General features: G+C 41.2%; 1 pseudogene; it reads left to right on the top strand.

The window, feature by feature from the left end:
- Window positions 1-29,224: 29,224 nt before the first annotated feature.
- On the top strand, window positions 29,225-58,214 carry LOC103663099 (annotated as a pseudogene).
- Window positions 58,215-72,089: the final 13,875 nt, after the last annotated feature.

Raw genomic sequence — 72,089 nt, 5'->3', positions numbered from 1 at the left:
CAGATTGGGGTGCGATTTTGTGTACAGAGCTCTTGCTTCTTTCAAAAAGCGAACCCCAAGAAAACTATAAATCCCGGGGAGAATGTTATCAAAACAAAACGGAACAGAAAAGCTCCAAGTGCCGTCAATAAACGTGATGAAGACATTTTTTTCCTTAGATGCAGATTGGACCCCGGTAGTGGACCCTGGAGGAGCCGCCGGTCTCTGGGCATGGGTGCGGGTCGCCAATCCCGGGCAGACAGCACATTTGTAGCATTTGCAGAGGGCGCAGCTGTGTGCGTGTACGTGTGTGTGTGTAAATGTAATTTATATTTGTCATCTGTAACGAAGTCCAAGAAGCATTCAGTGTGGGACCTACCCTCTTCTCGAGCGAGAGGCAGCACTTGCTTTTTAATGAATCCACAACTTGAGGAGAAGGAAGGCGAGGGTCACAGTTATTACCCCAGGCAGCTCCAGGCTGCCAGGTGTCTCAGTCTGGGAAACGGTGAGGTCCACACAAGTGAGGAAGCGGTGGTGCGTGAGCTCTGGCCAAGGCTGCTTGTGAAACTCGTGCTTGAAGTCCTGTGGCATAGAGAAACCAGCCAAAACGAAGCAGCGTTTTCATCCTAACTAAAAGCCTACCGCGAAGCCAGCTCCGTGGGTAACCTTTAGGATGTGTGGGTGTCCTTTGGCAGGTGTTTTTTTTTTAAAAAATCTTTTGAGATTTTTAAAAGGAGAGCCCATATGGGAAACTGTCATTGTATTTCTAGGGCATTATATTTTGTAACCTGTAGAAAAATGTCATTTATTGGGACTTGAAAATTTTCCATATAATATGGAGTTCTGGGACACTGAGGGGAGTTGATAAAATTCTTCTCTCTTTTTTATTTTCCTGTTCATTCTGGCAGGTCAGTGCTGATTAATTCCTAGAACATTCCCTTTCTGTACCAAGCTCTTCTCAGGGAGATGCTGGGAAAGGTTTTCTGCCTGGAATTTCACACAAAAAAGAGCAATTTCTTCTTATGGGCAATGGGAAGTGACTGCTCTTCAGAGCAGGAAAGAAACTCAGCTGCCCTGATCCAGCACGAGATCGTCAGATGTCTTCCCAGAGCCTGGGAGTGGCTGAGCAGCCCCAGTGCAGAGCGGCCAGGAGCATCCTGGCAGCAGGTGGAACCGGGAGGCATGCTCATAATTTTTGGATTCCCAGTACTGGTGACAGTGTATTGCTGAGTGGCAGTGCATCTGAAGAAATTGAAAATAGCAACAAGACAGAATAATACATTTCAAAAGCAGTGGATTCCCCAGTATAAAAATGTAGTCAAATATAATACCAGAAAACAGAAATATCCACTTTGAGGTTTCTGGTTTAAGGAGACAATTGTGTCTTTTTGTAAACTTCTTAACCTCATCATAGCCTTCCTGTTAATGGGCTAAAATAAAGCATAAGCTAATAACCAGAGGCAGGTTAGCGGTTACTATCTGCTAAGACGAACAACTCCCCTCAGGGCTACTTAAGGTAAAATTCCATCCCTGTTGCCCTAGGACGACCAGTTCCGTGGCTCCCGCTCTGTAGATGCCGGATCTCATCTAGTTGAGATGCGTGGCTCGCATTGTTTAGATTTAGCTGTTGCTTCTACATAACACATGTTGATGTATTTTTGAGCTAAGAAGATGAATTTTTGCTTTGCCAAAAGAGAAAATAACTTCTGTATTTTATGTTACACCTGCTGAGTTTCATAATCAAATTGAAAACCAGGTAGGGAGAGATGCTGTTGGATTTTTAAGCTTTGTTACAGATTTGAATTGGGGTTTCGTTTAACAGAGGTTGGCTGAGCATCTTGCATTGGGTATGGTTTTAAGAAAATCTAGATTGATTTTTGTATGGCAGCTTCAGGTGAGATAATTTGCTAGAACTGACAAAATGAGTCCGTCTTCTGAGCAAGTTTTCCTTTCTGGCTCTTCCTTGGGATTTAATTCTTCTTTTCCTGTTTTTCTTTTTTCTTTGGGGCGGGGGAAGGATGCTCTTTACCTTTATTAGAGCCATCTGTTAAAATTGAAGCATCTTTCAAAGGTCTCCCACCATTATAGCTGAAATTAGGTTGTGTCTTTAAATTTCTATTTTTTAAAAAAAAGTAGCGCACCCACATTCACATGGTTCAAAATTCAAAATATAGTGTACAGTAAAAAGTCTACCTTTCAGCACTGTGATCCAGATGTCCACTTTTGTTCTCCTCTCCAAAAGTGGCCAATATTAGCATTTTTCTCATTTATTCTTTCAGGAATATCCTGCCTCTGACTGTCTTTCCCCTTTTATACAAGTGGTAGTGTTCTTTACATATTGCTCTGCACTTTGGTTTCTTTCTCTTAGCAAATCATAAGAAGTCCCTTCTTCCTCCCCCCCCTCCCCGGACAGCACTATATTCCATTATGATTGTAACAAAATTAAGTTAGAGTTCTCAACTGGTAAACATTTAAGGTATGTCCAATATTTTGCAGTAAAAATACTGCAGCAAGCATAGTCTTGTATATATGGCGTATCATATATTTGCAAAAAAATCTGTAGGATAAATTCCTAGATAGGTAATTGCTAGTCAAAGGAAATGTACATTTGTAATTCTGATGGACAGCGCTAAATTACCTTCTGTGCAGGTTGTACTGATTTACGGTGTTGGATGAGTGCCTAGTTCCCTACCACCTGACTATGCATTCAGTGCCTTATCAAAGTATGCCAATTTGATAGGTAAGAAAAGAAGACACTTCGATATAAGTTTAAAATCCCGTGTCTCCCACTATGAGTTGAAGTAAGCATCTGAAAAAATACTTAACAGCTATTTGTGTTTCGTTTTTTTGTGAACAATCTGTTTATGTCTGAAACTACTTCCACTGAACAAGTCGGATCACTTATATTCCAGCTCGCGCTACAGAATCATGGATTGGGAATCTGAAATTAGAGATTCTAGTCAATACTTTTCAGTTTGGACCAGAGTACTGGGGAAAACCTCTGTAGCTGATATGAACATGAAGAGCATGATGGGATTTGGTTGACATCCCCCCTTTTCTTAAATTATGAAAGCCCTGATTTTACCTGAAGGTTTGAAAACAGAGTAGGAAGTGAAAAGCCTCAGGTTGCGTAGGATTGAAATTGTGTTCAACATCGTTCTTGTAGTAGACTGTATCTCTGCACTGCCCCCGCACCCCCGATCTGTTCATGAAGATACTTGTTTGCATCCCCTATTAAACGTAGGGGACCTTATAGTCAGACGACTCATATATTGATCTGCCACTGAAGACCATAGAACAGAGATTGGAGGGATCTGTGGCTCATTGCACCAGCCCTATTTTAACCTGTTTATCAAAGTGCTTTACTCTTGCTATTTATTTTGTGAGCTTAAAAAACTTTAAAGAAAGATTTATTTTAGGGAGAGCGCGTGTATGTGCATGAGAGTGAGAGCCTGTGAGTGGAGGGGGGTGGGGCAGAGAGGGAGGGAGAGAGTCTCTGCAATGAGCTGGGAGGTCAGTGTGGGGCTCAGTCTCAGGACCCTGAGATCGTGACGTGAGCTGAAACCAGGCGTTTGTCCCTTAAACCAACTGAGTCACGCAGGCACCCCAGCTTAAAAAATTTTTTAAAAGAAATCTAAAAGATATAGAGGACTCCTGGAGAACAAGGGGAATATATAGCCTTATTCCCAGCACTCAGAGCTAATGGTTAACTCTTTCACATTTGCTTCCAGCCTCTTAAAATAATTACATGATTGGCTATAGTCCCCTCTAACCGTGAGGGTTTTTTTTTTTTTTAAAGGTTTATTTATTTATTTTAGAGCGAGAGCATGAGTGGAAGGGGCAGAGGGAGAGGGAGAGAGAATCTGAAGCAGATTCTGCACTGAGCGTGGAGCCCGACATGGGGCTTGATCTCACGACCCTGAGATCACGACCTGAGCTGAAACCAAGAGTCAGACACTTAACTGACTGTGCCATCCAGGTGTCCCTAATCTTGAGTTTTGTTTCTTTTCCTGTTGTTGAGAGACAACCACTGTCAGTTTAAAAAGAAAAGGTGTGTGCATGTATATATATTTGCATATATACCTGCAACCTATAATCCATAAACAGTATATACTATTGTTCTGAGTGCTTTTTAAGAATATAAGCAGTAAAATGGTATAACATTCTGTATCTTGCACTTTTTACTTAACATCATAGCTTTTTACAGATTTATCTATGATGACCTATGAATATATATATTAATATACATATGTCCAGATTATTCTTTTAATTTTTTTGTGTGGTATTTCATTGTCTGACTATAACACATTTTGTTTATCCTTCTCCAATTGGTGTATATTTAGGTTGTTGCTGTAATTTTGAATATATATTCACAAAGACAAACTCATGGGATCCTTACGTGAATCCAGGGATACGTGTAAGACAGGACAAGTGAGGAAATTCACACACAGAGTGGTTAGATGACTTGGCTAGAGTTGGTTATATTCTCAGATAGAATCCAGGCTGCTTAATTCATTGTGTAAAACCTTGTCCCTCCCTTATACAGCTTTTCATTCCTCAAAACATGGAGTATAGTTTAAAATTTGTGCTCACAGTCTGGGTTGAGAATACCCTATGTTTCCCTCATTGACATATATTCATATCTGTATCCATGTCTGTATATCAATTTTAGCTCTGTTTTAAAGTTTTTCTACATTCAGTTAATTTTAAGACATAAATTAAAAAATGGCTGTCTAAAAACCAGGTATTTTAGTAGATGCCAAAAAATCCAGATAAATTTTTCCTCATGTGTATTCAAGTTCAGAGAAAACATTAAAGGTCTTTCACATAGCAAGTCCCCCCTAACTTAATTCTTTTTCTAGAGATGTGTTCTTGATCTATTGCTGACATTTTTTTTTTTTTAAATCCAGGACCAGGATTTTATAAACTTTTCCTCCAAACTGCAATTTCTATTTTCTTTTGCGATGACTAAAGCATTCAAGTCGAAAGGACAAGATTGTCTTTCTCAAGCAAGAATTGTTCTCCTACGTACCAGAATGACTGGTTCATTGGAGGATGAGGAGCTGAGAGTCAACGGCACTCAACAATGAGCGCGGCACTTTAAGATGAAGAATGTTTATATAGAGTGTTGCTTGTGGACTTACAGAATATTTGAACTGAAGGGATGTGAGACCATAGAGGTAGGACTTGCCCACGGTCACATAGGGTGATAACAGTTAGACTGGAGCACATGAGGATTACATAATTTCCAAATAATTTAGTTTTCTTGTTTTTCTAGAAAAAGAGAGGCATAATGTTCTGTGGCTTGTTCAGAGCTAAGAAAGGAGAACAAAATTTTCTGTTAAATAAATTTACTAAGATCAGAATATTTCACTTTACAGTTATGGAGAGATTGGATTCAAATATTTGGCTAGTGCTAAGTGTGGGACTGTCATCACTGCATATCTAATTGGGAATGATATATTGGCGAAATCATGAAACTGTCACAAAGTCACAGTCTTGGAATTGCTTCTGCAGAAAGAAATTGGCCTGTCTTGCTAGCACTGCCTTCAGAGGGCTTTCAGTTGGTGTGGAACCTTGTCAAAACTCAAGCCTTACTTCCTTGGGGGAGCAGAGCATTTCTGGCTTCTGATATTGGATCAGGTGTCCCCCCTTTCCTGTGTGCTCCCAGAAAGCCCTGTGTCTATCCCCATCTTAAGCATTTATGACAACATTTCACCATGCCCTGATTACATGCTTGTTACCCCCACTTGGCTGTGGGAGCCATATGCTTTAGGACCATGTTCATTCTTTTCATCATTAAATCCCACGTGACTACCAGAGTATGGGTACAGAGTAGGTAATCACAAAAGATCATTAACAGACACAAAAGATGAGTGAATGAGTGAGTGAATGAATGAATGCTCTAGGAGGAATATCATGTCTTAGGCGGAAATGTGCCCTCTACACAAAGTGTAGCATATAATTTAAAACATGCTAATTTCTCGTTACTGCTAAATAAATAAAATGTATTAACATTGTATGAAAAAGTTTGAAAGTAGAGATTTTTCTTTTCTCCCCCTACTGAATTAGAAGTGATGAGTTGTCTACTTGAGGATATAGCAATTTTCCTGTATTGTTTAAGAACATTATAATTCTTGGCTTTTATGGCAAAATAACCACCTAGAAGTAAAGAAATGCCTATTCATACAAACAGTCTGTGGAATATCCGTCACTTCTGTGTTGTTTTATTGACAGAGTGGGAAGCCATATTCTCTCTCATTTAGTTTTAGGTAAGTTCTTTAGCTGTGTCACCAGCTAAAGGAAACACATGAAGCTTTCAATTCCTGTTCTTAGGTTATCAAATGGAAGAGCCTAAAACATCTAAATTTCACAGTGGTAAAAGTATCCGGCTGTAATTTTAATGTTTTACCAGTATAACATAATTTTGAAAAGAAAACTGGGCAGTATCCACAAAGTAAAAATGCAGCGGTTGTTTCTGGCATAAATGTGGCTCTAGTTGAGGATTCTACTTGATGGTAAGATTTGGGTCTCTTGTTTGAAGCCCGTGAGTGCTTTAGAATCCCAGGGCCTTTTGGAGCCTTTTAAAGAGTTTTCTCACTAGAGGGCAGCATTTGACTAAATGTCCAAACAGAACATTTCCTGGGGAACTGGGACTATCCAAGCAGATCACTTTAATAACGCAGTTAGCGGCCTTACATGGCTTTCTAATTCGATTTGTTGGGCTGGGACCCAGTCTGGTTTGATAAGCCTTTAGAAAGGAATTTTAGGGATTTATTCCACTAATAAATACGAATTGTTTTTAGGCAGGTATTATAACAGATAATAGACATTATAACTTTGTGGAAGTCACGCTTACCCTAGAGCTTCTATTGCCTAGCCTTTTAAATGCACGTACATTATTATATTTAACTATTTATTATTGTAACTGAATAAGACACGAGTTATTGATTTATCAGCTCTCTTTTCTTTTTTCTTTTTTTTTTAAACCTTTCCAATCACATTTATTTCCCAGTGGGTCTTATCTATATTATCTTTCCTCACCTAGATTTTTAAGAGTGAGCCCTACGGAAGTGTTGTGGATGACTACAAGAGCTGCCAGTGGAGGACCTTGCTTCTGGGAGATGGCCTTCCTTTGATCTGGGCCTCAAGCATAACCCATGTGATGCTCGATGATGCTCAAGGAACAATGCTTTTTCATTATTCCAGAGAGCATGCCCAGAGGCTGGTCTACTGGGGGACATTTAAGACCCAAAAAGGTGGCCTCATCCTTGATTTTCAAGGACAAGAGAGTAAGCCATTTCTTGATCTTCAACATAATTCTGTCAGTGTTGGGACAAAACCTCTTATTTTCCAGCATAGAGCTGAGTGTACAGTGGGGACATCTGGGATATACGGCTCTTTATGGAGATTAGACATGACGGCCAATTACCAAACTGCAGCCTGCTATTTGTTAATAGGGGCCTGGCCACGGAAGCCGATGTTGGAGAAAATGGCATTATCTTAATAGTCATTAGGTGTTTTTTTTTTAACGTGTTGAATTATTGCCAAAAGAAACTGTTCAAATAGTCATTTACATCCATAAACATACACACGTAGGCACATATACACATACGTATATTGTGCCATTGAATTTGTGCTTTCAAATCTTGATATAAATTTATTCCTGTTTTTCTAGGTGAAAGTGATCATCATATTTAGATGCTTATAACGTTGGAAGAGATGCTTGCTCTTCCTGCTCCAATTTATGTTTGGATGAATTATCGAAAAGCTTTAAAAATGCTCCTCTGAGGTACTATACTGGGCTTCTGATGACTATGTTAGTAGAAGCTCAATTTCTTGAAGATTGTAATTGTTGGACAAGGTAATTTAGGAACAGATACTTTTCTAAGGAAGGCCAGTGAAGATCAGAAGCATCATGAAGGGCTTTGTTCAAGACTAACATCTCCAGCTGCCCTGGTTATCACCAGAGGGAGTAGTGGTTTGGGATCCCAACATGGCACCACGGGGAAACATGGTTGGGACAACATATTTAGCCTAAGGGATCTAAGAGTAATGTCAGTAATGGAAAGGAAGAAAGAGTAACTAGTACTTAGAGTAGTGTTAAGAGTATGAAATCTGCCTGGGTTCTAATCTCGCCTCTGTCACTTACTCGCTGTGTCTCCTTGGGGAGGTTATTTAGGCTCTCCATACCCTTTGTCTTTAAAAGGGGGATGAGGGGATGCCTGGGTGGCTCAGTCGGTTAAAAATCCGCTTTCAGCTCAGGTCATGATCCCACGGTCCTGGGATGGAGCCCCACATCAGCTCAGCGGGGAGTCTGCTTCTCTCCCTCCTTACTGCTCATGCTCTTTCTCGTTATCTCTGTCTCTCTCTCAAATAAATGAATATTAAAAAAAAGGGGGATGAAAATAATCCTACTTCAGTAGGGTTATTATGAGAATCAGATAGCTGATGCTTGTAAAGCTATTAGAACTGTGCTTTCTTAATTAACATATTAATAAACATGTTTATAAATAAAATATTGAATGCCTTCTGTAAACCTGGCATTTTCATAGACGTCGCTTCATTTTGATTTTTAATCTAGCTCTGTGAGTCACTGTTATTAACCTGTTTTCACAGATTAAAAAAGAAACAGGTTAAAAAAAGAGTTGGTAAATGGCCCAGGAGCACAGGGGAGGTGGGGGCGGGGTAGCGAACTCTGAGCTGTCACCTGGGGCGAGGGATAGGTAAGTGTTACTTCAAACAGAGTGACTCTGGTCTGCGCTGGGAACAAGCAGTGCCAGAAGCCAGCCCAGGATTTGGCCAGACCTCTTGCAGAGCGGGAGCCCACCCTATGTGGAAGGAGACACGAGGACTGTAAACCCAGGACTTGGTCCTGGTCCTGGCAGTCTGAGTACAGCCCCTCTCCACCCAGGAGCCCCAGGCCCCTCTCTCAGGGAAAACACCCTTTCCTGTGAGGGAGTGCGCACAAACCTCTTGGAGAGGAATGTGCTACCGATGTAGTAGGTTAAGAGTGAAGCCTCCTTGGGCTATTTCCACAACTGGCTGTTGTAGGTAATGCTGCTGCTACAGGCATTGGGGTGCATGTGTCCATCGATTAATGAACGGATAAAGAAGAGGGGGTATGTCTATATACCTATATCTATATATAAAATGGGATATTACTCAGCCATAAAAAAGAAGGCAATGTTGTCATTTGCAATGACATGGATGGAACTGGAGACTATTACGCTAAGTGAAATAAGTCAGAGAAGGACAAATACCATGTGATTTCATTCATATGTGGAGTTTAAGGAACAAACAAGCAAAGGAAAAAGAGGAAACAAGCAAAGGAAAAAGAGGCAAACCAAGAAACAGAATTTAACTATAGAGAATGAACTGAGGGTTATGATGGGGGTGGGGGGCGGGGATAGGTGATGGGGATTAAGAGGGAGCTTGTGGTGATGAGCAGTGGGCAATGTCTGGAGGTGCTGAATCACTCACTATATTGTACACCCGAAACTACTATACTGCATGTTGTGACTAACTGGAATTTAAATAAAAGCTTAAAATAAAAATGAAAACTTTACACAGTGAAAAAAAAAAAAAAAAGAATGAAGACCCCTTTAGGAAATGCCAGGAAAGACCTAAAAGTGACCGTTATTGAATCATTCCTGGCGTTAGAGGCTTTGGTTTTCCTTCTGTGTTTTTCAGGTCTGTGTTCGATTGGCAGGAGTTAAGAGTACAGACGCTGGAGAGAGACCGACTAAAACTACATTCCCAACTACGATGATGAAAGTTGCTGTTAACACCTGGTACTTGCTGGGTATGTGGTGAGCACGGACCAGGTACTGGGCTAAGCACCTCATGTGAATGACCTCATTTCTTCCTCACTGCAATATGGAGTTAATATTACCACCCTTCTTTCACAGCTAAGGAAACTAAGGCTCAGCTCCTTTGAGTGATTTGTCCATGGTGGAACAGCAGGGTAGGTTAGAGCATTGGCTGTACTGTGTCAGGTTGCCTGAGGATAAATCTTAAAATTTTAAGGGGCACCTGGGTGGGTCAGTCAGTTAAGTGTCTGACTCTTGATCTTGGGGTCATAAGTTCAAGCCCTGTGCTGGGCTCCACACTGGGTATAGAGCCTCCTTAAAAGAATTTTTTTTTAATTTTTAAAATTTTATAATTATTTTTTATTTAAATTTTATTTTTAAAATTCCAGTATAATTAATATACAGTGTTATAGTAGTTTCAGGGGTACAATAAAGTGATTCAACAATTCTGTACGTTACACAGTGGTCATCACAGGTGTACTCTTAATCTTTTTCATCTATTTCACCCATCCTCCCCCACCCCTCTGCTAACCACCTGTTCTCTGTAGTTAAGAGTTGGCTACTTTGTCTCTTTTTTCTTTGTTCATTTTTGTTTCTTAAATTCCACGTATGAGTGAAATCCTATGGTTTTGTCTTCCTCTGACTGACATTTCACTTAGCATGATACTCTCTAGTTCCATCCATGTTGTTGCAAGCGGCAACATTTTATTCTTTTTTATGGCTGAGTAATATTGGGTGGTGGTGGTGGACGTGCTGGTGGTGGTGGTATGCGTGTGTGTATACATACACATATATACACATACCACCTCTTCTTTATCCTTCATCTATCATTGGGCACGGGGGCTGCTTCCATATTTTAGCTATTGTAAACAGTGCTGCAAAAATCACAGGATCGTGTATATCTTTTTGAATTAGCGTTTTCATATTCTTTGGGTTAGTACCCAGTAGTGGAATTACTGGATCGAATGGCAATTCTATTTTTCAATTTTTGGATGAAACTCCCGACTGTTTTGCACAGTTGCTGCAGCAGTTTGCATTCCCCACATCAGTATGCAAGGGCTCCTTCTCCTCATCCCCTGAGGATGAATCTTGAAATACCTTATGGGCTATTTGAGCTAAGGTAAGCTACTGACACTCTCTAAACTGAGTTTCCCCCCTCTGTAAAAGTGAAAACCAGTGGCCTAATTCATAAGGTTGATAGGACACGCAATGAAAGAGAACGTGTGTGGTACCGACTACGGTGCCAGGCACACAGCAGACATAGTACATAGAGTTAACCTGCTGTCTGTCCGCACATCACCTGGCGTTCTTGCTTGCGTGCTTACTCAGTGCCCTACGTGTTTGCTTTACCTTCATTGCCGTCGTCATCACTCAACGAGCTCCTGTTAGGAGAACAGTCAAGAGGATGAGATACATCCTAGGAACCAAATGCAAACGGGACTGGTAATGTGCTAAGAAATTCACCGGGATTGCGCCTTCCTGATCTGGGCATGCTTCGTGAAAGCCAGGAATAATGGCTGAGGCTTACGCGGCACTTCCTATTTTCTAGGCATGGTCTGTGTACTCATTTTACCTATGGGTAAACTAAGGCACAGATCTGCAGAATAACTTGCCTAAGCTTATGAGCGACAGAGACAAAAAGAGTGAGAGAAAGTCAAGGTTCAGACCCAGGTGCCATCAGTTGCTAGGTTCTGGTGGCTGGGGGCTGAGCCTTGAATAATATACTGACAACAACAGTAATAGTAACTATTGTTTTTAAGTAACTGCTATGGTTCAGGTAATTCCCTTTAGTATAATTATCATATTTCCTTCTCCTAATACTGCAATGGAGCAGGATTATGACTCCTGCTTTGAAGATGAAGAAATAAAATCTTAGAATTTGTTGTTGAAGGAGTGATGAAGAAACTTGCCCAAGGACTTACAGTTATTAACTAGCAAATCTAGGATTCAAACCCAGCTTACACTGGCTCCTATGTCAATGTTCTTTTTTGCTCTATGCTTACCTGATGTAAGTACCAATGAGGAAGTTAGACCATTCTGGGTGGCTGCGGTGACCGGGCTGTGTGTGGGGTTGCAAAGACCAGTAGGGACAACAGTTTGGCTAGACATGCGTGTGTATAGACGATAAAGCTTGAGAGATGCTGTTGTTCCTTAAAACAAGATTAAACTATAGAAATCCTTCAACAATCAAAGACATTTCAGTCATAGGTAAGAGAGTATTTGCAGATGAAAGAGGATTTCTCTAAGCTGCTCTGATTCTGAGATATTACTTCTGCCAACTGTCCTAGGCTTGTTCCAAATCTCTTTAAGTCTGCTTCCTTGCCCCCGCCCTGCCTATTTAGCCTGATCTAAGAGTAGGGTTATTAGAGCTAGCAGATGAAAACACAGGGCACCATCTAAATGGAATTTTTGGTAAACAATAAATAAGTTTTTAGTTTTTCTCCCTCTGTATATATTATATATGTTCTAAGCCATATATATATGTATATATGTATATATATGCACCATATATATGTATATATGTACATATATATATGGCAACCATATCTAAGAGGCCTATAGAAAAGCCCATTTCCCACCCATGGTGCCTCACTGGAGGCCAGGATCCAGCTCTGGGGATGGTTTAATAAACTGCATCTGCTTATCTCAGGGAAGGTTCCCCACACATGGTTCTGTAACCTTTGTCTTGTGCTTGGTCACTCAGAAGAAGTTCAGCCAGCCAGGTTTTACCTACTCTAAGCTCACAATTCCACATTCGATGACCACTTAGAAAAAGGGATACAGAATAAAAGCAGCCTCAATGATATGCCAACAGTGTGGGTAGCTTTGCTGCCTTGTAATGCAGTATGTCATGTGGTCTTCATGAGGCTTTGTTAGCTACCGGGAAGTCTTCCTGCAAATAAGGTGTCCCTGCATTTGCTGGGCCTACTTTCCAGTCCTCTCTTTGGTGGCTATCCATGGCCCGCCCCGTCTGAACAGAGCTCACCACCTTCAACATGGGCATGCTGCCAACAGAGCAGATGGCTGTGAACTTGGCATGCCAGGAAACCATTAGGTTCATCAGTGTGAGCAACAGGGGGTAAGTTTCTATCTGCAAATGTGGAAGTAACTGCCCTTTGTAAGTCCGGGGCAGATGCCCTCTTAATCCACGTAGGCTGACCTTTCGGTCCCAGATATGGTTTCCATGGAGCTGCAAGTATAGAGCAAGCCATGAAAGTCTGACCTCTGGAGAGCCTGGGGTGGAGAGGAAGTGGGTGCTGAAATGGACAGAAAGCTTCATTCCTACCTGGCTTGCAGACTTTGGGGGCCAGGGTTGCTTGTGGGTAACAGATAGTGGCTTCACCAGGAGCCTGCTTTCCATTTCTGTTGAGTAATCAATCCCCTGTAGAGAAGCAGCAGGCCCGCCAAAGGGCAGGCTGTGTTCTAGTTCTTATACAGGAGGTCACAGTTTTCCCCTAAAACCTGAGTTCTTTGGCATCTCCTGGTCTGGCAGATACAGATCGGTAAAATGAAAGCAGCTTTCCTTCAGTTGGTACTGAGAATTGAAGAAGACAGCAGAGATAGAATACAAACTTATTAGAAAGATAATGAAGTGTCCACTTGGTTTTCTTTTAAGCTTTCTTTCTGCTTAAAAATACTTAATTGTTAGAAAACTTCTAATTTCTACATTTCTACACAAATGTACAAGAAAATGGAAGTCTCTTAACACACAAGCCCGAGAGATAATTACTATTAATTTGTTAGGTATTTGTGCAGATACTTTCCTGTGAATTGCAGGTGTCCACTTTGAAATCATAGTTTTCTTTTGATTAAACAATCTGGCTTTTTCCTTTTTCATTGAAATATTCCCGTTGAGGTAGAAGTCAATAAAAATATCTGTATTTGGTGAGAACTAATTCATCATGTCTTTGCTTATTCCTACAATCAATGAAGTTGCTGGGTTCTCTTTTTTTTCTCCAGGTTTAATGGGTACATTATCAATTTCATGCAATTTGGTGTCAAATAATTTCATATTTGGCAATATCGATGGTATAGTTTATGTGTCATCAAATTTCTTTTTTAAATGGCTTTCTTGGATCCTCTTCCTTTGCTGGTCTCTTAGACCATTGATGTGCAGATTTTCTCCTCCTGCTGTAGTACTGACCTCTTTTCTGACTTCTGACCCATTTATTCTAATGTGTGCTGGACATGAGTCCTTAAATGGCTCACATGCACCTCCAACTCTGAGTGTCCTCGTTTGAGCCTTAATCCATTAATATTAAATGCACCATCATTCATTACAAATCCATGTGAGAAATTTGATTTTCCTTTCTGTCTTTCTTCATAGCCCACATCCAATCAGTTGCCAAGACCAAGAGATTTTATTACACAAATATTTCTCAAATCTTTACTTTCAAGGGCATCCACACTACTTACATCCAGTCCCTGAAAACAAGCCAGTTACACCCTGCCCAACTGCAATTTCAGGAAAAACATTTTGCTGCAGCTAGTCGAAACACTGCGTCCAAGCACCCCGCTCTCTGTGACCTGGCTTCACCCGGGGGTGGAACTTGGAGATCCTGGAAGAATGTATTAACTCTCTCCTCCAGGAAATCTTTCCAAATATCATTCCTCTTGACCAGGATTTTGGATAGGATGTGCTCCTTCAAAAGTCGCTACAGCACAACTGGTGTGTTATGTCTATCTTAATGGACAATTGAGAAAGGCTAACTTGTGGCCATCAAGAAAGGAAGACAGCCTGGAGAGAAGGGCTCTGTCCATGCTTTATGATGAGCCAAGAGAGTATCTCTAGAAAGGTGCAGATTTTAACTCAGAATACAGTTTTGAATCTGTTCTAATGTCAAAACAAATGTGTGATCAAGAGCCCACAGTTTTACTCCATCTAATAAGGCTAGCGTGGGAAATGTAGACTTAAGTGGGTGCCTGACTTTACAAGAGAAAAACGCATCTCGGCTGCAACATGCTCAGCTTTAGCAATCGTGGGTCCTGGGCTGTCATTCTCCCCAAGACAAACTATGGTATAACGTCCCCCAATGTAAATGAACAAGACTACCTGTTGCTGGAGGTTAGTATTTATGAATCCGGGTGGAGCTGGGCCGGTGCTACTGAATATAGTAAGCACAGGGTTGGGATGGATATCTTGTAGCCACCCAGCTGTTCAGCAATGTATAACAACCCATACTAATTGTCTTCTGAGGCGACATCTAAGTATAAAAAAAGTGTCTTCTCTAAATAGCAGCAGACAGTGGTGCCAGCGGTGGCAAGGTAAGTCTTCATTCCTTCCATCTGAGTGTCCTACATTTTATTTTTTTCATATGAAAAACAGGTATTGGAAAAGAACACTGATATTTCCCTGTATCAAAGAAATGGGAGGTGTGCTGATAAGTTATCATGAAAACAGATTTTCAAAGAAAGCCAAGGATCAGAGCCATCTGGTCCTCATTATTCTCCAGAGATTTCTATATTTGATTCCAAGTAGCTTTTGGTTTTAAAAACTACATGACCTAGAATGGTAATGCTGCAATGGGATGGAACAGGGACTGAAGATCCTGAAGTCAGCAGAGAACTTACGAGCCTTCTTATCCCATCTTTTTCTAGCCCTTTGATTCCTAGGATTTAACAATAGCTTTATGAGTGTGAGGGACAGGCCCCCATCTGGAAGTAGTCATTGTCTTAGTCATCGAAAACACTGGGATCAAAAAGATGGAAAGATGATGTTTCTTTTGAGGAAACTGAGTCAGTGGGCCTTGCTATTGCACGCATTTGTACTCTAGGAAGCCATCCAGTCTCTTTGGCATTTCATATTGAACTGTGGCCCACTTGAGGACTGATACTCAACTTATCTTTGTGTTCCTTGGTGTCCCTTATCAACTAGACAGACTTGGTGCTCTGTAATCTTTTAGAGACTGGATGGTGGCACAGTGAAAGTTTTGCAATCGGCACCAGTGTGGAAATCACTGATGAGCAGATGGGCTCTAGAACGTCTGCAAGAAAGATGCAGTTTCTTCTGAAAACTGTTCTTTTAAAATTAAAAAGCTGGGTGGCTCAATTGGTTGAGTGTCTGACTCTTCATTTCAGCTCAGGTCATGATCTTAGTGTTGTGAGAGGAGTCCTGAGTTGGGCTCCGCACTGGGTGTGGCACCTGCTACGATTCTGTCTCTGCCCTTCCTCCCTTTTATATATATATGAAAGCTAACAGCAATACAATGTACTTTAAATGGAACTGCAGCCAAATTCTACCAAGGTTCTATCTGTGAGGTCAAACAGGACAAAACCTCTCGGATTAGTAGCAAGCCTGGCCTGTATTTCCATGGCTTTAAAGAGAGTGGGGGAATGACTATAAACTGTCCAAAACCAAAGCAAACATTATGCAATAGTAAGTCTCATTATATGTTTCTTTAATGTAGAAATATAATTTTTTTTTTAAGATTTTATTTATTTATGTGACAGAGAGACAGCCAGCGAGAGAGGGAACACAGCAGGGGGAGTGGGAGAGGAAGAAGCAGGCTCATAGCGGAGGAGCCCGATGTGGGACTCGATCCTGGAACGCCAGGATCACGCCCTGAGCCGAAGGCAGGTGCTTTAACGACTGCGCTACCCAGGCGCCCCAGAAATATAATTTTTTAAAAAGATTTTATTTATTGAGAGAGCGAGGGAATGCACTTGTGAGCCAGGGGAGGGGCAGAGGGAGAGGGAGAGAGACAATCTCAAGCAGACTCCGTGCTGAGTGTGGAGCCCAATGCAGGGCTCAATCCCAGGACCCTAAGATCATGACCCAAGCCCCAATCAAGAGTCAGCTGCTCAACCAACTGAGCCACCCAGATGCCTCTAGAAAGAGAATTTTCAATGATTTTTTTTTCAGTTGGACAACTTTTCATATTTATTAAACCCCTAAGTACACTAAATATAAGTACACAGAGTGTTTCTCTGTGCATTTGACAGAAAAGCCAGAGGACCTAGCTAGACCTAAGTTCAAAAGGGAGCTTTGAAGGAAGTCTTAAACTCTGACATGGGGTAGGAAATCAGGAAGATACTAACGCGTCACAGAATAACGAAGAGATGCGAGGAGCTACTGCTTTCCGTCAGCACGTGGGGCGACGCGGTGATGTCACCATGGGACGGTGCATTTCTCAAGCGCCACCACAGTTAGACGGAATTCATCTCATACAGTCCAACACATCTGCTCTTTTGTTCTTTCCCATCAAAACTGCTTTTTCTTGAGCCTTGGTACTTCAGGTGGTAAAACGTGAGATGGATTTTTGAAGGCAAAATGCTTATTCGGTTTATTCCTTGTTTATGCCCTTGAACTTTCTTGCCAGAGCAGAGTCTGAATATACACAGACTACCAGGTGGTTCTGTGTCTTGAAAGAAGGAAGAAAATGACTCTTTCCTTTCATTGTATCACAAAAGTTCTCCTTATCTGGTATGATCAAGCATTGCAGGCAGTGCCTGCTAGCATTTTATGAAAAGTGTAATCACTAAAAAAAACCCAAAAAACAAAACAACCCCCCCCAAAAAACTTTTAATTTATTTTTAAATATTTGTTTGTAGTGCAAAGAATCATTGCCAATAGTCAGTGACCTATTTGTGATAGGAGTCAATAAGAGTTGCGGATGTTTTTAAAGCCTTAATAAATGTCAGTCATTTAACATGCAATGCTAATAATGCCACACCGAGCACGGTTTTTGTGCAGTCGGTGCCCAACAGATGTTTAAAGGATGAACAAAGCACCTTGATTCTATGAGACTCAGTCTAAGAGGTAATTATAATGATGCTTTCTGGGGTTGCTTCTGGGCTTATTTTTTTAAAAAAATGCAAACGTATTTTATCGAAAGAAGTATTGTGTGCAAATTTTTTCCCCCTAAAGAGTGACCAGCTGTTTCCTTCTACCATGAAGGCAGAGCAAACCTGAAGTGGGTTTTAGCTTTAGCCAGGGAAAATTTGGTTACAGGCGACGAATAAGGCTGAAGAGAAGTGTATCAAATCCTGGACTGAGCAATAGTGTGCGCGTGTGTGGGTGTGGGCGCGTGTGTGCGTGCACGTGTGTATGCGTGCTGGTGAATCTCATTTAGGGAGAGGATATTTTAACCTTGGCAAAAATTTCTGCTTCGGGAGAGTATAAATCAGATCTTGACTGCGGGCAGGGATGGAAGTAGATGGCCACGCAGACCAGTTGGATCTTCCTGAGCCTGTCTGTTCAGTTTATTCCGAAACACCAGACCTTTGGAGGACCCTGGGTGCCTGGTCCATCTGTTGGGTGTGGAGGGGAGCACATATCTCTGCTCTATCCTGCAAGTAACTTCTCACCCTCTCTCAGCCCACCTCTCTAGCTCTTCCCTGTCCCTGAGATCTCAGGGGACAGAGAGTTTCCTGTTGCCAGTGTGTTGCTGCTTAAAGATTTTCCAGGATTTAAGTGTAATCCCCAAGGTGTTGTTAAACATACAGCATTAAGTGCAGCACTGGAGGGAGGCAGTGGGATTTAAGTTTCCTTTGAGACAATCACTTTTATTAAAGGAACTCTCTTACCCAAGGAAAGAAAGAAGAGAGACAGTAAAGAACCAACTGTGGTTAAATAAGAGTTACTGTGCAGTGTGCTTGTCAAGAATAGTTAGAGAAACATTGGGAAATAATTTTGGGGAGCAGGTCAAATAATTAAAAGCTTGAGTTTATGATGCCACATATAATATAGTCCTTGGGGCCCTTTTTCTCTAGAATTCTTGGATCGAATCTATACATGATATGTTATTTCAGGAACAAGGAAAAGCTAACATACAGATGAAAATGTCCTGATACAGAAATAGGCATTATACCAAGGAGTAATATCTAGTGACTGGGGTGAAGTGGCAGAGATATTTGTATTGTATTTCATTACAGTGAGTTTCTAGATGGCTAAAGTGGGTGGGGTGAGTCTATATTAGTCCAAATGAACCTGAATCTGGGGTGAGAAAAGAAATACATATATAAATAAATATGACCAAAAAAATTAAGGTTCTCTGATATTGAAGGATGAGGAGTATCAATAGAAGTGATATAAACTTGACAACAATTCCTGAAAAAGCAAGACTTGTAGACATATTCCTTGAAACTGAAATGAAGTAAATTTCAGTCAAATGAATAGCAGTTAACGATAAGCATTGAGCTCATAATCCCGAGAAGTGAAAATAGGAATGAGTTTTTAAAGAGGTAAAGATAAATTCATGGATGGCAGGTTCATGAACGCTAATTAAAGGAATACTGATTTTTTGGTGGAGATTTTTCATAAACCTTAGGATTGATGTCAGGAAGGATGACCTTCCTCTCTCTGAATTAGACACTTCTGCCATAGTGTCTTTTCTCCCCCCTTAAATTAAGAATGATTGTCTTCTCCCTTTATCTGGGTGATGAACTCCTACCCATACTTCAGAACCCATCTCAAGTTGCTTTTGGGAAAGGACTCTTCCCATTTCCTACATAGTAGTCCAGTCCTTCCTTTTCTCAATTACCTTTTTTTTTTTTTTTTTGAAGACTTTATTTATTTATTTAACAGAGAGAGAGAGAGAGACAGCAAGAGAGGGAACACAAGCAGGGGGAGTAGGAAAGGGGGAAGCAGACCCCGCAGTGAGCATAGAGCCTGATATGGGGCTCAATCCTGGGACCCTGGGATCATGACCTGCGCCAAAGGCAGACGCTTAACCACCCAGACGCCATCTCAACTACCTCTCATGTACAAACCTCTGTGAAAGCATGTAATGTACGGCATCCTGGTTTTCCAGTTTACTTCTCTCTGCCTTGCTTAACTGTGGGGCCCCATCTGCCACTGACATTGAGTATGTTCTAGAAGAGAAGCCCAATGTTCACAACATTTTTAAGCTAAAGGGCTAAAATTCTCTTTTGAGATTTAATTTTTGTAGCCATTTAGATCCAATTCAGCTCTTACCTTTCATTCTGTTGAATGAAATCATTCCCCCGACAATTTGTCCTTATTCTCATCAGAAGAAAAAACAAAAAACAAAAACCCCTCAATGACTTAGAGTTTCTGCAAAAGCTTCCTAATGGTACCTCCAATGGCCTCCCCTCCCCAATATCCTTCAAAAATATCCTTTAAAAATGCAGCTCGAGTTATGTCACCCTCTCCTTCCAAACTTTAGGTGCTCCCCATTATTTGCAAAGTCAAAGTCTTCAGCATGGCATGTAGGCTGCCTCTGACAGGGCACCCACCTGCTTTCCTGCCTCAACTCACGCCACAGCCTCGGCTTCCACAGCTCCACGTGTGGCATGTCACCTTGACTCCTTCTCCACTCTCTTGTTCTTCTTTTCCCTTCCTTGTCTGCCCGGTCTTTCCTCCTCCGTCCTCCTTGTGGCTGAGTGGAAATGTCCCCTCAACTTTGCCCTTCTGTTTTTTCATCCAGGCACTGATTGTATCTCCATTTAGCATTTATTTTTAAAATGCGTCTTCTGTCTTCTCCCCGACTAGACTAAGCTCACTGAGCCATGAAGTCCCTAGCACGCTGCCTGGCACCAAGTTGACAAGACACAGCTCCTCCCCCTGAGATATTGTTCAAAGATGTGGTACCGAGAGTTCCAAATGCTGAGAAGAAGAGGTTAAAAATATTAGGTTGGAAACAGACTAAATATCTTCCGATTTCATTTCCCCTCAAGAGTGAAGGTGAAACAGATGGAAATGCTTGTACTTAAAGGAGGCTTCCATAAATTATTCTGTGTAAAAGACACCTAGGAGCCCACTCAGTCATGAGAACTCAGGCCGTTCAGCCTTTGTTTTCATTGATTTTCCAGTTATCTTGTCACAGCCGGGCACAAAATAATGCTAATTGGATGAGGCTCGTCTAAGGATACCTTATTAAAAAACTAAAAAAGTATCTGGGAAGGTACAAAGGTGAGGCCAAAGCCTTAGGAAGGGGAGATAAAAAGTACTATATGTCTGTCGGCAGCAATAGCTGAGCCAGGCCTTAAGCACCCAATAAGAAAATATAGGGTATTATTTATCTTCCAAGATAGCCCAGCATCTTAAATCTGCCTCCCACTGTCCATATTCAGTAAGTAGGTACCGAGTGCCTCCTGTGTGGCAGGCATCCTGCTGGGGGCTGGGGAGACCACCCCACCTCGCCCCCCAGGGGCCTTGCAGTCCAGTGGAGAAGGAGACGTGTGACATTATTACAACAGGAGAGAGAGTTCTGTGGTGTGAGAGAGATGTGGGGCAAAGGAGGGTGTGCACACCTCTGGTTGAGTGGGTCTGAGAAGGCTTTAGAAGCACCCTTGAGTTGTATCTTGAAGGACGAGTAGGTATTCACCGACTCCCAGTGGAAGGCATTTTTGGTAAGGAGGTGGCCCGGGCTAAGGCACAACGCAGGGAAAGTTCATGGTGATATAGGGAGTAGGCTTCGCGAGTATTTGTATCGGGTTACCTCACTTTCTAGAACATAAACGTTGGGACTGAATCCCTGTCATTGAAGAGTTGCTGTGTTGGAGTATGAATGTGGATGTACCTTATTCCTACATCTTTAGAAGAAATTGAGGTGCTTTACACACGTGGTTTTAGAGTCCTAATCAAGGTAAGAGCTTAGACATTCTCACTCTTGCTAACCAACATTCTTGTGAGTGCAAGTAGACAGGCAAAACTTGGGACTACCAGATACCAGGGGCTGATTCACTCATCGAGAATCCTCTCTAATCCTCCCCAGAGGAATGCAGCCATTGGACGGTGCCACAGGGATAGTGAGGGAGGGGACCTGCAGCTTTGTGTGGTTTGTCTGCTTGAGATCCATTCTGCCTCTGTTCCAGAAAGTTCTACTACTTAAGTTCTCTAAGTGTGCTACCCAGTTCACTAGCTCTGGAACCTTGGGTGATACCCTGGAGAACTTTTGATTGGTGGCTGGGGACTTTGAACCTACTGGTCAGTTGTCATTTTGGCAAACTGCAGGCCTTTTGAGTAGGGTTGAGTTGGCATAGAGAATTAAGATATTTCATGGAAGTGGTCCAAACAGAGGTAGGAGAGAGATACAAGAGAGAAAAGGAGCTGGATTCTCACAGACATTGCCTCATCGCTGTGCTCATTTTCTCTCCCCTCAGACAACCCTTCTGTTGTAGCGGTAAATCAGTACCACAGCGAGTTAATTATGAAAAGCCAAAAGCGTCTTCTCTCTTCTTCCCTTCACGTTTGGCTATACATCTCTGTGACTGTATAACATTCTTTTGTTGTATGCATCTGGTGACAGTAATGTGCCATCACGATTAATTTCGATCCATTGACAAGTGTCCTAATAAATGTGCTGATGAATTGTTCCCGATGTTTTGAGTGAGCAAGCTCCTTTTTCGGGCTAGGCACGTGTTCGTTGACTGAATGTGAATTCTATACCCAGCACACCCTGCAAATCCGGTTTAATCTGTAAAAAAAAAAGTGGGGAGCCACGTTCTCAAAGTAGCAGGGCTAGAAATGGCAGGGCCCCTGCTCATGATGGTCTAGGTTGGGCACTGCAAAACTCTAGGGGGAGCCATTCGCACATATAAGAGGAACCCATTAGGATTAATGATGTTGCAGTCTTTTCCTCCCAGGTCTTACAGTTCTTGGGCCACCTTTTCAGCCACATCTCTCCTCACTTTTATTTTTTCCATCCTTCTTCATCCATTCCTCAGGTCACTTGGGGTTTTACAGGTTTGTACATGTTTAGTATTATATTTGTCAGGATACGCTAGGTTACGCAGCAGTAACCAATACTTTCACAGTCTCAGGGGCTTAAATAACATTTATTTCTTGCTCATTCTTCACGTCCATTATAGGTTGGCTGTGGGCTCTGCTCCAAGTCATCCTCAGATCCAGGCTGAGAGACATCCATGACTCCTCATGGGGAAGGGGGGACCGGGTGAACCACACATGATTTTTGAAGCTTCTGTTTGCATATCATGGGTCAAAGAAGTCTACACAGCTATGAAAGGAAGGCAAGGAAACCTAACCTTATCATGTGCCCCAAAGGATGAGACCCGGAGCCTCTGGGAACAGCCCTAGTGACTGCCATGGGGTCAGTGAAGAGGGACAGGGGCATCATGGATGTTAAGCTCACTCAGACACAGGTTCGAATCCTGATTCTGCTCCTTATTTCATGTTTAATAACTTGCAAACAAATTACATGATCTCTCTCTGACCCAGTTTCCTCCCCATGTAATAGAGAAAACAATAGTATTTTCTTAGGAACGATGGTGCTATAGTGCCAGTTATGTAGTAGGAGAACCAACAAATTTCTTTTCTCTTGTGCCCCTCAACCTCCCCCTCCACCTGGGGTCCCCTGTAGCACCAGGGCTTTGTGTTTGTTAGTCTGTTGAATAAGGGGCGAAACTGCCCCCATCTTCCAGCCAGCAAACAAGAAAGCCCTGGTGACATTTGCCAAAGCTCATGAAAATAGCTATTAGGAAGGCAAACTGTGCTTAGAAAAATATTAATTGGACTTTAAGCTCATTAGGAATTAAAAACAGCAACAAAAATGTTCACCTTTAGCATAAAGGAAAAAAAATCCTTGAGAGCCACACAGCCTCCCCCTAAAATGCATAGCTACTGACCCTCTGTAAATGCCCAGAGGATTCTCTTTGCCTGGCTACGGAGGTTCAGGACAACACAGCCGACGCAAGTGACTTCAGGATACCTTTCATGCTTGGCAGGCGTCCCCATTTTATTTATGATATCAAAGCTGCAACGCTGTGTTCTCTTCTGCGGAAGACATAAAAGAGATTCAGAAGTCATCCAAATCATCTTGTAATTAATGTTACCACGCACGCCCAGGACATTAAAATGTTAACAGTGTTAGAATCGTGTGCTTTGGAATACCGAGTGAGGGCTTTATTAGAGAGAAATGCTCGGCAGATGTCATCCACCCTAATTGAGGACATCAGGGTGCCTGCTGCTTGTTCTTATCAGTGGTGCAGAGGGTTGTTTTTTTTTAATTTATTCATTTTCTTTACTGCTAGAATCTGCTCTCATTATTAGAATATCTTGTCACTCATTTGCATTTCAAGTGCTGGGACTGGGGGGGTAGCAGCTATCTGCCTTAGAAGAACACTTCAAGGGTTACTCTATCAAATAGCAGCACAGCAGCACAGTGAATCTGACATCTGGGTTATCTTATTCCCAGATGCTCTGTGGTGTCATTAGCAGGATTAATCTTAGCTTTAATTTCATAATGATTCTTATTCTAATATATGTGAATGAACACAAAGTCTCTTGACTCATTATCACCAATTTACCCAAGATATGTAATCAGGCTCTTACATTCACCAACATTTATTTTTGCTAATACATCTAAAATTGTAGATTAAGCAAATACAGTTAGTTCCAGCTGAGTGAATGCCTACCGAGGTAGCACTGTAGTATTTATGTTTTAATTAAAGTCCATTAATGGTGTTGTTTTTAAATATGTACTGGCCAAAAATGTGTTCACGGGGACCAGTAAAGTCGTTGTTGGAACAGCGTCCAGCAGTAAAATTAGTCACAGCAGCATTCCATTAGAAGCCATTACCCACTCCTTTTGCAAATTATTGAAATTCCTTCTGTTAATTATGTTTTTAACCTTTATAAATAAGAGGGAGGTACGTAGCCTCAATTCCAAACAACCCTGCTCCCCGAAGGAAACAGAGCGGCGGGTCCTTAATGGGGAGCATAATTGTAACAAGCCTTGTTGTTTTCATTCCCATTCAAGGTTACCGCGTCACATCAAATATTGTCACTGTCAGTCTATGACTCAGAGTAGCCAAAAGTCCGTTTCCCCTCTCAGTTGACACTAAGTTTCAGAATATCCTTGGAGGGGGCGGGCTAGGGGGAAAGGAAGAGATGGAGATGCTCTAGCAAATTCCCGATCTCTCTTCACTTACTTTAACACTGCACTAACTTTTTTCATTTACCAGCTGCTGTTGCGCAGCAGCATGGAGTGCTTTATTATTGATGGATAAAGTGTTCAAACATTTAAAGAAATGAAAGTCAGCTTTGCATTTTTAATTAATTAATTAAAAGTACTGTAAATGCCAGCTTGTTAATTGCTTTGCACCTGCAAGCCAACACAGGTTTTGTGCACTCTTTCTTTGAATATTAAATTTTTTCTCGCATGTCTTTATAATGCTTGGGAAGTCTCTCCAGCAAACATATTAGTAAAGAGTAAATATTGAATCTTAGACAAAACTCATGGCTTCATCTTTCACTGTACCCAGAATAGGATTTAAAGGAGGATTTAGATTTCCAAGGCTTCTAATTAAGTAGTGATAATCAGGCTTTCTGCTGAGGGTCACTTCCTGGGAGTAATTTGAGTTATTAAAATGCATGTTTTTGTTTGTTCTGCTTTGTGAGCTAAAACTGATCCCTTTTAATATAGCAGCAAATATGCAAATTGGTGTTTCATTATATTGTGCAATTTATGGCAATCTTCTCTAATTTACTGAAAGGTCAGGAGCCTGACCTTGTCATTCAAAAAAATATTTTTTTCCTGGTAAAGCTAAACTAATTATGTGGACTTTTTTTTTAAATGAAACTCTGAAAGTGTGCAGCATGGTAAAGAATGTGACAAATTTAACTTTCATTTAGCTCTATATTCATAAAGATGGCCTTCAGTTTTGTGTGGATCCCCAGTAACAAAGAGTAGGTGATCTTAGTTGTAATTTAGGAATCAGTTGCTTTTAAATACTGCAGAGAAAAAAGGGAGAACTTAAAAACAATTCTTGTGCCTCAGAAAAATGTGGCAACTGGAATAGCCTAGCTTTACTGAAATAATTAGCATGTACATGCTTTAAATTGTCAGTGGCCAGAAAATGTTAAAAAGAACTATCATGAGCTCAATAGCAAGTTTTTTGCTCAAAAGATAACAGATCTTTATATTATTTTCTTTATTGACATTAAATATATGATCTTAACTTTTTTTATCGCTTTACAGAGTTTTCAACTTTGACCAGGAGAATTGTTTTTATGACTTATTTATTTGACGGGGGGAGGGGCAGAGGAAGAGGGAGATGGAGAATCTCAAGCAGACTATTTGCTGAGGGTGGAGCCCCATGAGGGGCTCGATCCCATGACCCTGAGATTATGACCCAAGTTGAAACCAAGAGTCTGATGCTCAACCAACTGAGCCATCCAGGCGCCCTGACAGAATTTTTATCTCAAATATTTTTAAATCCTTAGGAGCACAAGTTGGTACCAATGAACTGTTTACTTTTAAATTATAGGCAGTGGTTCTCACACATTAGACTGAATAAAAAATCACTTGGATTTCTTGCTAAAATTCAGATTCTATGGTCCCGTCGCCTCAAAATTCTGATTCAGGACTAGGATTGGCTTTTGGTAATCTGCATTTTATTCAGGTGGTCTGTTGCCTATAGAGGTGACCCTTGGACAACATGGATTTGAACTGTCTGTATATTCTTCTTCTTCTTTTTTTTTTAGAAATACAGTACAGTACTGTAAATGTATTTTCTCTTCCTTATGATTTTCTTAACAATATTTTCTTTTCTCTAACATTTTAAGAATACCACATTTAATACATATAATGTAAAAAACATGTTAGTTGATTATGTTATTGGTAAGGCTCCAACAGTATGCTAGTAGTAGTTAAGTTTGGGGGGAATAAAAAGTTATACATGGATTTTTGACTGTGTAGGGTGTTGGCAATCCTAGCCCCCACATTATTTAAGAGTCAACCTTACTTTGAAAAGAATTCATACAATTTGACTCTCCTCCACCCAGTATGCTCATTTGCTTAGTTACTCATTTATTACATATATATGGCCTTTTTAAAAAAATGGATAAAGGAATAAATAAACATCTATTATGTGCCATGCATGATCACTGCCCTTAAGGAGCTAGCCACAACAACACATGTACAAATGGTTATAGGGCAACATTAAAGAAACTATAAGCAAAATTATTAAAAAATCTTTGAGAATGTAAAGGAGGTAAAAATTATAATTGGGGGACATTTAACAATGGAGATTATATTTAGACTAGGAAGAATGAGAGTATTCCTCTAGGTGGAAAAGGTAGGAGAAAGACAATACTGGCTAGCGAAGAGCTTGAACAAAGGTCCAGAGATGGGAACATGCGTGGTGTGTTCTGGGGAGGTGAGTGACCTAATGTGATCACAGCACTTGTTGTGTCATGAACTGGTAGTGGAAATAAAGCTCCACAATTTCCTAAGATCAGATTTTGCAGGACCTAGACTGTCTCAATGCTGAGCAGTTGGGGTTTTATTTGGTGGGCTGTGGGACAGCAGTGTCAATTTTAAAGTGAGGGACTGACCTCATTAAGTCTGTGTCTGGCAACAGTTTGGAGAGAAAAGATCAAAGACATGAAGAAATGTTAGAGGTTACTCATAGTCCATGGAAAGATACTAAAGTCCTGAACAAAGACGATGGGGATGGAGATGGTGGACTAGATTCAAGAGACAAATGGAACTTGGCAATAAGTTGGATTTGAGGTGGGGTTAGAAGGAGGTGTGAAGGGAAGGGAATTTGATGTCCAAGTTTTCAGTTGAGTGACTGTGCGGATAGTGACACCATTAACCAAGACAGGAAATGTAGGAAGAGAAACATTGGTGGAAATAAAGATTTTGGCTTAGAAGCTTGCTTAGAAAGTGTGTTTGAGGACCAGTAGCACTGACAACTCTAGGAAGCTTGTAAGAAAGGCAGAATCTCAGACCTCCATCCCAGATCTACTGAATCAAGATCTGCACTCGTACACCATCTCCAGGTGATTCATACACACATGAAAATCTGCAAAACACTGGTAAATGAACATACAAAGTCTATTGTTGGGACACTGTCCTTCTGAAGGACTCTATACCAAAAAGGGCTTTGTGGTTATATAGGTTTGAGAAAAGCTCTATGTGATAGCCTATATGATAACTATTCTTGGAGATTCAAAAACTATAAAGAAAAACGAAGCCCAAAGTTAGTAGAAAGAAGGAAATAATAAAGTTCAGAGCAGAAAGAAATGAAAGAGACTAAGAAAATAATAGAAAATGTCAATGAACTTAAGAGCTGGTTCTTTGAAAAGATAAACAAAATTGACAAACCTTTAGTTAGACTCACCAAGAAAAAGAGAGGAAATAAGATCAGAAATGAAAGAGAAAATGCTACAATTGATACCACAGAACTACAAAGGATCATAAGAGACCATTACGAACAATTGTATGCCAACAAATTGGACAACCTAGAAGAAATGGATAAATCCGTAGAAACATACCTTTCAAGTCTGAATCATGAAGAAACAGAAAATCTGAACATGTCAATTAATAGTAAGGAGATTGAATCAGTAATTTAAGAACTCCCTACAAACAAAGTCCAAGACCAGACAGCTTTACTAGTGAATTTTACTAAACATTCAAAGATGAATTAATACCAATCTTCTCAAACTCCTTAAAAAAATTGAAGAGGAAGGAACAATTCCAAGCTCATTTTATGAGACCAGCATTATTCTGATACAAAAACCAGACAAACATACCACAAGGGAAGAAAATTATAGGCCAATATCCCTGATGAACATATATACAGACAATCCTCAACAAAATATTAGCAAACCAAATTCAACAATCCCTTAAAAGGATCAAACACCGTGATAAAGTAGGATATATTCTAGGGATTCAAAAATGGTTCAACATCTACAAATCAATCAACGTGATACACAACATTAACAAAATGAGGGTAAGAATCATATAACCATTTCAATAGATCCAGAAAAAGCATTTGATGAACATCCATTTATGATAAAAACTCTCAGCAAAGTGGGTATTGAGGAAATAACCCTTAACATAATAAAGGCCATATATGACAAGCCCACAGCTAACATTATTCTCAATGGGGAAAAGCTGAAAGCTTGTCCTTGAAGATTAGAAACAAGACAAGGATGCCCGATTTTGCCAGTTTCATTTAATATAGTATTGGAAGTCCTAGCCAGAGCAGTTAGGCAAGGAAAAGAAATAAAATGCTTCCCAACTGGAAAAGAAGAAGTAAAACTGTCACTATTTGCAGATGACATGATACTATATATAGAAAACCCTAAAGACGCCACCCAAAAACTGAAAACTAATAAATGAATTTGGTAAAGTTGCAGGATACAAAAACAATATAGAGAAATCTGTTGCATTTCTACCTGCTAATAATGAACTATCAGAAAGACAAATTAAGAAAACAATCCCGGGGCACTTGGGTGGCTCAGTCGGTTAAATGTCTGCATTCGCCTCAGGTCATGATGCCAGGGTCCTGGGATTGAGCCCCCAGTCGGGCTCCCTGCTCAGCAAGGAGCCTGCTTCTCCCTATCCCTCTGCCTGATGCTCCCCCTACTTGTGCTCTCTCTGTCAAATAAATAAATAAATAAAATCTTAAAAAAAAAAACCCCGTTTACAGTTTCATCAAAGAGAATGAAATACTGTTCTATCAGATGGGCCAGAGACACTTCTGGAAGCAACAGCGCAATGGCTGCCCAAGGAGAACCCCAAGTTCAGTTCAAAATTTATTGGTTGGCGATGGTAGTACTGGAAAATACGTTTGTGAAATGTCATCTGACTGGTGAACTTGAGAAGTACATAGCTACCTTGGGTTTTGAGGTCCATCCTCTTCTGTTCCATACCAACAGAGGACCTATTAAGTTCAATGTATGGGGAACGGCTGATCAGGAGGAATTTGGTGGGCTGAGAGATGGCTATTACATCCCGGTCCGGTGTGCCATTACAACGTTTGATATACCATCAAGGGTTACTTACAAGAATGTGCCTAACTGGCGTAGAGATCTGGTTCAAGTATGTGAGAACATTTCCTTTGTGCTGTGTGGCAAGAAAGTGAACATTAAGGACAGGAAATTTAGGGCAAAATCTATTGTCTTCTGCTGAAAGACGAACCTTCAGTACTATGATGTTTCTGCCAAAAGTAACTACAACTTTGAAAAGCCCTTCCTGTGGCTTGCTAGAAAACTAACTGGAGAGGCTAAGTTGGAGTTTGTTGCCATGTCTGCTCTTGCCCCACTGGAGGCAAGAGCAGCTTTGGCTGCACGGACCCAGCTTTGGCACAGTATGAGCATGATCAAGAGGTCGCTTAGAGGACTGCTCTTCCAGGTGAGGATGATGACCTGCCAGGAAGTGCAGCTAGAGCGCAGCATCAGATAGCCGAGCAGAACACGTGCTTGATCTTTGGGATGCTGAAGGAGATGAATGGGCTTCGGAGTGAATGTTGCAGTTGGAAAAGTACCTTCCTTTTTTGGACCTGCATATTTAGCTGTTTTGAATGCAGTTGGAATGCACCCCCATTGTGCTTTGAAGCATTGTTTACAATAGCCAAAACATGGAGACAACCTAAGTGTTTATTGATGGATGAAGGGATAAAGAAAATGTGGCCTATATACATCATGGAATATTATTCAGCTGTAAAAAAGAATGAAATCTTGCCATTTGTGACAGCATGGATGGAACTTGAGGGCATTATGCTAAATGAAATAAATCAGACAGAAAAAAACACATATGATCTCAGTTAGGGGTAGAATCCAAAAAAATGCCACAAACACACACAAATCCAAGCTCATAAATATAGAGAACAGATTGATCGTTGCCAAAGGTGGGGGGTGTCTGGTAGGCAAAATGGGTAAAGGGAGTGAAAAGCTACAAACTTTCAGTTATAAAATAAGTCCTGGGGATATAACGTACAGCATGGTGACTATAGTGAATACTACTCCATTGTTTATTTGAAAGTTCCTAAGAAAGTAAATCTTAAAATTCCTCATCACAAGGAAAACAAGTCTGTATGTGTGGTGATGGATGTTGACTGACTTGTGATCGTTTGGCAGTATATACAGATAGCGAGTCATGGTGCACACCTGAATCTAACATTAACAAAACCCCTACAATTCGCATTAGCCTGTTAAAGCTCTGAGGAGTTCTTTAGTGATGAAATCTGCCTGATTTTGCTTAAACCAACATTTTCAAAATGTATTTTGCCATGAGGTAGTGGGTTAGTTGTGTCCCGCTGAAAGATATGTTGAAGTTCTGACCCGCAGTACTTGTAAATGTGACCTTATTTGGAAATAAGGTTTTGTGGATGTAATCGAGTTAAGATGAGGCATTGCTGTATTTGGGTGGGTGCTATATCCAATGAATGGTGTCTTTATAAGAGTAAGAAGAGGGAGGCTTTGAGAAAGACACAGAGAAGAAGGCTGTGTGATGACAGAGGCAGAGATTGGGGTGACACAGCTATAAGCCTAGAGAAGCTAAGAATTACTGGCAACCACTAGAAGCTTGGAAGAGGCAAGGAAGGATTCTTTCCTAAGCCTTCAGAGGGAGCATGGTCTTGCCAATACTTTAATTTTGGACTTCTAGCCTCCAGAACTGTGAAAGAATGAATTGTTTTAAGCCATCCAGTTTGTGGTACTTTATTATTGCAACCCTAGGACACTAATAATGTGTGAATCTTTAAGACAAATTACACAACACTAATTAACATTCTGAGAGTCACTCGATTAGAAAATAGTGGTTTCGAACATACATGAGGTGCGTGGTGTGCGCATGTGCAGGTGTCAGACTTTGGGAACTGGGTATGAGCTTCAAGAGAGGGTCAGGACAGATGAGAGACATTTGGGAGTAAAGCGTACAGTGGGCAGTTTAAGCCTGGGGAATGCATGGAGTTGATCATTAGATCATGTAAACAAAAACCTTGGGAGAATAGCTGTAATTGAAGGAAAACTGAAAAAGAGCAAGAGAATGGGCATTTGGGAGCCATAACAGAAGAAATATAAAGTGAAAAGATATACGCACCCCTATGTTTATTGCAGCATTATTTACAGTAGCCAAATTATGGAAGCAACCCAAATTTCCTTCGATGGGTGAATGGATACAGAAGATGGTTAACAGAGGGGAAATGGTGGGGGGATGGATGAGACAGATAAAGGGGATTAAAAGCACACTTACCGCGACGAGCACTGAGTAATATATAGAATTGTTGAATCACATTGTACACCTAAAACTAATATAACCTGTATGTGAATTATACTTCAATCACAAAAAGAGAAATTGTGATAACAACAAAACAGACAGGAAGAAAGACTTTTAGCAATTAGGAAGTCAGTAGTGATCTTTGAGAAAGTGGTCTGATCAGCTATAGGTAGAAGCAAGCTTGCCATGGGTCAAGGAGTGATGAGAGAGCCTTCAGTTAAAAACGTCCAAGTTAAAGCATTTTCAGTCACCAAGCCTCCTTGAAACCTTGAAAGAGGTTTTGGAAAAACTTTTCTGGAAAAAATGAAAAACCTCTGCTTGAAAAAGAAGAAGGAGAAGGAGAAGAAGAAGAAGAAGAAAACCTCTGCTTAAAAAAAAAACAAAAAACTCCATCTTTGATGAAATACAGAAACTTCACTATAACCAAAATCTGGCCAGTTCTGAGAAATTGAGACTAACACTAAGGGTGGGGACTGAGAACCTAGAAACCTCAGATTTTAGCAGAGTCAGATTTCTCTAAAAGTACACGTTATAGTCTTCAGGTCCAAAGGATCCTTCATTCAGTTTCCTGGGATCTAGAGAAACGTGGCCAGAGAAGTAGCGGGTGTGTCCCTACGCAGACCCAGTTGTCAACCACGGAAGAGCGGGTGGGGGGAACTGAAGGGGAGTCAGGTGGAGGCTCCACCCTTATCGTCTGCAGTACACCCTAGCCTCCTAGCTAACCGAGTGTGCAGTGGGAGGATGGAGGAGAGATGAAACTGTGCTTGCCAGATTGCAGCACAAATCAACATCCTTACTGAAGAGAAAGGAGGAGAAATGTGCGTTCAGGGCCGAGGGCACATTTGGTGAGAAGGTTTTTGAGATAATACAGTAGATGTAAAGCTCTGGGCTGCCCTTCTTCACAGAAGTCTTCAAGCAAATGATAGCCTCGGATAGAATTGCCCCAAGAAATGTGAATTACCTCCAGAAAGAAACACATTAGGCCATATGCATATGAATAAAAGAGGAAGGAGTAAGCAAAAAGTCAGAAAACATTCATAAATCAGAAGAGGGATTGTTCTATGAATGTGACAAAGAATCTTAAAGATATTACAGGCAGCAACATCTCTTGGGGAGGAGGAAGTACACACACACACACACAAAATGAAAAGGAGATGAAAAGACAATAGAAAATAAAACAAATTGGTAGAGCTCAGTAAAAAATAAATGATGAGGGAACATAAAATCAATGCAGAGATAAAAATCTCATTAAACCAAAAAAAAAAAAGGGGGGGGCAGAATAAACAGAATTGAAAACAGGGATACAATGGTTAGGAAATGGTGAAAGCCTGGTCTCCCTTTTAGGTATCCCTTATTGAAGTGCTTCCCATCTCTCCTAAGTCTTGTCTGGATGGTATGTTCTATTAATTAGAAACAGGGGAGCTGGGGGGGCGCCTGGGTGGCACAGCGGTTAAGCGTCTGCCTTCGGCTCAGGGCACGATCCCGGCGTTATGGGATCGAGCCCCACATCAGGCTCTTCTGCTATGAGCCTGCTTCTTCCTCTCCCACTCCCCCTGCTTGTGTTCCCTCTCTCGCTGGCTGTCTCTATCTCTATCGAATAAATAAATAAAATCTTTTGGGGCGCCTGGGTGGCACAGCGGTTGGGTGTCTGCCTTCGGCTCAGGGCGTGATCCCAGCATTGTGGAATCGGGCCCCACATCAGGCTCCTCTGCTATGAGCCTGCTTCATCCTCTCCCACTCCCCCTGCTTGTGTTCCCTCTCTCGCTGGCTGTCTCTATCTCTGTTGAATAAATAAATAAAATCTTTAAAAAAAAAAAAAAAAAAGAAAGAAACAGGGGAGCTGGGATTTGGATCCAGAGCAGTGGAATGAATTCTGCGATCCCTTTCATTCCTCCTTAGGTACTGAGTATTCTTTTGCAATGTCTTTATCTTTTCAAGATTTCCTTTAACAATTCTCATAAGCACCTTTTTCATGGCACAGAAGTGCTGATGGTGCAAGCTGGAGAACATATGGCCAGTGACTCCATGCCAGTTGTGTTCCCATTAAGGGCCACACAGACAGCAAGAGAGGTGTCTAGAATCCTATGGAATAAAGCATAAATGGTATCTGCCCCCAAAGCTATTTTAATTGGTTAGACCCCAGCTTCATAATCCCCCTTAAACTGATGCCCTTGAAGTGGTTCTCATGCTCCACAGAGGTGAGAATATTTCTGAACCGTTGGCTTCAAGCTACTGGCTTTGAGTTTAATGGGATGGAAGAGTCTCTGACAACAAATTTCAATGGAGAAGCCCATCTCAGAGGGCAGACCCTAAATTCATCTCTCAGTGCCCTTTCCCAAGGAAATCAATTTCCTCTGTCCAGTGAACAATTGCCCATCTTTGACTTGGGTTTTCTTTAAAGAACTTGATTCACTAATGTATCCCAGGACTTTACACCATCAACAAATAATGGGCAGATAACACATAATTGAATAAATGAATGAAAAGATGAATCCATTCTTGCAGACCATGTATGAATTCAGACCCTTAACTGGTGCACATCCACATGCCCTGCTCCCTTTCCTTTCAGAATTTTAAACAAAGATATCACATTTGGGGACATTTAATTTTCAGAATCCTTTGAACTGGAATTTTTCAAATAAATGTCAACAGGTTTCCAAAAGTTGAAGTCTGCTACGAGCTGTGCAACTCTGCAAAGGCATAGGCTGGAAGGTGACCCATTGTCCTGCGAGTGTGCATTGCTGATGGACATTCGGAACAATACAGCCATAAAGCAGTTCAACCACAGACCTCAACAAAGCCCTCCTCATTTCTGGCCACATAGTTGTACGAGGCATTGGAATTTGACAAATAAACATAAAATGGGTGTTGATGAGGACTTTATAAGCAACATACATCAATTTTGAAAATGACCTATTTGTGGTCTATAATGAAGAAAATTACAAGGTATGCTTATTTTAAGCATCTCTTCCACTGGGAGAGACTATTATGGAGGAAGGATGGGAATAGAAAGTTTAGATTATGAAAAAAAAAAAAGTTAGTTTGGAACGGTACACTTGCTTTTAGGTCTATTTGGCAGGGTGAGTTTTTCTTGTTCCCCTTTATCACTTCTCTTTACTCCTGGTAAGAAAGAAAACTTTTAGCTTAAAAACGCATGGCCTGTTAAGCCAGTATAGATGGCTGTAAGAAACCGTCTGTACCGCCAAGAGGAAGTCTTGTTTATCTTGCAGTGGTTTTACATAGAAGCAGAAAGATCGCAGACAATGCCTATGGAGAGCTTAAGGAGTTTTTAACTGAGAATCCTCTCTAACTTCTCCCTCCGCAGAATGGAGGCAAGAATCATGATCTCTGTGGTCCAGACCAAGTGGGGCAAACCCAGATAGCACTGGCACCCCGGGGGGGGGGGAGATCTGAAGATGAAGAAGCTGGGAAAAATCAGAGGATGAAGGGATTCTTGGTCATCCACCCAAGACTTCTATGCATCCATCCAAGGCTGACTGTGTACAAAGTGAAAGGTGGCCCCATCTGATCAATAAAGAAATGGCCTCTTTCAGATTTCAGGGGAGCTTGGGTCAGCTCATAGTAGGATATTTTCCTGCCGGCAGAGGACTATGCCTGCACTGCAGACCCTCTTAGATAGATATTTTTGTGGGGTGGAGGGAGATGAGGTTGAATTTACATAGAAGTTTTATCTAGAATCTCATTAGCAGAAAGGCTACCTCTGCCTAAAATATTCTTCTCCAAATTGACATTTGGAAACTGCAGGCCTCAGCTGTTTCCTCCAGGGTCTTTGAGATTCCTTCCCCCCACTATGTATATAGGTGACATAATTTTATCTTGTTTCTTTCCATCCTCTTAAAGTTGATTCAAGATCTTTTTTTATGTTTGGTGGGAAAATACAAAGACTCTGGCAGGATGCACTTAAACATAATGTAGCTAATAAGTCTACTATTTAATTGTAGCTGTTAATGCAAAATTTGATGATATTTCAGCTGGTATGATTAGCATTTAATCATTTTTTATCATGGTGATACTGCATTTACTGCCTTTCTGCTTTGAAGATGTCAGCAGTCTCCTCTGTTTATTTAGAATTTTATGTCTTGGAGGCTTTGGCTTTAGAATTTCAGGGTTTTGAGGGCTTGAATGGTTAAAGAAAATTATTTGCATTTCTGTAGACTGCAGATGATTCCTGGTTCTTTTAGTTCTTGGGCTGTTTTGTACAGGTCAAGGGTAAGAGTTTTGAGACTGTCTGAGCCTTCAGCCCAGGTCCATTAGCTGCATAACCTTGGGCAAGTCATTGACCCCACTGTGCTTCAGCTTCCTCATCTGGCAGCTGGGGAGAATAATACCTGATCACTGTCTCCGGGGGGTGGTGATGAGCATCAGGTGAGAGGTGTGTGAAAGTGGCTCGAAAACCCGTAGACAGCATGTTAAGTGAATTAAGATTGCTTTCGTGTTGTCCTCCTCCTCCTCATCTAAATTAACTCAGTGTGGAGGTTTGGGAATGTTGGCGGCGATTATCTGGGGTCTCAGTTACCTGCGGTCAGCCGTGTTCCGGAGGCAGGTGGTCCTCCTTATGACATCTGGTCAGGTCGGTAGTTGCCCAACGTTACGTCATATGCCTGCGTCCTTCACCTCACTTCTTATGACGTCTGGTCAGGCCGTTAGTTGTCGGACGCTACGTCATATGCCTGCGTGCTTCACCTCACTCTATCACGCAGGCATTTTATCATCTCACATCGTCACAAGAACAAGGGTGAGTACAGTATGATATTTTGAGAGCGAGGCCATATTCACACAACATTTATTGGAGCATATTGTTGTAATTGTTCTGTTTTTAGTTGTTGTTGTTAATCTCTTACTGTGCCTAACTGGTAAGTTAAACTTTATCACAAGTATTTACGTATAGGAAAAAACATAGTATATATATTGTGTTTGGTACTCTCCGTGGTTTCAGGCATCTACTGGGGGTCTTGTAATGTATCCCCATGGATAAGGGTTTGGGGGGAGGTTAGGCCAAATAACAAATTTGGTTTGTTTGACAAAACTCCCCACCATGAGATTTCCTTATGCTCTGAGCGTCCCCAGGCCTTTTAAATCTGGATTTGATTCACAAGCAACATTTGAGAAAAACGGTTGCATAAAGAAAGATAATCCTATAATGAGACATAAAGTGATTCTATCTTTACGTCTATGGGTGACAAGGCATTGTTACATTGATTACCTAATTTCATTTTTTGGGGGAAAGGTAGAACAGGTGATATTAAAAAAAAAGATTTGAGAGAGAAAACACAAGCAGGGTGCGGGTGTGGGGAGGGGCAGAGGGAGAGGGAGAAACAGACTCCCCGCTGAGCAGGGAGCCCAACTCGCGGCTCCATCCCAGGACCCCGGGATTATGACCTGAGCCAAAGGCATACGCTTAACCGACTGAGCCACACAGGTGCCCTTAGAACAGATGATATTAAGCCACTTCGATGTAAGAGCTTAAGCACAAGGAAGCTAAATAAAAGGTTCAAGGTGTCTCAACAAGCAGGATGCCTTGTTAGAGTGGACACCTAAATAAAATGTGATGGTCTTCGCACAGGGGCAAGGAGCTGAGATTAAGGAACCCACACTGAAGGGAAACCAGGTGAGCAGAACAGGATTGAAGAGCTTTAGAGAGACAGGGAAAAGGAGGTGTAATGATGGACTATTTAGAGTGGCCCCTTTTTGAGGACTGGGCTCCCCAAATAAGGGCTGCTTTGTTATTAGACTTTTTTCCCCCCTGGTTACCAGGTTATCCTCTAAACTAGTTGAAACATGCAGGCCTTAATGGTGCTGGCAGAGGCAGCACGGTGAGCTGGACGTTTGTTATCACTCAGGACCCTTGACTGTAAGTCACAGAAACCCCTGAGACCAATTTAAGTAAATGAAGTTACTTTGTTTTCCCCTAAAAATTTAAAACCCAGGTTTATTGAGATATAACTTACATGCATTCACATTCGCTGTAGTGTACAGGTCTATGTTTTCACAAACTCTTAGAGTCGTGTCGCCCCCCATTACAGGCAAGATAGAGAATATTTCTGTCACCCCCAAAAGTTCCCTCATGCCCCATTGTATCCAGGCTTCTTCCCACCCCTAGACGTTGGCAACTACTGATGGGTTTTCTGTCCTATATTTTGCCTTTTCCCAAACAAAATACCGATAGTTCTCCCTCCCTTCCCCTGTGGAGAACCATCAGTCTTTTGTTTGGGAAAACTGGGAAGAAATTAGAAAGGGAGACAAACCATGAGAGACACTGGACACCAGGGAAACAAACCGAGGGTTACAGAAGGAGGGGCGGGGGGAGGGGTAACCGGGTGACGGGCATTAGGGAGGGCACGTGCTGTGATGAGCGCTGGGTGTGATGCGCACTAATGAATCGTTGAACACTACCTCAAAACCTAATGATGTACTTACTATATGTTGGCTAACTGAACATAAAAAAAAATACTGATGGTTCATGAGATATGTAGCCTTCTGAGTTTGGCTTTTTTCATTCAGATTCATTCATGTTGATATCTGCATCAGTTGTTTGTTTCTTTTTATTGCGGAGCAGTATTCCGTTGTATGAATGGGCCATAGTTTGCTTCTGCGTTTCCCAGTTGAAAGGTATCTGGGTTGTTTCCAGTTTTTGATGATGATGAATGAAACTGCTACAAATATCTGTGTATAAGTTTGGGGTGCACATATGTTTTCATGTCTCTTGAGTAAAAATATCTAGTAGTGGGACTGCGGAGTCCTATATTCAGTGTATATTTAGTTTTAGAAGCAACAGCCAAACTGTGTTCTGTAGGGGCCGGATGATTTGCATTCCCCTCGGCTGTGTGTGGATTCCAGGTGCTCCTGGTCCTCACCAGCTGGGGGCTTTCTCGGTCTCTATCCTAGCTGATCGAATGCGGTGCTGTGCTCCCTCGTGGTGCCTCCCATTTGCATTTCCCGAATGAGTAATGATGGGGAGCAGCTTTTCATGGACTTATTTGCCATACATATATCTGCTTTTGGTGATGTTTCTGTTCAAATCTTATTGGGTTCTTTGTGTTCTTTTGACTGAGTTTTGAGAGTTCTTTACATAGTCTAAGTCCTTTAACCCACATGCGTTTTGCAAATATTTTCTATCTGTGGCTTGTCTTTCTCTTAACGGTGTCTTACCAAAAACAAAACAAAAAACAAAAAAACCCACCCACCAAAACTAGAAGTTTTAAATTTTGATGAAGTCCAATGAATCACTTTTTAAATAATGGATTGTGGTTTTTAGGTCCAATCTAATAAATCTTTGCCTAACCCAAAGTCACAGAAATTTTCTCCTATGTTTTCTTCTTGAAGTTTTATAGTTTTTTGGTTTACATTTAGGTCTATGATCCATTTCAAGTTAATTTTTTAAAAGATTTATTTATTTCAGAGAAAGCAAGAGAGAGCGAGGGCAAGCGAGCTTGGCGGGGAGGAGCAGAGGAAAAGGGAGAGAGAAACTTTAGTAACAGACTCCCCCCTGGGGACAGTCAGATGTGGTGCTCCATCCCAGGACCAAGATCATGACCTGAGCCAAAACCAAGAGTTGAAATGGTTAATGGACCATGCCACCCAGGAGCCCCTCAAGTTAATTTTTGTATATGTTGCAAAGAATTGGTTGACGGTCAAATTTTTTTTGATTGTGGATTGCCAATTATTCCAGCATCATTTGTCATAAGGACTATCTCCATTGAATTGCTTTGCACCATTATAAACAACCAATTGACAATATATTTATGGGTCTGTTTCTGGTCTTGTATTCTATTCTGTATTCTAAGCACTTTTAATAGATTACTTCACTTGATTCTCACATGTTCCTATTTATGATAGAGGAAATTGAGTCATAGGGATCTTAAGTAACTTGCTTAGGGACATGGACCTGGAATACAGCAATTGGACTTTGCATATTGGCAGCCGAGCTCCTGACCCCAGGCCCTGAACCACTATCCTATTCAACCCTGCTGATATCTCAGAGAATCCAAGAGACAGAGTGCCAGCAGCCCCAGAAACAGCCTCCAGCCTGAGATTAGATATGTCTGGGACCTTCGATTTTAGTCCTCTCTTCCCTTGGGGGCATATTGTCCCTCTGATTGGCTTTCTCTGCTTTACGTCCATATGCCAGGAAATAGCAGTTCCCAAATTTTCATCTTCTCTCAGGTAGGGAATAGTCAGACTGGCTGGATCTCAGAAGGAAGTCTAAATTCATAAGGAAGAAACTGGTTCAGCCAGATGGGAGAGGCCCATCCCCAAATATTCCCCTGGCACCCCAAACTAGTTAACTATAGCCACAATGAGTACTGAGTAGAGGCAACTCTGAGAGGCCCAGCCTGGGCCAAGTGAAGGTCTTGGGACAATCAAACCACAGGAGCAAAATCAAAACTGGTTGCCGAGCACATACCCTACATAGCACCCCCCATTGTTGTACAATGGCGATCATTACAGACCCATTGTCTGGATGTACATGTGGACAACATAGTACAGTTGATCCTTGCACAAGAAAAGTTTGAATTGTGTGCGTCCACTTACATATAGATTTTTTTCAATAAATACAGCCCAGAACTGTAAAACAAAACAAAACCCACAAAACTGGTTGCTAAGAATTCAGTGCTGTGGGACACCTGGATGGCTCAGTTAAGCGTCTCTCTGCCTTTGGCTCAGGTCATGATCCCAGGGTCCTGGGATGGAGTCCCTCATTGGGCTCCCCACTCAGTGGGGAGTCTGCTTCTCCCTCTGCCTCTCTCCCTGCCGTGCTTTCTCTCTCTCTCTCTCTCTCTCTCTCAAATAAGTAAAATGTTAAAAAAAGAAGAAGAAGAAGAAGAAGAATGTAGTGCTGTAACGAGGGCGATAGTGCAGGGGAGAGGAAGATCTCTGAAAAGGGGTGGGGGACGGGGGGACTTTAGTGGGCCCTGAACACTTAAACCTTTGTGGACCTCTTTCTTCATAGTGTGACATCTTGATCTAATGATGAATATAACACAGGCTAGATTATATTAATTTTCTTCTGGTCTTAAAAGAAGTTAAATCACTTTGGTGAGTTCCTAAAAGTATCCTGCGTCCTGGGCACTGTGCCTGCTGTGCCTAATGGAGGGAGAAGTCAGTGCCGGGGAAGCACAGGGAAGAAATGGAATGAGTGTCTACTAAATACGAACCCATCTCTAGAAACACAGAAGCTGAGGCTTAGTGAGGTAATCACAGAATAACCAGTAGGTCTTTTGGTTCCAAGAGGTCTCTTGAGGGTGGCCCGCTAGAGGGATTTCCAGGGTGTGTTCTAATGAGACCTCTGCCGGCTGGCTAATTTGGTTGTGTCCTTCAGTGGCATCAGGCAGAGATAGACTTCTTGGTCTCAGTTCTCTTGATCCTTTCAGTCGAGCTCACTACAAGAACTGCTCTTTAGGCTTTAAAACCTAGACGCAGGAGGTTGGTGGAGATGTCCACATTTTATCATCTGTTTATTCCTTCGGGCGAGACTATCAGCCCTCCACTTGGGAAAGAATCTCACTGGACAAACAAGCCAATGGGCTGCACATTTTCCAGTTGGGTCTTGGTGTAGCTCCCTCTATGCAGAACCCCATTCATAAATCTGTTCATTTATTCATTTATCCTTCCGCTCGTGCTACTTTTGCTAAGTGCTGGGAATACAGAGTTGACAGATGGGGTTCCTGTATTTTTGGAGCTTATAGTCAAATCTAGAATTTAGTGACAAGGGAGGTAAAATCCACAAAGACACAGCAGCTTATGTGATAACAGACCTTGTATATCAGCAGGGAACATAATGGTGTGGGGTGAGATCTATGAATTTCATTCAGTCTGAGGTCACTCAAACCTGATAGCCGCCTCCTGCTTGCCGCCTGAGAGATGAGCCAGGTGGAGGCTTGGGGATGGGATCAAAGGGAGGTAGAGGGAAAAGTCTACGGGGAGACCCTGAGTAGGTTCACGGACTCAAAAATGCCAGTGTGGCTGGAGTGCAGTAAACAAGGGGTACAGTGGTGGAATGAGTCTGGAGGGGTAGGCAGGAGACACATTCTTCAGGGTCACTTAGGAGTTGTGGAGCACTTTGGAGCTAACAGCCATGGGAGCTATGGAAGGTTCAAGCAGAGGAGTGATGTGGTCAGATTTCTTTGTTTCTTTTCCCTCCCACCTCCCCTCCCTAGCTCTTTTTCCTTCTCCCTCTCTCTTTTTACACAAAATCACTCTGAGTTTCTGTTCCATTTTCAGATATATGCAGGCCTATAAAACCTTCAAATATACATATTCTTACCATATGTTCACCGGCATTTTCAATTGCCAGGAAGCAACCCGCATCCCTTTAAAGGTTAAATGTCAAGGCAGGTCAGCCTTAGTTAAATAAACCAAATTGGGAATCACTGATACCAAATTGACAATACTGTAACTTAACATTCAGTGGCCATCAGCCTGACCTTGAGCAAGAACTCTCACATTTGCAGAAGCCAAAGCTTCCTGCTGGGTGGGCAGGGACCGTTTGTTGAGACCAGGCTTCAGCTAGTGATTCACGGAGGGACCATCCCCTACTGCTGTAGTGGCTGCTCGTGTGGAGGCCGCATGAATTATTCATGTGAGGAAGACAAATTGGAGTTCGAACCAGGTACTCTGCCTTCCCTCGCGAGGACTCTGCCAATTAGGATAAAGAAGGAACTCTTGCTCCATCAAGCCACAGTCTCGCTCTGTTATACTGTGCTTAACCCAGATTCCCGAACTGGGTTTGGAAATGGATTAGTGGATGATGAGCTTGTTTTAAAGGTGATACAGTCTTCAGGAGAAAGGGAGAGTTAACTCCACCAGTGGCTTTAAAAGTAAAATGCAAGGTTCAAAGGGAATTGCTTTAATAGCATTTGCCACAGAAGCCTGCTAAATGAGGTAGGTTCATGTGGGGGAATCTGCTGTTGCTGTCAAGGCATAAAAGCTACTATTGAGACATATTCAGAGCAGGCCATAGTTTGCTGGGGTTCTGTTGGTTTAGACAATGTCTAGAATGATAGATTAGCAAGGGGCCTAAGGATTCGTTGGTCTGATTTGCACAAGTTATTCCAAGCCACTGTGCCTCGGGGATGAGAACAAACTGGCTATTGCTTTTTGGCAGCTTGAGTAACGCTAGCTGTGGTGAAAGGAAACAGCCTCGTCACATCTGCTCCCTCGCCAGCCAGGGATGGGTGGTCTCGATTGAACATTATGGGTCACATCGATGCCACTAACCAGGGCTGTGATGGTCTGTTTGCTCTGCGTTCTCATCTGTTCTCAGGATGTGTCCTGAGTATAGAAACTCAGGAAACTAAGTAGCTCTCTCCTCATTACCAACGACAAGTAATTAGTCCACAAACACCTACCAAGTGCTTGCTTTGTTCGCAGCATTGCCAAGAGCAGGGTGAGTTCACAAAATTTTAAGACTTTGGCCCTAGGAGAGAGAATAATGAAGACAGGTGATCATCTAAGACCAGATAGACCTTATCTCTAAGGAGTGGCTTCCCTCAAGGAGGATAAGACGGGGGGGGGGGGGATTGCCCAGAGGAGGTGACATTGGAGCTGGGCCTTGAATCAGTAAAGAGGAAGAGAGTGGCCAGAACATGTGGGCAGAGTGGAGTATTATGCATCGTTGGGTTCCATGTTCAAAGAAGTGTGGCTCCCATTCTATGTTAAAAGGCTAGATGTATTAATATGTATTAGTTTGCTTGGGCTGCCAGAGCAGGACATCACAGACTGGTGGACCTAAACATAAATTTATTTTCTCACAGTTCTGGAGGCTAGAAGTCGAAGATCAAGGTGTCAGCAGAGTTGGTTTCTGGTGAGGCCTCTCTCCTTGGCTTGCAGATGGCCACCTTCTTGCTGTCTCCTAGCATGGCCTTTCTATGTGCATGTGCTTTTAAGGATGCCGGTTCTATTGGATTGGGTCCCACTGTTAGGGCTTCAATTAACCTTAATTGCCTATTTAAAGGCCCTGTCTCCAAATATAGTCACATTGGCCATTAGGGCTTCAGCATATGAATTTTGGGGGACACTGTTCAGTCCATAACATTCCAATAACACTTTCAGATCTGAAGCGACCTAAAGTGTGTGTGTGTGTGTGTGTGTGTGTGTGTATTCCTATTTTCTGGAGAGTCATTGAATGTACAGGTAAATTCAAGGGAGATCATGATTCAGTTCTAGAGACTTAAGAAAACAGTAGAAAATTGTTTTGCTTAAACTCAAAATACACATGGAAAGCACAGCTCTTAGGTCTAAGGCAATTACTTCTATGACCCATTCACCAGCCCTTTCAAGCCCTCTCCCTCTTCTTTTGCCATATTTACTCTTTCTAATGAAACTTCATTGTCCCACCATTCTCTTCATCTACTTCTCATGAGCAACAAGGTTAAGCAGGACAAATAACCATGACAGAACTCCTAGCCTCTCCTGTGCCTAAGGTGATCCTTTTGTCTCCACTCAGTTTCCTCTTTATTCTGTATCGCTTAGGATCCCAGATAGGACACAAATGTCACCCTCCAATTTTAGGAGAGTTTAATGAAAAGATTGCCTGCCCAGGGTTATGGGAAAACACCAAAAGATGGAGAAGTACCTTGGAGCTAGCAACAGAGAGAGCACTACTACCCACTACGACTGTGGCTCTGTGTTCCTCACAGCCGCTGGCCACTGGCAACTCATGGCCCGGTAGAAAGACACCAGGTGTGGGGAATAAATATCCCAAACTCTCCTTCCTTCCAGTGGTTGAAACCAGTCAAAAGCAAGAGTGTTAGGAAACTGGCTGGTGCAATCCATAGCTGCCAGCCTCTCAGGGCACAGAGCAAGGTGGAGCAGTATGGAGAATGGATATAGGGGCCTAAAAGGGAACACACCATCCCTAGAGAAACTGTTCCAGACCTTCGCCCTTCTTCTCGAACTCTTTGCCTCTGCTTATCTTCCTCTTAGCGCATGATTCTACTCCATTTTTCTTAATGGAAATAAGAGGCATTTCACTTATTCTTCCTTCCTCTTCACTTTTAGATTCTGATTGTTGTCATATTACTTTCTGCTTCCTAAGACAAAAATCTCTGCCCATAAAGCACCACACATGACCCTGGAGTCTTGTACATAAATTATCTTCATTCTTTCTCATATCTTCAATTTCTCCCAATGATGTGGCTCTTTGCTTTTAAGTTTATGGACCTACTTGAATTTCTCCTGGACCCCAGACAACCTTTTTCATTTGGTGATCTCTTCCTTCCATTTTGCTGCTGTATCTGCTCCTTTCTTTTTGTTGTCTTCAGAAATGAAGAGACTGTCCTCATTGGCTCTGATTCCTTACAGGTGTCACCTGTTGTCTGGATTCTGTCCCCTCCCACCTCACTGAAAATGCTTTTGTTAAAGGTCCCCAGTGACTTCTTTGATGCCAACTCTGATCTTCTGTTTTCAATCATCACCCTACCCCTTTGCAACATTCAACTTGAAGGAAGAATTAGCCAGGTAAAAAAGGGAGGAATAAGCGAGAGATGGAATGCTTCAAGTGTCTTATTTAGGTTTTACATTTCCAGAACCTATTGCACAGTGGACAGACGTGAAACAAATATTTGTTGAAGGGTAAAGTAAGAAATAGAATATCTCCAGTGTTTTCATGTTGGAATAGCATATCTTACATGTAAACATTGAAAGAAGCAATAACAATACACTCTAGCAAGGCAACAAAAAAAATCAACAAACTTCAAGGAAATTCTGGTACAATGTTGATGGTTACCATTAGTGGAGAAAAAAGTATGATAGAATATAATAAAAATGCAGGCAATGAAAGATGCTCAGGTTGAGAAAAATGATCAATCATCATAAAGACAATTCATTTTGTTAAAGTTACAGTAAAAAATTAACAGAAATTAATGTGAAAAAAAATGCACAGTTACTGCCTATCCTGGGGGATCAAGAGTAACATTACAGGGTAACTTATTTTATATATTATAAAATGATCTGGCATACTACAGATCAGTGTGACTTTAAACATGGACTTACAGTCAACGTAGCTAATACCACCTACGGTACCGATGTGTCTAGAAAAGGGTAATTAAGTGGCCCCAAAGCAACAGTGTCCTTCCACATAAAAAAACAAAAAAACAAACAAAACCCGGAAAAAATAAAAAGTGACTTTACTCTGCAAAGAAGTGCCTACTTCCAAAAATTACATATTTCCTTTAAAAATTTAATTCTAAATAAAAATTCTGGTAAATTTTAAATATGATTCCCCTTGCCCTTTGCATGTTCTTAGTAGAGAAAACTGTTATTATTCTTCAACATCATTTCAGTTGGGGAACCTCACTGAAGGATAATGTGCAATGATTTATTACCAGGATTAGGAATGAAAGTCTGAGTGACAATAGAAAGTACTCATTTCCAAATTCATAAAGTATTTCAATGAGAGAGTTTCCAGCCCTTAGAATGACCCAGCTGAACCAAAGATAGTATGTAAGCCATTCTACTGGAACTCACAAATTAAGATATTTTTATGCTGAACTTTAATGTTGAATTCTCTTTCCTATCACCTGATTCTAAATAAAACCGTCTTTCTAATATTACTCACCACATCTAAACTTTTGTTAACTTTCTGATGTATTTCCTGGAATGTAGTTTTCCCCTCAGATCAGTGAAGAAATGGAAAACTTGTGTTGTGACCTTTCTAGATTCCTCTTGTAGTCTTGAAGAACACAGTGTGATAAGGTTTTCACTCTGAGAAGGTAATCTTCCTTTAGTAACTTGTGCTGAAATTACTCAGTCTAATCATACTCTTTCCAAGCCTATGCCTTCAACAGAGCATTACATAGGTCACTTCTTCCCCAAGACAGATTCTTCTCTGGGTTAAGAAATTTAACATGAATGCACCCACAGGGAAAGAATTAGGTTGACTTATTTCTAAAAATAATTCCCAGTAGAAGAAGCAGGACTAATGTCTGAAGAATGTCAGAGCCTCATAAATGTTGTCAAGGTGGGAATTGCTTAAATTTCTCCTGGAAACTCAAGTGGTGCCATATTCACTCAGTTACAGATTCAGAAACTGTCCAGAGGAGAACCCCTATGTTTCTCTCTGAAAGAAAGGGTGTCTGTGGGAGAAAGTTACCTCCAAGCTGACAGTTGTTGAGATACATGTTGGTCTGATATTTTGGATCCCACCCACAGGAAATAGAAACTTAAAAAAAAAGTACTTAGAAATTAATGATGGAGAGATAATGATTAAATTTTGGATCAAAGATATGCTATATACCTGTTTGATGAGCTAGCTCCATATCCTCTTTTTTAATATGAAATATTTGAACAATACAGAAAAGTATAAAGAGTAATAGAGTACCCATCCCACCATTTGCATTTAAGTTCACTTTGGGTCTTCTTAATAAATATCATCCTCTTTTTCTGTTCTATGAAATAATTGTATAAGATGGGGACAGTAGTTTCTGAAGAGTTTGGAGAACATTAACTATAAAACCAGTGTCTTATTGGGGGAGAAGTAGTAGAAGTTGACTACTGAGTCATTTTTAATTCCAGTGGTTTATTAGTTTTCAGCCTTTTGAGTCAGTTTTAGGAATTTCAATCTTTTCAGAAAATCGTATATTTCATCTATGTTTTAAAAGTTTTTTGGCATAAAGTTGATGATAGTATTCTCTTATATATTTTAGAATCTCTACTATATCTGTAGTATGTCTTCCTTATTTCTATCATGATGGATACGCCTTCTTCATTTTTCAGTTTTTGGATTGATCTCATAAGCAGTTTGTAATTTTGTCTTCTCAGAGAATCAGCTTTTGATTTGTTGAACACCTCTACTGTTTCTCAGTTTTCTATTTTATTAACTCTTTGTTCTTGCCTCTATTACTCAACATTATGGTTATAAGTTGGGCTCTGGAATCAGAATGTCTGGATTCATATCCTAGCTCTACTTAGAGCTCAGTTGTGTGACTCTGTTCAAGTGACTTAGCCTCTGTACCTCTTGTAAAATCAGAACATAATAGTGACTACCTCACAGATTGTTCATGATAAGCTCAGCTTTCATAACTGCTCCTTTAAGTAGACTCTTTGCTGATTGTGAGATTCTATGTATTGGAATAAGCTTATTCAATTTTTCTGTAGGTTTTTTTTTTTGCTACATATGTATGTAATTATATATCTTTTTCTTTTTTTGAGAGAGCGAGAGAGCGAGCGCGCACACATATGGGTGGAGGAGGGAGGGGCAGAGGGAGAGAGAGAATCCCAAGCAGGCTCCATGCTCAGTGCGGAGCCTGATATGGGGCTCGATCTCATGACCCTGAGATCATGACCTGAGCTGAAATCAAGAGTTGGACACTTAACGGACTGAATCACCCAGGTGCCCCTTAATGTATATTTTTTGAGTGAGGCATATTAAGACCTCCAACATAATAATGCATTTGTAAATTTCCCTTTGTGATAGGATAATTTTTTACAAGTATTTCTCTTTTTTTATTGTGGTAAACATACACAACATAAATTTTACCATTTTAACCATTTTAAGTGTACAATTTAGTGGCATTAAATACATTCACATTGTTTTGCAATGATCACCACTATCTACTTTCAGTATCTTTTTGTCATCCCAAATTGTAACCATTTAACAATAAATTCTCATCCTCACCTCCCCCCAGCCCTGGCAACATCTATTCTGCTTTCCGTCTCTATGAATTTGACTATTCGAGATACTACATACAAGTGGAATTATACAATAGTTGTCCTTTTGTGTCCTACTTATTTCACTTAATGTCCTCAAGGTTCACCCATGTTGTAGCATGTGACAGAATGCTATTCTTTGGATAAATTTTTCTTAATGTTTAGCATTAAGTGCATCCAAGTTCATGACAGTAATATGTTCCTGGCAAGGTTTTCCTTTTTATCAGTTAATAAGAGCTATCTTTATAGAGCTTAGGGTCTGTACTAGTTGAGGGCACCATGTCACTTGACCATCAGATGACTGTAGGTTTGTTGTATGAAGCACCTAGGCACACACATTGGTCCAGTAGGCTTAGGCCTTGGTGTAAGTTCTATTACCCAAACCTATCATTATTATCAGTCCTGGATGACTGGTCCTGGTCATCACACCTGGCTCTTAACTTGGACCCACTCACCTGACCCAGAAGGACTGTCTACTCTGCATATCTAATGGCCTTTATAGGGTTTTTCTGTTACTGTGTTTTGCTTTGATTTCCATTTAATATCTTACTAATGTTGCTACAGCAGGCTTATTTTAGGTAATATTTTCTCAGTATATTTTTACCATTCTTTTAACTTTCAACTTTCTATGTCATTATGTTTCATATGTGTCTCTTATAAACACCTTATAGTAGCTGGAATTTGTTTAGTTTTCAATATTCCAAATACATGAGAGTGTCCAACTTTTTATAGGTAATAGTAAATGTCATCCCTTTACTTTTGTGATTACTGACATATTTAGACTCATTTCTTTTTTTTTTTTTAAAGATTTTATTTATTTATTCGACAGAGATAGAGACAGCCAGCGAGAGAGGGAACACAAGCAGGGGGAGTGGGAGAGGAAGAAGCAGGCTCATAGCGGAGGAGCCTGACGTGGGGCTCGATCCCATAACGCCGGGATCACGCCCTGAGCCGAAGGCAGACGCTTAACCGCTGTGCCACCCAGGCGCCCCTAGACTCATTTCTACTGTCTTAGTCACAAAAATATATTATGCTTCTTTCCCATTCCTTACCTACCTTCTATTTCATTGAGCATATTACCTTTACTTGTCCCATCTTTTCCTCTCTACAGCTGGGAGTGATCCATTCCATTTCTATTGTTTTCTTTGGCTATTCTTTAATATGTGCCCTTAATGTAGCAAAATCCAGAAAGAAAACCTGTCATTTATTTGAACAATATATAGACCTTAAGATGCTTTTAATAAACATTTCCTTTATATTTTCATATTTGTTGCAATTTTAGGTTCACTTTGAATTTTTTTTATTTTAATGTTTTTTTAATTATATTACGTTAGTCACCATACAGTACATCCCTGGTTTCTTATGTAAAGTTCGATGATTCATTAGTTGCGTATAACACCCAGTGCACCATGCAATACGTGCCCTCCCCACCACCCATCACCAGTCTATCCCATTCCCCCACTCCCCATGCCTCTGAAGCCCTCAGTTTGTTTCTCATAGTCCATAGTCTCTCATGCTTCATTCCCCCTTCTGATTACCCCCCCTTCTTTATCCCTTTCTTCTCCTACCGATCTTCTTAGTTCTTATGTTCCATAGATGAGAGAAATCATATGATAATTGTCTTTCTCTGCTTGACTTATTTCACTTAGCATTATCTCCTCCAGTGCCGTCCATGTTGCTGCAAATGTTGTGAAATCGTTCTTTCTGATACCTGAGTAATATTCCATTGTATATATATATGGACCACAACTTCTTAATCCAGTCATCTGTTGAAGGGCATCTTGGTTCCTTCCACGATTTAGCTATTGTGGACAATGCTGCTATGAACATTGGGGTGCATATGGCCCTTTTCTTCACTACGTCTGTATCTTTGGGGTAAATACCCAGTAGTGCAATGGCTGGGTCATAGGGTAGCTCAATTTTTAACTTTTTAAGGGACCTCCACACTGTTTTCCACAGTGGCTGTACCAACTTGCATTCCCATGAACAATGTAGGAGGGATCCCCTTTCTCCACATCCTCTCCAGCAATTGTTGTTTCTTGCCTTGTCAATTTTTGCCATTCTAACTGGCGTAAGGTGGTATCTTAGTGTGGTTTTGATTTGAATTTCCCTGATGGCTGATGATTTTGAACATTTTTTCATGTGTCTGTTAGCCATTTGTATGTCTTCATTGGAAAAGTGTCTGTTCATATCTTCTGCCCATTTTATGATTTGTTTATTTGTTTGTCACGTATTGAGTTTGAGAAGTTCTTTGTAGATCTTGGATACCAGTCTTTTATCTGTAGTGTCATTTGCAAATATATTCTCCCATTCGGTGGGCTGCCTCTTAGGTTTTTTTGACTGTTTCCTTGGCTGTGCAGAAGCTTTTTATCTTGATGAAGTCCCACAAGTTCATTTTATCTTTTGTTTCTCTTGCCTTTGGAGATGTGTCATGAAAAATGTTGCTTTGGCCGATGTCTTAGAGGTTGCTGCCTATGTTCTCCTCTAGGATTTTGATGGATTCCTGTCTCACATCGAGGTCTTTCATCCATTTGGAGTTTATCTTTGTGTATGGTGTGAGAGAGTGGTCAAGTCTCATTCTTTTGCATGTAGCTGTCCAATTTTCCCAGTACCATTTATTGAAGAGACTGTCTTTTTTCCACCGGATGTTTTTTCCTGCTTTATCAAAGATTTGTTGCCCAAAGAGCCGATTCACTTTGAGCTTAATCCCCTAAATTTTAGTAATTATTATCAATAATAGTCAATTATCTTTCAAATTTACCAAAAGTTTATCAGTTGCTTTACTTCGTACTGTGTCTTACACATGGTGACATGTGTCTCAGGAAGGGGTTGTAAAGAGTTAACTACCTTTTGTTTGTCCTCTCTCTTAACGACTAGTTTAGCTCCATAAAGATTGCTTTGTTGAGACTAATTTTTCTTAAGCATTTTGAAGATATTTGTGACTTCTAGCATCTACTGTTTTAAACCTCCTGAGGAACTAATTGTCTTTCCTTTATATGTGTTCTGTCTCTTTTTGATACATTTTAGGATTTTCTCCTTATCCTTAAGTTCAATAGTACTGAAATTATGTCTAGGTGTGGGCTTAATTTATTTGGTTTAGTACTTGGTCAGCCCCCTTGTGTCTGAGGACTGGTGGCTTTTTAAGGGTTTACAGTTTGAGGGGAAGAGAGCACACTCCCATGGATTATAGGTTTATGAGATAATTACCCAAAGATATGACAATTTAGTGGAAGCCAGGTGACCCCACAGAGCAGAAACCTAAACACAGTTTGTGCCTGCAAAGAAAAGGCCATCTTGGCCTATATCCTGCCAGGCTAGCACTTGCTTAACTCCATACTCCCCCTCCCCCCCCCTTCTGATGCTTGGGTTTCAAGAGTCTCATCAGGCCATAGGAACACCAGCTTGTCATGACAGCCAGGAGCAGGGACCTGAAGCCCACTGAAGCCCTTAGTGGCAGGCATTAACCCCTTAGTGGAGAGATCTGGACTGTCCCAGGAAGAAAGGCTGGGGCAGCCAAGGGGCACTAAGAGGGTTGGGACAGCAGCAAATTAGTAACTCAGGCAGAATTACTTCAGTATTTGAAGGAACACTCTACAGGGGCAGATACACTAAAACTCAGCTTACTCTGCACTATTTACCTAAGTCAGATTTTCACATGTCCTGCTGTAGGACTTAGGATGGTGACCATAATTTCTCAGCATGCTTGCCTCTCTAAATGCTAAAAGAAAGAAGGGAAGGAATTAAGAAATATTTTCTTCTTTCTCATCCATAAGCACATAACCCTGTGGTTTTCCAGTGCCCAGGGTATGATCAGCGGTGGATTTCTGCACTTATGGGCTCACAGCAGCCCAGCTCCTCTAGGCCTTCCTAGACATTTGATTTGTTTTTCCTGAGCATGCTTTTAGAGGCTGCTTGCTCACCTCTCCAGGCTAGGATCTCTTGGATGATACCCCTCTTCAGTGTGATCTCTGTGGACCCTTAGGGGAAATATACAGACATTTGTATTAGGCAATTTGACAAGACAACCAATGACTTAATGATTATCAAGATATGACATTCATTCTGAAGCCTGGAGCTAAGGTGGGACCAGTTAGAGAAACATAGGTATTCTGTTGTAATAATACCTCTGGGAAGGCTTACTGCCATTCTTTGTGAATGGCAAGGATCTTTGTGGAGCCATGTGGAGGCCATGCAGGGTCCTCCTGCTCTGTCTAAGCTTGAGTCTATTGCCACAGATTGCTTTTGATGAGCAAAACCTTTTTTTCCCCTTTATCTCCTGGAATACATTCTTAGTCTCTTCTGTCTCCTTTCTCTCATCCTTATTCCTTCTTTCCATAGGTTCTCTGCTGTGAGTGCAGTTTCCTGCATTACAGTGGAAGCCATTGATGACTTAATTCACAAGAAATGTACATTACTGATGCTGCTTACAGATCTGCGTATGAAATGTGCATCTTCAGTTGAAGGTCATGGCACAATTCCATGTGCAGCCTGCTGCAGCCCAATTCAGTAGGAACTCTCCTGAATGAATTACTCAATTAGGCAACATACAGGGACATCTACTGTTTAAGGTGTGCTTAAGAATAGCTCAAGCCATTCAGTCCTTCTAATCTGAGATACACATTCTGTTGTATCTTTCAAAAGGTGTAATGTAGCAGGGTAAGTTCATTCTAGATGAAACAACATATGTGCATCAACACAACTTTTTTGAGCACCACTTCCTACCAGCAAGCAATGCAAGATAAAGTATAAGCCAGTATTCCTATCTTCTAGAAGTTTACTGTCTAACTGCAGTTCGAAGGGTAGCACCTATGAAATAACCAAAGAACAGGACACAGCAAATAATTGTTAAATAGTATAGAATACTCCAAGAGCTACAGAAGTGTGTATATGAATGAGTCTAATTGTATAAACAATTATTGATTCCATAAATAGTTATCGGGCAGCCTCTCTTGTAGGGCATCCTGCCCCTAGTTGCTCTGTAGGACCTACTACAAATAGAAGCTGCCTCTTTGCTCTCAGGGAGCTTACAATTGCTTTAGGGTGACCAGATGGATAGGCACGTTGAAAAGTGAATAACCCTTGCAGCATTTCTTCAAGACTTCAAGCTCTTACAGGTCTAGGAGGCACTCCTTTTCTTTTCTTTTTCAGTTTCTTTCCTTTTATTTTGAAATTGAAACAACAAAATAAAGTGGTTCAGCTGAAACATCCTTCAGGGAAAAGTGGGGTCTTCATCAGTTAAAAAACAAGTTCCGGAACTTAAAGCCAGCTGCTCTACCACCCTCAGACACAGCAGAGAGCAGATGAGAAGGAGGAAGGGCATAATCAAAATGAGGGCTGGCGATGGTCACTGAATTTCAGCAAAGGTCAGTTTTCAAGGTTTCTGCAATTACAGATGAAAAAGGTAGCATTTAAATTGAGAAATAATCACTAGCAGACAAACTGCTGACCTACGTAGGTAGCATGCCTAAAAATCTGTTCCTTTTCTTGGGGGAAGTGATGACTTAGGACAAGGGGTAGTCCCAGCTTGCTTTTGGTTTCTTCTGCTTTTTGGAAGCAGGTTGGTGTGGGGGACAGTGACTTGATTCCTCCTCACTCATAATCTCGATGAGATCTTGTGATTTTTACCATTTGTATGTTCCTGACTCCCAAGTTCACATCTTCATCCCAGTTCTTACTTCCGAGTTTTTGACTTGTGCATCCAGCTGCCTTACTTGACTATCTCAAAGGCATCTCAAGCTCATCAGGTCTAAAGCAAAATTCACCTTTTTCCCCCCCCCCACCAAACCCACTCCTTGTTCTGTGTTTCTCTCAATAATGCCATCACTGTCTACTTAGCTATTGTAGGCAGAATCCTGGAAGGTATCCTTGACTTCCCGATCACCTTCTTTCCGATATAACTTATGCAACCCCTTGTAGATCCAACCTGCTCAGGATTACCTGTGCCTTCCCTTTTTTCCACTGAGACTGCCTTAGTTCACTTCATATATGGTTCCCAACAGTTGCTTCCTGACATGCCTCTAAGCCTAGGGTCTGACCTTCCTTTCAATCTACTCTTGCCTCAATTAAAGTTACAAAAGGCAAGTCTGATAAGGTAATACCCTTCTTTATAGTCCTTTAAAAATTCCCCATTAGTGTGAGGATAAAAGATGGGCTTTTCAACACAGCGCATTCTTCCTTATTCAGCTCATGCTGTTTCCCCATGCCCACCTCTTACCTCTTCCCTACACACCAGCCATACTCCATGCACTGAGCATTCTCTTCCTGCAGCCTTTTGCATGCTACTCTGCAAGAAAGGATCTTTCCTCCCTCCACCTGGCTCAATTTCAGCATTTCTTCAAGACTGCTCTGGTGATACCTCTTTCAGGAAACTTTCCCTGCTTGACCTCCTTCATCATCTATCAAAACCGCAGACTGTGTTAGGCACTGTCCTCCGTGTTTCCTTCAGGACATTATGCATTAAAATTGTTCATTTTAATAGATAGTGTTTGGCTTCCAGGGAATTTTAAAACTCTTCAGTGCAGGAAATCTATCTCCTCCATTTGTATCCCTAAAGTTTAGCTCAGCCCACACATACTGAAGAATCAATGACTGTTTGCTTAACAAATGGATGACAGATGTACTATTTTTTTTTTTAAATGATTTTTTATTATATTATGTTAGTCACCATACAGTACATCCCCGGTTTCCGATGTAAGGCTCGAGGATTCATTAGTTGTGTATAACACCCAGTGCACCATGCAATACGTGCCCTCCTTACTACCCATCACCGGTCTATCCCATTCCCCCACCCCCTCCCCTCTGAAGCCCTCAGTTTGTTTCTCATAGTCCATCGTCTCTCATGTTTCATTCCCCCTTCTGATTACCCCCCCTTTCTTTATCCCTTTCTTCCCCTACCGATCATCCTAGTTCTTATGTTCCATAGATGAGAGAAATCATATGATAGTTGTCTTTCTCTGCTTGACTTATTTCACTTAGCATTATCTCCTCCAGTGCTGTCCATGTTGTAGCAAATGTTGAGAACTCGTTCTTTCTGATAGCTGAGTAATAATGACAGATGTACTATTAAATGGTAATAATGATAGAGAATTCTGGGGAGGGAAAGATATTGGAGCTCTAGAGAAGGGAGGGTGGTCTAGGTGAAAGAAAAATTTTGAGCCCAAGTACAGGAGTGAGAATGCAAGTCAGGTAAGAAGACTGTGAGAATCAGCTGGTGTTTCAGAGGGAAGTGTAATCAGGTAGGTGGGGCCAGATTTTGGACAGTGTTCCTGGCCAGCCTCAGCAGCTTCTCCTCATTCAGTGATGAACTCCTGCTCAACTGCTGTCAAATGAACTTATTTCCTAAACATTTACTAAGTCCCAACTGTGTGCAAGATAATACATATAAGTATATAAAATTTTGTTCTGCTATGTTAATCTAGACTCTGGCTAGATTGCAAGCCTCTTTGAGGGCAAGGACAGTCTTTGTAAACTCTTTGGTCATTTAAAAAAGTTATTCAATATTTATTGAGAATCTGTGTGCTTGGAGCTGTGACAGACAAATACAAATGATGATGAGACCTCCTTGGTTTGATGAAGGTGACACCAACAAAGAAATATTAAAACATCACATTGGGTGCTCTACAAGAGCTAGTGGGCAGTCAAGACAGACTCAGAGGTAATGTAAGCTCAGCATACATTTCTCCACCTACTGTCCCAGTTGAGGAATGTCCTCTAAGTATCTTGATGGGAAGTCGTCACATGGGTTTCAGTGATGCTCATAGCTATGTAAATAATTCTTTTCTGATTTGAACCATTATCTTGGGTAGACACATATTTCTTTAAAAAATTATTTACTATCTCTGGGGCGCCTGGGTGGCTCAGTCGTTAAGCGTCTGACTTCGGCTCAGGGTGTGATCCCGGCGTTATGGAATCGAGCCCCACATCAGGCTCCTCCGCTAGGAGCCTGCTTCTTCCTCTCCCACACCCCCTGCTTGTGTTCCCTCTCGCTGGCTGTCTCTGTCAAATAAATAAATAAAATCTTTAAAAAAAAATTATTTACTATCTCTCTCCCTGCAATGCTAATCCATTGATTCTAGTTCTGGAAATATACAGAATAAATCTAATTAAAAGAGATAATTTGTCATTTTCCAAAAACATCTTCAGTTCTTTTAGTCCTCATTTGAGCTCATCTCCAGACACTTCTTAGGCCTGCTATTTTGGGTTTCCTTATTTTACAGCACACTTCAAGGAATACTGGATGTCTTGATGTTCACATTTGTAAAACAGTTTTTGAAGTTCAATAAACAAATGCAGTTAATATCTTCAAATGTTATGCCGCTTTCTAGAAAAGAACACGAGGTGAGTAAAGTGGTATAGCTATTATGTCAGCCCCAAAGCACTGCACAGGGTTGTGGAAAATCTACCGGAAGGGACCTTGGAGACTTACCTCGTTCAATTTCCTCATTGTACAGACAGTGAAGCTGAGATCCAGACAGATAAAGTGGCTCTAAAAGTGTACACAGTTAGTTTATTCCCCTGATCTTTGTGTGTTTCTACTTGGTATTTGAAGATGGGGCATGGGAGAGTTTGAGAGCTCATTGAAAAATGAAAATGCAGTAATTATCCTAATTAAAGGGGAATCTAAAACACTTGCTTAAAGCACTTTCCAAGGAACTGTTTATATAATTAATGCTGTTGCTTTTCCTCCCTTTCCTCGAAGCCTCAGGGATTGGCTACTCTGACCCACAGCTTTATCTGCCATGGACAGTCTTGTATGTCTGTGGTTTATTGGGTAATGATTTATATTTGCAAGGGAATGCTTGACTGGCATGGGCTGGGTTAGCTCAGCTAGAGAAACTTGCTAATGAAGCCAAGGTTGAGGGGTTTGGTCCCTGTGAGCCCCTTAGCTTTGCTGTGATCCTTAGCTGTAGCCGATACCCCTAATCCCCACCAGCCATCTCACATGTGTGGGCTTTTGAAAGCAGTAGGGTGCCTGGGTAGAGTGAAGAAGGAACATTCCTTCCAAATGCTCACCTACGGTGGAAAGCTATATGTGTAATAAATAAGGATGACTGTGGTAATTATTAAAGTGTATAGACCACTGTGCTGCTAGAATCATGCAAGTGTGCTTATACAGGTAATATTTAATTCTCAAAACTCTGTGAGATAAGTACTATTACAATCTCCATTTTAAAGATTGGGATGGTCAAATAACTTGTTCAAGTTTGACTGACTGACATGCATTAGGTCCTAGGATTCGACCTTGAGTTAGTCTGACTCCAGTGCCTACAGTCTAATTAAAGAAGCCACCGTCACCAGTGTGAATGCTTGGTTATGCATTGGTTCTCTCTGATTCCAAGTCCTGTACTTATTTGTCTGCTCTTATTTTATTGTTAGCTGGATTGGCAGAGATTATAGTACACTGCTTAAGAGCACAGACTCTGAGGCCAGAGTTCCTGGGTTTAAATCTTAGTTCCACCATGTATTATCTTTGTGACCAAGAGCAATTTATCAGACCTCTTTGTGCCTCATCTTTCTTATCTGTACAATAGCAACATAACAGGACCTACTTAGATTTCTCAAGGAGGGATTAAATTATTTAATACCATTAGGGGGTTTAAATAGCACCTAGTGTTTGGTGTTATTGTTGGACAATAATCCCACAGAGCCTCTGTTTGGCGTCTTAGTCTTTGAAAAATATACTCATTTACATTGCCCTATTGTTCCAGGTGGCATCACTCCCAAACTGCAGATCTGCATGCTCACAAAGAGAGGGGGAGAAGCTGGGCAGGAGCCAAGAGCCACTGGGGAATGTGTGTTGACAATAAGCACGGATTACTAAAAAAAATAAAAAGGCACTCATTAGAAAGTTGAAATTTTCCTCAATTCAGCCTCCTCCCTTCTTTTTGAACATGCCAGAATCTGATCAGTTTTAGATGCCGTTGTGCAACATTCTTCACTGGGAACAAAGAGCACGTATGTTGCGTTCCCTCCTGTGGCTGACCTGCTCCTATGCTCTTGTCTGACTCAAGCCACCCATGAACAGAATCCCTGGAAAGAGTAGTTCCCTTACATTAGGTGGTAATGCTCTCATTAATGACACATTGATGAGCAGCTGCTTTTTTACATTAGGTCAGTGGTCCTTTAATAATGTGGTTGGAATCAGACCAAAGGTTTTATTCTGTTTTGCTAGTAGAATGAGAACTACCTAAAACATTCTTTTTTTCCCTTGTCTGTTACCAGAAAAGTGACAACAGAGCATTTTTGGCTTTCCATTTGAATAGAACAACTCAAACTATATGTGACAGGTGGTTTTATTCCCTTTTCTTTTTTATTGTCTTTTGGTAGGTGATAAGCTTCAAAAAAAATCTTAGGGCTTCATCATAAATCTTAGTCCAGTGGTGTTCCCACAGATATCCACTGGTGAGGATATCCAGTCAGCCGGATTCTGAGTCTTCTATACCGAGGCATGGAGTTGCCCTCTCTAGGATGTCTCGTGACTTGGTTTCTGTTGGGCTGCTTGTGGGCAGTCTGGTTTGATGGTAGAGAATGACTGAGTTCTGAACAGCCAGAACTGGAACCTTTTAGATCTTTTAGAGTCCTACTGACACCCCGAACAACTTGGTCTCCACTTCATTTCCCAGTTGGGAAACGATGAGGCAGCTTCTGGGATGGAGGGATGAAGCTCTGTTTTCCAAGAAGCTGGCCCCATGGTGATAGATGCCTTGTTTGTCCTGATTACCTAAATAAAGGCCTGCTTGGGGGCCAGCAGAGCCTAGTTACACAGCCTCCTTTTTCTGTGGCCCATGAGATATCTAAGAAAGGGTCTTCCACCCTCTTATAAAAGTCCCTTATAGTTTTCTTCAAGGACATATAAGAAAGAGAAGCTTTGGAGAAATTCTTTAGGTTCTTTCCCAAACTACACAAATTAGAAACCAATCAAAGTAGTACTGGCTTGTTGATTTAGACCCAGGGCCTGTACTGACAAGCATAACGCCCCTTTGGGATAAATTAGTGAAAGGAGGGCACTTTGGATATAATTAGTAAAGCAACATGATAAAAAAAAATGTTGTATTTGGTTTTGGTTGAGTACTTGTGGTTTATAATAGGTTGCTTATTTGTAGGCTTGCCCCTTTGTGTTTTTTTTCCCAAAATATTTAGGGGAGAATAAATCCTGGGTAAGGATATGTTTCTGGGAGAGGGAAAAGGGTGATGGAGTACCTACTGTTTGTTGGGCTTTATATAAATCATTTTTTTAGGACAACTTTGTGAGATAAATTTTTAAGTCAGTTTTTTTGTGTTTTAACTCATTTTACCAACAAAGAAGCTAAGACTTATGATCTGGTGATTAACACATTTGCCGGGCTGGGATTCTAACCAGTCTGACTCAAGTTTACTGCACAGTATGGTACTGATGAATTAGAAGTTGAGAATCAGGCAGGGTTTTAGGGAGCTATAGACGACTGGACAGGGTACTATACTCAGGAACGGTAGCAGAGCCTACTTAATCAAGTTTTCAAATTGCACCCTTTGCATGAGTTGCCTCGGGCACGAGGCAGAGGCAGCTAGGGATCTTATTTTAGCAGAATTAAACTCTTTAATGGATTTTCCTCTTCATGCCCTGAGAATATTTCTGGTCTAAGGGGTATCTTCCTTTTCAGGAAGATCTGTTCCATACAATAGACCACAAGTAAAATGTATTTCTAGCCTCATGTAAAAAAAAAAAAATTAATTTGGCTTTATTTTTTTACTGCACATTAAGCACACTTTTAAAAAAATGCAGCTCTTAATTCCACTTTGATAGGAATTTAGATTTTTGCATGGAATGACTGCACTAGAAAAAAGCCAACGAAAGCAACACAGGTAAAATGTTGGTAATGCATTGATAATCCGACATGCAATTCTGCTTGTCAAACTTCTCATACCAAACGGTTGACTGTGGATTTGAAAGTGGGGGCCTTTCCTCTTCCTCCTTTTAATACATGGAGTTTGAATACTAATATTTCCGTGAAATACAAGTTTTAGACTTGCAAATTTTTGTCATGAAATCAAAGGGAATAGAGAATTGTGAGAACGGGGGTGGGGTGGGTGGGAGATAAGAGAACCTCTTAGTGTCAGCAGGATGGAAATCAACAGGATAATGAGGATTGCTAGAGTAAATAATTTCCATTTTATCCCCAATAAGAATATTCCTTCCCTCACCTTTCAAATTCCCTACTCACCTCCTGTGCATCCGAAACAAATGATTATCTCCTCTTCATTCCTGAAATGAGCCCTGAAGTAGGTGTAGTTATGGAATTCTGAAGTGTTTCTCTCTGGGGTCCTCGATCTTAAGCTGGTAGACCATGGGCATTAACATGTATGTTGGTTTTATACATGGTTTGCAAAGCCTTGTTTGTTTTTATCATTTGAATTTTCGAGCATAGTAACACCTACCGAAGTGTATTAGGTATTCTTATCTTGGGGATTCATGGCTAACTCTGGAATTTCTGCAGAAAAATAAGAGATTCTGCATAATGTGTCCAGTTAAAGCTCCAGAAATGCAAAATGAAACGGATAGGTTGTAGATCTACTCCTCCATCTTCAAATGACATCTATTTTTTTCTGTGTCACTTCACTAGTACGGATTCTAACACCTTCACAGGCCGCATCAAAGATCTTGCGGGATTTTTTTTTTTTAAAGCAGCACTCCGGGTATCCGGCATGGGGATAGCTCTCTTTTCTGTGAAAGACTCTGAAACAGCTACAGCTGCACCAAGTTAGTGAAACTACCATGGATCGTCCCAAAGGAAAACACCCCCTTTCAGCGGCCATAGGGGAATATTAGGAGAGCCATGCATTTGGGGTAGTACTCATCACTTGTGTGGTGTGAAAATGAGCCGCTTAACCACACAATGAGCATATCTTTCCTCGGTCTTTCTCTTTTAAATGTGTGTATAACGGCAGCACATAGAACCAGTACTTCTGGGATGGGCACCAACATGAGGCTCTGGCATTCAGACCTCCGTGATGTGTCAACTGCTCTGTAACACTCCTGGACTCTGTCCCCCTCACCCTCCTCTGTTGGATTTAGAAACTTAGATTGGTGTATATTACTGTCCTAGGTTAGCACTTGAAAACAAAAAGAAAGATTTACCAATCCTCAGTGCTACTTAATTGAAAAGCATCTTGCATTCATACGTTTTAGTGGCAGAATCAGGTGGTATCTGAACTTGTTTTTCTTGATAGAAGACTCAAGAAGGGAACACAGTTATGTCAGTGTTGCTCTGGGAAAAATGACGGATTATACAAAATTAAAGCATTGTCTAGGATTTTTTTTTTTTTTTTTTTTAAGAACGCTACGTAAGATCTCAAACTTTAACTATCTGGTTATTCTCCCCTGCTACTCTGCAGAGAATTTCAAATGGCTGATATTATTATTTACATGTCAGAATCTTTAAGTTCCTTTACTGTTTTTGACCTTGTTGATAGTAAATCTGATTCTTTTCACCTTCACTGGACAGAAACTCCTTGAGCGTAGGGATTGTGCTGTTTGCAGTTACATATTTAGTATCTGGAACTGTGCCTACTGCAGCGTAAGCGATCAATGAATATTTGTCAATGAAATGGTTGACTTATAAAATATAATTTAACAGAGACAAATGTAGGGCAGTAAAATCTATTTTTTATAACTGGGAATAATTAGTGAAGTGTCTGAATTGTGGAGCGCGCGTAAGGAACTGCAGAGCACTCTGCCACGTGTCCCTGCCAACTGGAAAGGTTAAGAAAGACTTCTTAGGTGGTCCCACTTTAATCAATAGGTTTAATCACTCAGCCAAATTCAAAATTAATTTTTTGCATGGGTATTTCTGCATTCCAAAATACTTAAGAATTATTTCATCTCTTAAGCTGATATGGCCCTCAACTCTAATTTTTTTTATTATATTGTCCTTGGTGGTGTTTTATAGCAAATTAATATAAGCCTGATGGTTAGCGTCTAGATAGCCAGTGGCCAAAGTGGTACCCCTTCCTTGTACCACCCTAAGCTTTGTTTTCCAAAAACAAGCAGCTTTTTAAAGTAAGTTTCTTTTTTTAAACATTTATTTATCTATTTTGAGAGAGAGAGAGAGAGGGAGAACAAGAGTGGTGGGGGAGGGGCAGAGGGTGAGAGAGTCTCAAGCAGACTTGGCATTTAGCCTAACTGGGGCTCGATCCCACCACCATGAGAGATCAGGACCTGAGCCAAAACCAAGACTTTGATACTTAACCGAGTTCGTGGCCCCAGGCACCCCTTAAAGTAAGTTTTTATTTTGAAATAATATAGTCCGGTTTTGTAAGTTCTTAGGTAAAATGTGTCCACTTTTAAATACGTCTGGGGATAAAATGAATGTTTGCTGAGGTACATTGAATACTGAAGCTCTCAGAATAAGAAAGCAGGTATTTATGATCTCCTATTGACCGGTGTCCTAACATACAGGTTGATAGAGACAAACTTTCCTTCAGTGCCTGTATTTTCTCCCCATTCTTCCTATCCTCAAAAGGGAAGTGTATAGGAAATGAACTCCTAGGACGAAAACCTCCTAAGTCTTTCCAAGTAAAACCCTGAAATCCCATAGTGGAGGGCCAGGGCTCCCAAGGAGGTGGCCGTCCCTGCCTGTGGGAGGAGCCGAGACTGTGTGCTTGTAGGCTCCTTTCTTTTCAGTGGCGCGGGCGGGGGTGGGGGGGGGGTGCGGGGGTTGGATGTCAGTGTTACCACAACCACAGTGTATTTCCGCATTGGAATATATAAACGATAGCATTCCTTACCTTTCATAAGTTTCTCTTTGACAGGTAGGCTCAGAAAAACATTTCTCCCTAAAACTGAAATGTTGATATAAATATCTGAAGAAAAATTCTAATCACAGTATACATTGAACAGGCTCACTGATCTTGGATACCTGGAAAAAGATTTTCAAACAGATTGTCAGCTCAGCCTTGGCATTACTTGTCAAACAAAAGCACGCCTAAAGACACATTTCAAAAGCAGACGAGGCAGCCCTTGCGAACCTGTGGAAAATCGAAAAGGAGCGCAGAGGCCAAGAACAAACAAAATAGGAGCCAATGAGAAAGGGAGCACAGTTCTGAGGAACCGTTTCAGAGAACCAAATATGTTTTCAAAAGGCCACATCAATAATTAAACATCAGCAAGTCAAATTCCATTTTTTGTTTGCTGCAGTTGTCTTCAGATTTGTAATGAAGAAATAAAAACGATCGATTCAGCCGAGCTGAAAAGGACTAACACTTACAATCTGTAGGATAGAAGGAGACAAAAGAGGGTGGAAGCCAGAAAGAAATCTTACTTTTGGCTTGTACAAGTTGAATTCTCTTCAGTAATGTCAGAATTTAAACATTTCAATCAACTGTGCATTTGGGTCAGGTGGCCCGTAGCGGAATTAAAATTCTGGCTCTTTTTTAGGGTGAGGAATATCTCTTTACTCATATAGACGTCATTGTCATGTGACTTGACTGGGGTGGACCAACACGGTGATTGGATAATGTGCAATCCAGCATGAGACAAACCCGCGTCCAAGGCTAGCCAGATAAGATCATGTAGTGTCCTATGGCTTTAATCTTTTTTTCTCTTGTTTTCACAGTGTTACTTATCTCACAGATGGGCCTAGGCTTCACTGGTAGATTTCTTTACTTACATACAGTTGGTATTACTCATAAGGAGCGTAAACTAGGGCTTTCGACCTTTCCTGTACGGTCACATGCACAGCCCCCTGTAAAGCGTGGGTATGTGGAGGGTTGCAAATGCGAAGATTGTGCAGAGGCTCTTTGGAGAGATGGTTGCAGATATGAGCATACCTCACAGGTGGGAGGATGGTCTTCGTGGAAGGGAAGTGGGGAGCTTGGTTTAGGCGGACTGAAGTTTTGGAAGCTTTTACTGCCCTCTGTGCTCAGAACATGGAGATACAAACTGCAGTAGAATGAAGATGAACAAAGTTTCCTATTTTTTTTTTCTAAGATGTTATTTTTAAGTATTCTCTACACCCAACATGGAGCTAGAACTCACAATCCCAAGATCAGGAGTTGCTCGCTCTACTGATTGAGTCAGCCAGGCACACCGGAACTTTGTTTTTGATAGTGTATGATGGGGTTGATGTAAAATCCTGCCTTCCATAGTAATATCTTAATAGAAATGTCCATTTTACCTAGTGAAAATGACTGGAAAGAAGAATTGAATGATACTTAGGGGCCTTTTATATAATTTCAGATTAAATTTTTTATTCTTCATTTATTATTGAGAGGAAAGAATTAACAATCCAAGCATAGCTAATTTCCCATAATTATTTGAATAAAAGGGAACATCTTTTTGCTGTAGTGATTGCAGTGATTTGACAATTTCATTCCCTACCCATATTTTGCAGATCCACCATTTCTTAGGCATGTGATGCTGGACAAGTTATTTAACTTCCCTGTACCTCAGTTTTCTTATCTGTAAGATGGGAATGATAATAGCACCTACCAATAGCTGTTAATAATAGCTGATAATAGTATAATAATAATTAATACTAAGGTAATAAATAATAGCTGATCACAATAGCACCTGCCAGTAGCAATACAGTTTGTCGAGAGGATTCAACGTAGACATAGGGTGTACAAAGTGCTTGGATCACCCCAGCACATGGCAGGTACATAAATGTATGTTGTCATTGTACTAGTATTCATCACATCTGTACAAATACAAAACTCTCATTTAGTCTCTGCTTAAAAATAGCTTTATTGAGGTACAATGTGCATATCATGTAATTCACCTGTTTTAGGTGTACAATTCGATGATGTTTTGTAAATTTACAGATCTGTGCAACCATCACCACAGTTTGATTCTACTTATCTGTTCACCAGTTGGTGGACACTGGGATGGTTTCCACTTTCTAGCTACTATGAATAGTACTGCTGTGAACATTCATATACAGGTTTTTGTGTGGGTGATATTTTTGTTTCTTTTGGGTAGAAACTTGGAGAAAATTTGTTGGATCATATGGTAAATAGAGTTTTAATTTTTTAGGAGACTACCAAACTGTTTGCCAAAGTAGCTGCTTTATTTTACATTCTCACCAGCGATGTTTTGAGAATTCCAGTTTATGTCTGTGCCAACACTTCTAATTGTGTGTCTTTCTTATTATAGTTTTTCCAGTGAGAGTGATGGGATATTTCATGGAAGTTCTAATTTTCATTTCCCTAATGGCTAGTGATGTCCAGCATCTTTTCATGTGCTTATTGGTCATTCATGTATCTTCTTTAGTGAAATATCTATTCTTTGGCCTATTTTTTTAAAAAGATTTCATTTGAGAGAAAGTGTGAGACAGAGAGAGAGAGTACAAGCAGGAGGGGAGGGAGAGGAGAAGGAAGAGAGAGAATGCAGGGCTTGACCCCAGGACTCTGGGGTCATGACCTGAGCTAAAGGCAGACACTTACCTGACTGAGCCACCCAGGTGCCCTGCTTTTGTCTATTTTTTTTTTTAAGGCTTTATTTCTTTACCTGACAGAGAGAGAGAGAGCACAAGCAGGGAGAGCGGCAGAGGGAGAGGGAGAAGCAGGTTCCCCGCTGAGCAGGGAGCCCAATTTGGGGCTTGATCGCAGGACCCTGAGATCATGACCTGAGCCAAAGGCAGACGCTTACCTGAGCCACCAGGCACCCCTCTTTTGCTTATTTTTAAGTTGGATTCTTTGTCTTTCTATTATTGAGCATATGACTTTTTTATATATTCTGGATATGAGTTGTATCAGAAATATAATTGCAAGTATTTTCTCCATGTCTTTTCATTTTCATAAAGTGTTTTTGAAGCCCAGAGCTTTTAATATTGATGAAGATCAATTTACCAACTTCTTCTTTTATGGCTCATGCTTTGGTTGTCATATCTGAGTACTCTACACAATCCAAGGCCATGAAGATTTTCTCCTATGTGGTCTTCTAAAATTTTTGTAGTATAGTTTGGTTTTTACATTTAGGTCTGTGATAATTATTATTTCATTGAGCGAACATTTGAGTATTGTGAATACACAGATACAAATATTTGTCCCTTCCCTGAAGAAGTCTACTGGGAGGATGGTTGCACACACAATGATCCCAGCCCATTATTACCATGGCAGAGGTAGGTAGACTATGTAGAAGGAGCAGAAAGATCCATGTTTGTTTCTAGGAGTCAAGCCCATTAGCCAGAGAAGATACTGTTGGAGGTGAGACTTGAGAGAGGAGTAGGAGTTGTCCAGGTAGTATGTTGGGGAGGGCTATCAGGCAGAGGTAAGAGAACATACAAAGGTAGAGGGAGGTGGATAAACAAAATTACTAGAGAATCAATGGTGAGGTGGAGATGGGAGGGCAATAAGGCTGGTGAGTGGGCAGAAACCAGCTCACAAGGGCTTTACCATATAGCCTTTGAGGAGTTTGTGTTGGTGAGCAGCTTTGGTGGCAGCGTAGATATTAGACTGAAAAAGGGGTATAACAATATATCCTATGGACCACCCATTCCAGAATCATTTTGCCAGCCTTCACCCAGTTCTACTAATCAGAAACTGTGTCCTGAATTTCATGAGTCAGCTTTTTTTTTTTTAAACAAGGGCCCCAGGTGATTGTAATGCCTGCAAAAGACAGGTATGACTGCATTAGAAAACAGTTAGGAGACTATGGTTATAGTTCAGATAGGAGTTAATTAGAACCTTAAGCCAGCGGTGGTGTGAGAGAAGACAATACCGAATACCGGTGGGGTATGTGAGAGATTCAGGAATAGGCAGCGTTTGGATAGGTGGTGGTGCCACTAACTTCAGTAGGAGGTTCAACCGGAGGTGGAGGTGAGTGTGAGAGGGCAATGAGATCAGCGTTAGAGATCCTAAGTTGAAGGGGCCTGTGGAACACCCCTCTGGAGCCATCTAGCAGCAATTCTATACACAGTTCTTTAGTTCAGGAAAGTGGTTTGGGCTGGAGATAGGAGATCTAGGCAACTTCAGAGAATAGTCATAACCAGGAGTTTGAGTGCATTGGAACCTACAAAAGAATAGTTTTGTTAGGACCGGTGGAACATGCCTGAATTCCTCATTAAATGTACAGAGGCACATTCTGGAAACCAGTTAGCCTTCAGCCTGATAACTCATCATGTATTAATGCATAAGAGGTTAATTGCTTCTCATCTTGAACCGCACTTCCCCTCGGTGGCACTTTCACTCATTCAGAGGTAGGTAAGTGGATTAGTTAGCTATAACAAACCCTGGTTTGCAGTAGCTATAAATACAATGAGAGTCTATTTCTCCTGAAGTCACAGTCCAATGCAATGGCTGGAATTTTCTTCCATGTGATTGGTGATTCAGGGACCTGGTTCTTTCTAATGTCTGGCTCCACCATCCTCTAAACACTCAAGGGATCTGCATCCAGGTGGCACCTGGGAAGAAAGAGGTTGGAGCAAACATATCCACTTCTTGGCCACGCTGGCCCAGAAGTGACTTTGGCTTGTTTTCCATTGGTGAACCCTAGTTATATGACTTTACTTAGAGGTAAGGAGACTGGGAAACGTTGTGCCTGGCCGGACAGTTACTTCTCAATGACAACTCTATATAATAGAAGGAGGCACACAGATTTTTGGAAGATGGTTAGTCTTCTCTAACACAGTGACCATTCTGTTAGATTAGAGAATGTTCCAACCCGATATCTGGAGTAGACTAAAAAAAGCCTCCATAAAAGAGTCTAATTCTTGATTGACTAGAGTTTTTGAGCCCCTGTTATAAGCTCACTACTATTTTAGGCCCAATAGGAATAGAATTAAAGCATGAGCAGATTGACCAATGAAAAGGTATTTATTGGGCACCTACTATGGCCACAGCATTATGTGGAAACTTGAGTTTAAATTATGACTCTTCTTGAGGAAGCAAGAATGACTCTCATGAAGTGATGAGCAACCAGTACTAGAGAGAATATTAACCTTTTGTAGTAAAGAGTACTGCACATACTGTTTTGAGGATCAAAATCCTAGAGGACCAGGGATTTTATGGCAGTCAAATTTGCAGAGATGGAGCTGGAACTGAGTCTTACAGAATGGGACTTGGATGGAGTGGAGAGGAGGAGCACACCAAGAAGAGCAAAGCAGATGTGAAGGCACAGGGCAGCATGAATGCAGGTGTTTTTGGAAAGCAGCCAGTCTGATGAGGGTGGAAGGCATGTTGGTCAGGCAGCCATCTCAATAAAATTGCTTTTATTTGTTACTGCAGCATAAAAAAATAGTTTGATGGATTTGCCCAAATTTGGATTCATGGGGAGGAAGGCTTCTCTGTGGGAATAGGGTGAGTTGGTCATAGACCAAGAAAAAAAATAGCATTTTTTAACCTCTAAAATGTAATTCACAAGGGCAGATGCTTTAAATTGCAGGCTTTACTTTTGGATTTTACTGTTTCTCACATTGGCAGCACTATGTAACTTGCTCACTCTTTGTAGTGGGCTCCAGGGTGAGCAGTAGCAGGGATTTATTTATTCAACGATGGTTAATGATTCTCCTGAGCCTGGCAGGGTAAGACAGCTCATGGAAAATAAGGCTATCTTGGTTGAATGGGGTCATCTTATAAAAGGCTGTGACAGTCAGATGGCTGAGTTCAGATTTGATGTGGTGGGTACTGGGGAGCCATTGAAAGTTTCCAATAGGCGAGTAACTTTTTGAGAGCATTAGTTAATGAAGATTCGTCTTCCATCAATATGCAGCATGGTTGGAAGTGAGGGAGGCTGGTAGAAGGGAGTTTAGGCAGACAGTTTCAAAAATCCAGGGGTGAAGGGCTGAGGGCTGGTATGGAGGGACTGGAGGAAAGTACAAAGGAAAATAGTAAAGTGAGGCAGGGGGCAGAGTCCAAAGATTATGGACTTGGGGGAATGGCACTGACATGACAGAATTAGTGGGCAGTGGACCGTGGGGAGGAGATGATCCCGTCCGCCTGATTACAGCAGAGCCGTGGGTTGACAGCATGGCTGGTAAAGAACGCTCACTATCTCTTTAGTCTCTCATTAGTCAGGGGAGCACATTTGTGGTTCAGCCCCACCACTTGCTTCCTGCAGCTAGCAGGCTGTGCTCAGAGTCTCCTCAGGTGCCCGGCAGCCCTCTAATCCAAGGATAAAGGATTGCAAGCCAAGACTGAAGGCTTTTGAGTGGTCTCTAATTTTTATTGACAGCCCCGAAAAGTTCTAGATGCACTTAGCACCTCCAAAGAAGCGCTAAATGATTTAACATTTTGGGGACAAATTGGTTCTATTAGTCTCTAGTGCCAAATTCACCAAAAATAGCTCATTAGCTGTGCATTGTGATTTCACTAGGGTGCCCTACTCTTGGCTGGATTCCAAAGAACACATTTGTATAAAAATGTCCCCATTATGGAGTGTGATACCTATTAATGGAACACCATATGCAGCAGAGCATTTCCCCTTGCCTCCTCCCCGTCTTTCAACCTGAAGTTTGTATTTTCCATCCATTTTTGCCAAGTGACCTGCTTTGCAGGGGTTAAACTTTACCTAATGGGCTAAGGCCTGAGATGCTGCAGCAATCAATCTTTCATCTGGATTTCAGCATCTCGGTTTTCCCTTTCTCCGTGCCTACTGCCAATCTCAACCCTTTCATTCCGGCCTAGCCTGGGGGAAGGAGAGGGAGGGGGCAAAGCTGAGAGTGGGCTCCAAGCCCAGACCTACAGCTGTGCCTGATTGACCGACATTTCTGTTGTTAGCCACAAAAAAGGCCACTTTTAATGGCTAAAGCAAGAATGACCAGCTGGTGTGACAGGCCTTGGGTCTTTGCCTGGTTGCATTAAAATTCATCAGTTCCGGCCCTTTTTCATTATGTGCATGATTTTCGAGGGTGATATTTCCAGACACATCTTTTACTCAAGTTCCTGGCTACCAAACATTATCTGTCGTTATTTTTGAATGATATCTTTCATTGTGTAGGTGGCTTTAAACTTTCATTTAAAATGACTTAGGGTAAAAACAAATGAGGGATACCTGTTATTCATCAGGACAGAGCTGTAGAGAGGTTCAGTAATAACAGCAAATCAAGAGATCATACTAAAATCAAGAAAGTCCACTGGATAGATGTAAACATTTGTCTGAAAATGAATGCTTTCTGAGGTCTTGGATATGAAACCCACTGGGTGCCTCTAGTGTTCAAATTGAGCCTAATATATTTGGATTTGAGATCTAGATTTTCTTCTTGTGTCTGGAGTGGAAGAGTTGAGGTTGGCCCCACAGGTTGGTATGATGGGGAAAGGTATATGTCAGTGAAAAATATCATTAGTACTGGGTACATTTTGTGCACAAAGAAATACATTGGGGTGCCTGGGTGGCAGTCCGTTAAGCATCTGCCTCTGGCTTAGGACATGGTCCTGGGGTTCTGGGATGGAGCCCCACATTGGGCTCCTTGCTCAGCGGGGAACCTGCTTCTCCCTCTTCCCCTCTCCCCATTCATGCGCGCGCTCTTTCTCACTAGTAAGTAAATAAAAACTCTTAAAAAAAAGAAATACATTTGTTTTTAAAGTAATGTAGTAATTCAACAGACATATAGGGAGCACGTACAACAGACTACACTGGACTAGCACTGTGAGTGATGATATAAAAGTGAACAAACACAATCTCTGACCTCGAAATGTTCCCAACATATATATACACAAATGAGTGTTTTTAAAAATCCAGATGATGAAATGTGCTAAATTGGCCAGCAAGTAAGCAAACAAAAACAAAAGAGGAGGTAGGAGCAGAATACTTCACTAATTCAGTGGATGACAAGATTACTTATTGGAGATATTGAGGAATAAAAACTCTTTGCCTTTTCACATGCAATATGCTGGCTGTTTTCTGGAAGGATTTGAGCTGAGTTTGGAAAACTATATAGGCAATGTTTCGTTTGTTCATTGTACTTTTCAGAAATGCCACAGCCCATCCTTAAATCACAAACTAAGTTTAATTCTGCACGTGAAAAGCCTCATTTTTGAATTCATCACTTTTTAAGAGCATGATAGTATGTGAAAGTTAATTTCTATTTCCCTTGGCTATGTACTTCTAAATAGTAAATTGTCTTGAGACTAACATGGGAGAGCTTTAAAAAACAAAACGTTAAAAGTTACTGATCGATCAAAGAGGTCTGGATAAAAATCTCTATCTAGAGCTCCCTAGTCATACATCCATAACTTTAAATTAATGACTCTCAGTCAAGGGTGTCCGGGGCGGGTCCAGGCTCTGGTACTAGGTAAGAGCTCCGAAGCTGTTGCTGCTGAGCATCCAGGCTGAGACCACGGCATTACATCTCGAATTGAAACACATAAAATTTCCCACTTAAAGAGGAAGTATAATCTGTGGATGCCTCATTGGTTGCTGTCTTTATTTCAGGTATTGTGACCTGGAAAAGAGAAATTTTTCTTCCTTAATGTATTTCTGCAAGCAGAAGAGAGTGGTGTCCCACAAGTCTTGGGAGCGTCTAAAAGAATCACAATCACAGGTAAGGTTATGCTACTTTCCTTCTTTAGAAATTAAACTGGCCTCTGTTTTCTAGTAACCCCAGTAAAGGCCAGTGAGAGTCAAACAAGTAGGAAACTCCTTGGAGAGTATTTTGTGTGGGCAGGGTGACAGGATGCAGTGTCAGTTCCAGGTTTGGTACATGAACTTTCATATACATTGTGCTGGTTGTTCTCTGCTTCCTTCCCTCATCTCACCTGTGAGGTTCATTCTCTGTCCTTTCCT

This window comes from Ursus maritimus, unplaced genomic scaffold (genome assembly GCF_017311325.1).
Source record: "Ursus maritimus isolate PB19 unplaced genomic scaffold, ASM1731132v1 scaffold_12, whole genome shotgun sequence".
NCBI classification, from domain to species: Eukaryota; Metazoa; Chordata; class Mammalia; order Carnivora; family Ursidae; genus Ursus; species Ursus maritimus.
The sequence above is the reverse complement of the archived record's forward strand: the minus strand, read 5'-3'. Positions and strand labels throughout refer to the sequence as shown.